At 40.6% G+C, this 69,979-nt stretch overlaps 3 protein-coding genes across 3 annotated transcripts; 2 read left to right on the forward strand and 1 right to left on the reverse strand.

Annotated features, from left to right (window-relative positions):
- Positions 1-1,981: 1,981 nt before the first annotated feature.
- itk (IL2 inducible T cell kinase) lies at positions 1,982-21,290 on the reverse strand (the record flags this gene model as incomplete). The annotated part of the gene is made up of 17 exons (XM_080746750.1): positions 1,982-2,047; positions 4,943-5,100; positions 6,024-6,142; positions 6,237-6,301; positions 7,251-7,467; positions 10,913-11,081; positions 13,325-13,411; positions 14,185-14,327; positions 15,788-15,867; positions 17,579-17,633; positions 17,782-17,847; positions 18,485-18,636; positions 19,286-19,323; positions 19,811-19,936; positions 20,049-20,130; positions 20,275-20,379; positions 21,153-21,290. The coding sequence occupies 17 exons, from the start codon at positions 21,288-21,290 to the stop codon at positions 1,982-1,984; spliced, it is 1,866 nt and encodes a 621-aa protein (XP_080602876.1).
- Positions 21,291-26,745: 5,455 nt separating this feature from the next.
- On the forward strand, positions 26,746-30,007 carry med7 (mediator complex subunit 7). Its single transcript, XM_080745638.1, has 3 exons — positions 26,746-26,881; positions 28,139-28,525; positions 29,462-30,007. Exons 2-3 carry the CDS (start codon positions 28,146-28,148, stop codon positions 29,853-29,855), a joined length of 774 nt encoding a protein of 257 aa, XP_080601764.1. The 5' UTR covers positions 26,746-26,881; positions 28,139-28,145; the 3' UTR covers positions 29,856-30,007.
- A 3,278-nt stretch (positions 30,008-33,285) lies between these two features.
- On the forward strand, positions 33,286-56,002 carry lonrf4 (LON peptidase N-terminal domain and ring finger 4). The gene is made up of 12 exons (XM_080745699.1): positions 33,286-34,179; positions 37,236-37,354; positions 39,209-39,331; positions 42,288-42,467; positions 42,912-43,038; positions 43,905-43,980; positions 44,697-44,811; positions 46,326-46,447; positions 47,599-47,757; positions 49,195-49,357; positions 50,435-50,584; positions 52,147-56,002. The coding sequence occupies exons 1-12, from the start codon at positions 33,873-33,875 to the stop codon at positions 52,294-52,296; spliced, it is 1,791 nt and encodes a 596-aa protein (XP_080601825.1). The 5' UTR covers positions 33,286-33,872; the 3' UTR covers positions 52,297-56,002.
- Positions 56,003-69,979: the final 13,977 nt, after the last annotated feature.

Below are 69,979 nucleotides of genomic sequence, written 5' to 3' on the forward strand. Positions count from 1 at the left end.
TGTTACAATATATATTACCTCTATGTGATATTACCGGGGTCTCTTGTGACTTTTTTACATTTTACTCAATTACTAAACAAATACTTGCTCAATTGAGACAAAACTGCAAAGTTAATAGAAAAGAAAATATATGAAAACCAATATAGAAGCAATAACCAACTTAATCGAATAATCAAGAAGCAGTATATATACCGTATATATATAGTATTTTTTACATTTTTAAGGCACAAAAATAGCCTACATACTAATATATATATTTTTTTACAGTTGAAAAGTAAACCACTTAACCCTGACCGTGACATCATTTTGTAGGCAGAGGAGAATCTGCCCCCAGAGCATTTTCTGTCCCTCGCTATTTTCAACAGATCCAAGACAAAAATAACAACTAAAGTATAATTCTAACACTTTCCTTTCAACAACAAAGAGAAGAAAAATGTGTAAATAGTAAAAATAGTAAAAAGATTCACGGAAACTGGGGGCAGAAATTCTCCTCTGCCTACAAAATGATGTCATACTTAACAGCCCCCAAACTCACAACGTGAAAAACATGTGGTATGGGGGCGGACCGCTAGGCCAGCGGGCGCCCCTATTTTCACAATTTAAAAGAATAATCGTTCAGTAATTGAGGCAAACGTTTAAAAATAATGGGGATATTTATTTTTTTAATTCATATGTCATATCGCACAGCCTAATAAACTAATTTCATGTAGTTCAACCATTACAGTCCCCCACATCTTTCAACCAAATCGAACAAACCATGGGAAAAAAAAACTATAGTTAGTAAAGTTGCAATAAAATATGTGGCCCCAGTGGTAAAGGTTTTCTGTTAACTCCATGTCATTACTTCTGACTTCGTGTTGAGTATTCATGAGAAGTTTTTCAAAAGTATCAACATTTTGACACATTAAACATCATAGTTATGATGCATGTACACTATTATACATAATTTATTACAGTATATTTGAACTTTATACAAAGCTATGCATAAAAAGGTGTATCTGCTCCCATCTTGGGCAATTTACAATGAGTATAGGTTGACAGGAGGTCAGTAAGAACATTTTCACAGGATATAAACATTCTAAATATTTTGCAGAACCAACCATTAATCCACTTTTTTTGTCCATTTCACTGTCTTGAAAGGTAGGGTAAGTGATATTTTTTGGATAAAACAAAAAGGTTTTTGTTAAAAGGCTAAATTCGGATAGTAATCATTGCTACAGAGTTTTTTGTTCAGTAGGAGTCTCCATGTCACTCTAAGTAAGTGATTACATTTCAGCCTTATAGCTTAATATCAGCTTCATGTTTTTTTTATAGTGACCGTTCCAATTGTATCTGTTCATTTCTTTGTGTCATAACTTCCAATTCCATTTGTTTAATCTGTATCCTTATTCCTGACTGAGTCCTCTATCCTGATTGAACTGTTCAGTTACTGAACATACACTCTATGAGCACTATCTAAATATAGAGCTAAAACGTATTTTAACCATAGGAAATCACTCACCCTAACTTTAACTAAAAGTACACTCTATGAGCACTATCTAAATATAGAGCTAAAACGTATTTTAACCATAGGAAATCACTCACCCTAACCCTTTAACTAAAAGCACATGAATCACTATTACTGGAGATCACTAAATGTCCCAAAAATAAACGCTATAGAATTAACAATGGGTCAAAAATACAGTAGCCTATATACACATGTCAACAATAAATATTTGCTGAGTCTCACAGTAAGCTCAGCATTGTGAATGATGTATGTGTGCCCTCTAATGGACAAACCCTAAACCTACCACAGAGAGTTATAAACATAAAAAGTGCAAAGGTTTAAAAACTGGTTGTAGAAATGAACAATACAATTCAATTCTTGTTTTGTGAAATCAATAAAATTGACAATGAACGGAATCAATAAATAACATAAATATACTATACAGTATATATTGTCTTACATATGATATTTGGTGTAAACTTGTCTTGTCTGGTTTCACAGGTCCGCGAGGGAGGCCAGCTCATGCAGAAGGAGGGCAAACGACGGGCGGTCTTCTGGTTTCTAATAGTAAAGACAGGCAAGTCACCACTCAGCCATCAAAACACAGGACTCATCTCTATGGAACACATTTTTTGCTAGATCTACAGAGTGCCTTTACAACTTGTTCTAGGACATGGACATTGAAATACAGATTCATTAATGTTAAACACAAGGTGAATATAATCTGGACTAGAGAGATTTGACTAATAATGCATTACTAAAATAATAGTAGAGAACATATGGTAAATGGAACATTTGTGTACCACCTTTATCCAAGGCGCATTACATTCATGATTCACCCATTCAGACACCGATGGTGGAGCAAACCATGCAAGGCCCCAAACTGCTAACCGGGAGCAACTAGGGGTTCAGAGTCTTGCTCAAGGACTCTTCATCTTCAACACTAACTTTGGGGGAGCCCGGATTCGAACTGGGAACCCTTTGGGAACCCTCCGTGTTCTAATGACGGTTTCTCTACCCCTAGGCCTGAGCCCTCCTATATGAAAGACAAAGCGGGGTATAGTCTGGGCTATAGCGGTATATTATTTTATTGCCTGAGGTATAAACTGGCCCAGAATATACCCCAGGGTATAAAATAGGCTAGCCCGCTTATTGTTTGGCTGCGGGTATTTTGGACTGTAGGAGGACCCTCTAAGTCAGCCACTCTACTCATTCAGCTATTGCCACCCATGTACTCTCAAATATTCTCATGATTCTTATCATTATTCTTCAGCACATACCTATGTCTGCCCTGCATCTACTGCATATAGGCCCACATTTTCCCCCACGCAGTTTGGAGTGAAATTGTTTCCTGTATAGCCTATAGTACTTTGTGTGTTTGCTTTGTTCTCCATTTTGTTAACTATGTTTCTTAGTTCACTTTATCTCTTGTCACTTCACTATATCAGTATGGCATCTCAGCCAGGAATGTACTACAGTAGTTACAATAATGTATGTAATGTGTATTGTATGTGTGTATCTATTTTAATCCAGCTCAAATCAAATTATGTATGGCACTGGCAGACACTATATGTGTCAATTACTGTTGTCTGTTTATAGACCGTTTTCCTGAGCTCTCCCATGTAGAGGGTGCAGTCAGCCATAGCTGCGGTGTCACTCCAGTCTGTTGATACGCTGGACGAGGAGTTACAAAGATCTTCGCCAGAAGTGGATAAAAAAATCAAACCCAAGTTTGAAGTGAGCAGTGGTGTGTGTGTGTGTGTGTGTGTGTGTGTGTGTGTGTGTGTGTGTGTGTGTGTGTGTGTGTGTGTGTGTGTGTTGCAGTTGATGCTCAGGGGAGGCTAGACTCACACCAGAGGCTACATACAGACAGACAGACAGACACACATACATACATACATACATACACGGATACACACACGGCCACGCTATGGAGACAGTGTGACCACCGCTCAAAAGATCAACCTAAAGGACTTTGTTCCCACAAAGAACAGCACAGCAGGTTTTGGAAACTTTTAGTGAATAATACCAGAAGAGTCACTGGAAAACACACTCGCCTGGGCTGATGGTTTATGCCTTTTGATTGATTGATTGATTGAGGTATTTATTAGAAGTTTTGGATAGGAAAATGTACAGTTTCATGACAGTACAGTTCAATGATACAATGTCAACTAAAAGCAAACTCGGGGAAGGCAAGGCTTATTTGTTATTTTCCATTAAGATCCTTAATATCCTTATATACCCCTGTAAACTATGCCTAAACGGTTAAACCTAACCTTATTCCTAACCTTAACCGCAGTAAAACAGTGCAAAAACCTAACCCTATTCCTAATCTTAACCTCAAAAAGATATGCTTAATCCTAAAGTTATATCTAACCTTATTCTCAGTAAAACAAATACAAGAATACAGATCTCGGCGAGTATGTTTTCCGGCGACTCTACCGGTTAACCTTTTAGTTAGCTACTCACTCCTAATGTTAGCATACAGCCTCGGGAAGCCATGCGTGTTTTGTATTGATTTCCCTGGATGTACGTAGGGTTGCACCCGCAGTAAAGGCGACGCGCTCCACAGAGGAGTGCTCAGGAAATCAGTCTATACTCATGGGAAAGTGTTTCTTGCAGGTCTTTCAGTCCGAGTGTATCAAAAAAGCACCTCGGTTAAGGTGGAGACGACCTACCGTTGGTCCGACCAGGTTAACATTCACCAGCGTTGGCAGGTTAGCATTCACCAGGATAGCATTCACCAGCGTCAGCAGGTTAGCATTTCACCAGGATAGCATTCACCAGCGTCAGCAGGTTAGCATTCACCAGCGCTAGTTTTACTGAGGTTAGGGTTAAGGCTAGGTTTAGGTGTATTTCCGTCCCCCTGACTCTCGTCACCTCCGCGCAGCCAATCACAAGCTTCCGCTGCCTTAACCCAGTTGCTTTTTTGATACACTCGGACTGAAAGACCAGCAAAAAAGACTCTCCCCTATACCAGTGGTTCTCAACCTCTGGGTCGGGACCCCCAGGGGGGTCCCCAAATTATTTTGGGGGGTCCCCAGATCATTAACTTAATGTGCAACATTGTTTTCTCACTCAACAGTAAACAAACCAACATAACGTTTTAAGTGTATAGAGGCTATCTGCACATTTCTAAAGTGATAATTTAAGGACTTTTCAATACCTCTAAAATGACAAATTAAACATTGGCCAAACTGTCAAATATTAGAGGCAGCAATTGTGAAAATAGCCGATCTACATGCTCACAACGCCTCGCGTTGCGAGGCGTTGTGAGCATGTAGATGTGCTATTTTCACAATGGAACCGTGTTCTACAAAATGCAATGCCTCAGCTCTTAGTGCTCGTCAGGTTGGGGGGGGTCCCCAGTTAAAATATGGTTATTTTGGGGGTCGCGGCCTGAAAAGGTTGAGAAGCACAAGCACTGCCCTGTACTCATCTCACATGTACTCTCACCTCCTTCCAGCACCACTCCATGAGCAGGTGGACAGCATCTGGAGTGGGGCGGGGCTTCAGCAGCCTCAGGCCTGCGTTCAGGGACTCCACCACCTCCGCGTTGGAGCGGTGCTCGTAGGGCAGGCGTCCCTCGCTGTACACCTCCCACATGAACACACCTGAGGACAGGGTGGGAAAAGTACTCACGTTCTTTACTTAACTCGTTTAGGCCTAAGTCCGATTTGAAGGGGAAAAAAAGCCTTAAAAACCTACGGTCGAAAAGACCCCCTAAAACGTATGTTTTTTTTTTCTTCTGGAAAATGTATTACTCAGCTTCTGTAGCAGCTAGAAACAAAATTCCCAAACTATTTGATAGGTTACACCTTTGGCTTTCATAGAAAACTTTCAGAAAACTTCAAATAATATATATATAAAATAAAAAAAACATATGTTGCTACATACTGTAAATGTACTGTACTACAAAAAACATGTTCCCGGCCGGAGGGGTAAAAGCACAAAATGAAGTAAAAGTATCAATACTGCAAAATAGAAATACTCTGTTACAAGTAAAAGTCCGGAATTCAAAATGTACTGTATGAAAGTATTGGAATCAAAATGTACTTAAAACATCAAAAGTAAAAGTACAAAATGTTTGAAAATAGCAGATCTACAAGCTCACAACGCGTCGCGATGCGACACATGTGAGCTTATAGATCGGCAATTTTCATATAGCCTAGGTATAAAATAGGGCTAAAGTGGTTAATGTATGTTTTGTAATATTATAATTTATATCTGCAAAGTAACTACTAACTAAAGATTTCAAATAAATGTAGTGGAGTACAATATTTGGATCCGAGATGTAGTGGAGTAGAAGTTAAAGTATTGGAAATTGGAAATACTCAAGTAAAGTACTGATACTTCAAAATTGTACATTGCTTAAGTAAATTTACATAGTTACTTTACACCACTGCTTAGAAGACAGATGGACGGGCGGACCGACGGACAGACAATGGAGACACCACCATTCAGAACTACGACTAAAAAGAAACATCAGAAGCAAGTGATCATTAACTGATTGATTGATTGATTGACAGTTATTTACCAAACGACCAGACATCAGACTTGCTGCTGAATTTGGAGTACTTGATGACCTCTGGAGATGACCACTTGACGGGGAATTTGGAGCCATGGGAGCTGGTGTACTGGTCGTCAAGAACGAATCTGAGCAAACACACAACACACTATTCGTGACGCTACATCTAAAATATGAGCTTATTATGCAATAAGGACACAACCAATGCACTGGAGTCTGTACCGTGTCATGCCGAAGTCTGACACCTTGACTTCATTGGTCTTGGAAACCAGACAGTTCCTCGCCGCCTACGGAAGGAATGGAAGCACGATAACTACTACGTTGACATATAACAACAGTACAGAAATGTAACGTAAAAACAGATCTTTTTATTATTATTATTTTTAATGTTATGTTATAAAAATATAACAAAACATTTTTTTTTCGAAGACAAAATAAAAACTAAGCTATGATGACTAAAACTAAGACTAAATATGTTGAGAATTTTGTCAACCAACACACGAAAATGTTACAGAGCTACTCGAGAAGAGTCATTCATTTTATGCTTGGTTGCTGTAGGTGTCACGCTCCGAAAATAGCAGATCTACATGCTCATGCAGCTATATAAGTGTCAGCCATTACGACGCCATCACGGTCTGCCAAAAATACATTTTAGTAAACCAAATCAACCGTGATTTAGTTCAGTGGTTCCCAACCTGTGGGTCTAGACCCCCAGGCGGGTCCCCAAATTATTTTGGGGGGTCCCTAGATGATGTGCAACATTGTTTTCTCACTCAACAGTAAACAAACCAACATAACGTTTAAGTGTATATTATGGAGGTTTTATGCACATTTCTAAAGTTAAGGATTTTTTATAAATGTCAAATATTAGATTGCAGAAATTTTGAAAATAGCTGATCTACATGCTCACAAACATGTGATGCGTTATGAACATGTATTTTGAAAATACATGTTCATAACGCATCACTATTTTCACAATAGAACTGTGTTATACAAAATGTAATGTCACAACTCTTAGTGCTCGTCAGGGTGTGGGGGGGTCCCCAGTTAAAATATGGGGGTTGCGGCCTGAAAAGGTTTTCGAACCGCTGATTTGGTTGACTAAAATCTTATAAAATGTTGTCAACAAACTAAAAGTAAACCATCTCAGATCAATGATTAAAACGGAATGGAAAAGATTCAAAAGACTAGGACTGAAGCTAAATCAAAATGTGCAGTCAAAATGAACACTGGTACCAGGTCTCTGTGGATGAACTTGTTGCTCTCCAGGTATGCCATCCCTTCGCTGACATCCAGACACATCCCTAACATGGCCACTTGGGACAAGCGCCCCTTCTTTTCACGGAGGAAGTCCGTCAGGCAGCCGTTGTCCATGAACTCAAAGAGCAGAAACATGGGACCGTGTTTTGTGCACACGCCATACAGCTGAACCAGCTTAGTGTGGGACAAGCTCCTGTTGGCACATGCACATACACATGCACACGCACATTAGAGTATTAACGACTTGTGATTTTTGCAAGTCGACTCGACTCAGTAAAATGTTGAGTTGAAGTCGACTTTATCGTTTCATGACGTCATCACATCACACACGACCCCCCAATTATTTTGGGGGGGCCCCAGATGATTAACTTAATGTGAAACATTGTTTTCAAGAGGGTATCTTCACATTTCTAAAGTGCCATTTTAACTCATTCAGTGCCATCCGGCCACAAGGGGCGCTAGAGTGCCAGAAATTTCTCCATAGACCTTCTTTATAGCTTTCGTCGACCCTCTCCCAACTGGCTTGTGTTTTCACTCCAGTCAATGCTATGGGTGACGAGAGGAGGAAGCTAGCTGACACGTAGCCAAAATGCTAACCCATTTAGAAGCCCGATGCTATTTCAGCCGCAAAAAACTTTCTTTTTGGGTCTGGGAACACAATCCGGAGAAAATCCTGTCTAAAGATGTGATTTATTATTGGAGTGGGCGGCGCGATGCGGCCGTTAGCGCGAATACGGCCCGTGGATGGCCGAGTAGAAGTCCCAGCATTGAAGGACGTCTAGACCGGGGCTTCGTTGAGGCCTCCGATTAAATAATTCATTTTATTAAATATCCCGAACATGTTCGGGATAGGCACGCTGGAATACGTCCCGGTACCGGTACCGGTACCAAGGTTTTTTTTGGGGGGCTCTAAACTTTATTTTAAACCATTTTCAATGGAATAAATCGTCGGAGCATCTAGCGTCTCTCGTTGGTGAGCGCTGGGCGAGCCGGGACCACCCACGTTGCTCCAAGCAGCTCGGGGTAAGTAAAATAGCAAATAAAAAATAGTTTTTGATCCCGAATATCCCGAACATGTTCGGGATAGGCACTGTACGGGTTAAGGACTTTTTAATACCTCTAAAATGGCAAATTAAACATTGTCCAATTTTATTTATTTATTTTATTTTTATTTATTTTTATTTTTATCCCACGATTTTGCAACCCATTTTTTCACCCAGTGCAGCATAGCCTATGTAATCCTGGGCTATGCTCTCCCTCTGCCGCGCCTGGGGAGACAACGGAGTGACCTCATGCTTCCTTCAATGCATGAGTAGTCCAAGTTGTTTCTTTTCACCTGACAGGGGGGATTTCCCCGGGATGGACGTAGCGTGTGGAAGGAACACGTTATTCCAACCAGTTCCTTTCCCCTCCATCAAGCGCCCCGGCTGGCCAGGGGGAGGCATTATTGAGACCAGGATTACTGCATGTTTTTGTGAGGGTATCAACCCTAGGAGACACGGGGAGAACATGCAAACTCCACACAGAAACGCCCTATCGCCGACCCCACCTAGGGTGTGGGCGCTGATGACGCGGAGGGAGAAACACGCCCCCAGCACCCACAGCGTCCCCCGGCGGGAATCGAACCCAGGACCTTCTAGCTGTGAGGCGAAGCGCTAACCACTGCGCCACCGTGCCCCCAACATTGTCCAAATTGTCAAATATATAGAGGCCGAAATTTAGAAAATAGCCGATCTACATGCTCACAACGCCTCGCGATGCAAGGCGTTGTGAGCACACACACACACGCACACGCACACGCACACACACACACACACACACACACAGACACAATAAATATTTATTTATGTCCACATACACGTACAAGTCAAGAATGCCTTGTACAATGGATTGGACATCATGGACAACACTAGCCAATGCAGTCATATAATAGGAAACAGAACATTACATAGTGCATATAAGGTAGAACATTGTTACATACATTAATGTTGGAATATTTGTCAAAACACAGCAGACAACAATCATGGGTAAAGGAAACAACTCCTCCAAAATGAGTGGCTTCCTAGACTGAGGATAATATTATATCCAACAAACCTAAATTAATGGTATATTGTAGAGACAACATGTTATTATCCAAGTAGATCCCTATGACATCATGCGTTGTTTTGAGATGTTTGTTTTTTGTTTTGACTACTTTTTTAAACATTATTGTAACTAAGGAGGATACGTATTTAGGATAGGCAGTTATAAGCTATATAGCTTCAGCCTATTCCCTTTGATCACTCCAGTGTTTTGTTTTGTCTTTCTTTTTCTCTTGTGGAGGTATGATTTGTAAAATGTATCACACTGTGAAAGATGATCAAATAAACTAAACTAAACTAAACTGAAATAGCTGATACTGAGCAGTATTGCTAACTGTTTGGCCCTGTTCTTGGAGAGGCTGTCCATTTGAAGTCCCCTCACTACCAACTTGTGCAAGTGCCCTAAGCTACCAAAGAAAAAAAAACAAAAGTTTACATCTGTATCTTAGCTGTGAGATGGCCTGCTCTAGCCGATGATATTTTAGCACGTTGGTTAGGAAGGCTTCCTCTAACCTCTAATCAAAAGTACAACCTCGAACACCTCCCTTTGGTTTTCGTTAACGACAATGACATCAAGGGCGTTAGCTGAAATGTTAGTGAACACAGACTCATCATTACATAGACTAGACATGCTTGGCTTTACAGAAGAATGCTTATATAGCATGATGGAGGACCTGAAAATGGAAGAGATATCTTCTAAGTCATGCCTACTTATGTAGAGTCCCCTGTATACATGGCACCCATGTGGGACATGGTTTCAGCTATTTGTTCATGATCATGATGTTTACAGTGAGGAGCATATACAGTGAGGAGAAATTAGATTTAGAACTTTAGATGGTAAAACCTGCAACCTCGCTTTCAGAGTAAAGACAACAACGCAATGGCAATAACAGCCTTTGCCGACATAGGAGGCGACCTCGGGCATTAGTCAGTGGAAGTTGGTGTTCTGTTCCACACACAGTCATAGTTGCTCTGACAGATATACTAGGGTCAGATATAATGTACTCCGAGACAGCCATAACGTCAGAGTTAGACCGAGTCCAAAGTAACTTCAGCCCACACACACACACACACACACACACACACACACACACACACACACACACACACACACACACACACACACACACACACACACACACACACACACACACACACACACACAGTATTTCATTTCGAGGAGCAATATGAACTGGACTTCCTTGTACTAGGGATGGGACGATATGAACATTTCATAACACAGATTATTGTGACAAAATAAATCACGATTTACGATATTATCGCGATAAACAAAATCCATTATCCTGGGGTGGAACATTTGAAAAATAGCAGATCTACGGCTATTTTTTGGCATAGAGATTTGCTAGAGAGTGAAAAAATACCAATTGTGTTAGCGGATATGCAGCTCTGCAAATAAAAGGTGAATTGATCCCAGTGCATGACGGAGGACGATATCACGATCAATTAAATCTCAACTATGTTGAGAGTGTTTTTTATCACGATAAACGATAATATCGCTTATCGTCCCATCCCTACTTGCTTGTACAGTCAACTTACATCATGACCTGCGCTTCCTCCTTGAACTCCTCCTCCGACATGGCTCCTTCTTTCACCCTCTTCACAGCCACCTTCTTGTCCCTCCACCTCCCCTCCAACACCAGGCCGAACTGCCCACTGCCCACCTCCTGCCCCAAACTCAGCTCACTGGGGCTCACCTCCCACCTGTCTGATAGGGGAGCACAGGGGCGTCACAAGGGGGGGAAAAGTGGGACTGAGTTACTAGGGCCCAAGGTGGAGGGGCCTTCATTATTTTATACTTTAGCTATTGAAAAATAGCAGATATACAAGCTCACTGCGAGCTTGTAGATCTGCTATTTTTGAAAAGTTGTGTAATTGTGTGAAAATCTTTGAATATACGGTATGTATTTTTTAAGCGAACATTTGTAACCAAAATTTTGCATCTGGGGGTTCCCTGGAACTAAATATTTTGAGATGGGGGTTCCGTGGCCAAATACATATCATTTTGGGGGTCCTTCACATTAAAAGGTTTGAGCACCACTGACATAGAAACATAGGTTTTTCAAAAAACTTGAAAAATATAAGACTTTTCACGATTTTTCAAAAATAGCAGATCTACAGTGAGCTTGTATATCTGCTATTTTGCAATAGTTAAAGCAGAAAATAACGCGTAATAATGCGTTCCCAGTCTAAATAGGTTAAACCCTCTCCCCCTATGAAGAACATTCATGGGGGCGGGCCCGCAGTGAATCCTTGTACCCAGGGCCCAGAATTTGGTGCGTTAGGCTAGATTTTTTATTACCAGTTACGAGCGGCTGCCGCCTGTACAGAAGGTGGTTTTCCAGGGCTTTTTTAAAGGACGTCAGATTCAAGGCCAAAACGTGCATTGTGAACTAGGTGGCCAAGTCATTTCTAGGAAATGTTATCATGCAATGTTCTGCCAAGGCTTTACTGGTTGTTTTCACTGTTGTTCAGCAGCAGCTGTGTGTGGTTACATCACAATTGTTTTTTTTTTTCTGCGTGGGCACCATGACTACCCAGATGTCATATCCATATCTATATCCGCCACGAGCTCTCTGCTACTAGGGCAGGGGTCTTCAACACGGGGTCCGGGAACCCTAGGGGGTCACCAGAGTTACTACAGGGGGTCCTCCAAATCTTTGAGTGATAGAAACCTTTTTATATTAACCACTTGAACCCTAGCGTCCATATTCTGAGAACTTTAGCCAAAAATAGCAGATCTACAAGCTCACAACGCCTCTGCGAGGTGCGTTGTGAGTAGATTGGCTATTTTTGGCAAAGAGCTTTGGTGTAAAGGGGAAAAAGAGCAGACTAAGTACAGAGTGAAAGGTCAAGTTTATGAAGTATTGACAGTTCAAGTGGTTAAATATCTGAAAACACAAATTGACATGAATACAAAATACACCGATGATTGTGCTGTCAAACGATGACTCTATATGGAATCTATGAAAAGGTTGTGGGGGTCCCTGCTTCATCTCTCACTAAACTAAGGGGTCCTTGGCCTGAAAACGTTGAAGATCGGGGATGTAGAGGAAGGATGGCAGGTTAACCACTTAATCCCTAATACTAAATACAATGCTTTGTCATATAACAAATAGTGAAAATAGATTATCTACAAGCTCACATGGTTGCATCACAGCACGTTGTGAACTGCTATTTGTGCCCCATTCCTTTTTTAAACATTTTCGTCAATAATACCAGTAAGACGCCATAACGGCGAGAAGCGAGGTCACGCAGAAACAACAGAGACTGACACAATCTGTACATTAGGTAGTTTTCATAGTAAATGCGACCTATGGTCGCAATCATCCCAAAAAGTGTCCAACAGACTGTCAGTCTTCTTTGTCTGTAAGGTTGGTTAACATGCCCAAAAATCAACAATAGCTTGGATTAGGGGTGGGCGATATGGTGATAAATATCGTTGAGACGATACAATGTCTCCACAATATGCCTTTTCAGAGATATCGTATAAATATCGGGATACAATGAGGGAGCCTTGTAAAAATCCTGTTGAATTGTTAATACAGAGATTCTGATTGGTCTAAATCAGTAGTTCTCAAACTTTAAAATGTTAAGGTCTCCCCTTAACTCTGACAGTAAACAAATGTAACCAAATGGACCTGTAAGGGTCCATTTGGTTTCATTTGTATACTGTCAGAGTTACATACTTGTAAGAATCAATTTAGACCTCCCAAAAGGAACCCAGAGAGTCCCTGGATCCCCCACACTTTTCTTTTAGTTTTTGTTACCTTGTAGGTGGTTCTACTAAGTAACTTGAAAAAATAACTATAAAAACCAACATGAAAAATAATCACGATACGATCATGATCGTATCGTGATACAGCTTTGAAAGATATCGTGATATTGTATTTTTCCATTTCGCCCAACCCTAGCTTGGTGTCAATCGTGTGTAGCAAGTTGACCTCTGACCTTTGGAGAATACGGACATTTTCTTTGAGCTGCCTCTCATCCCACCTCTGTCTTGGGAGATAGGATGTCGCAATCGTGTGATCAGACCTGAAGGTGTAAATGCAAACATGACAAAGCACACAACGATGTAAAGCTCAGTAGAACAATAATGCATCAAATATAACTAGCACATTATGCAGTAGCCTTGGGAACCCAGGCGTTTTTGGTTTGGTTTGGTTTCAAAAAACATATGCAGTGATTGTAGAAGGTCTCGCTATTCTTCCATTGAGAAATGTTGGTTTTGAGTATCCCTGCCTCAAGCTCAAGTGTGCAATATTTCTGCCAGCCAAGCAGATGTGGGGTACCCCACATGGGAGACCCAGGTTTCAAAACCTTGGTAGCAAACCAAAAATAGTAGATCTACAAGCTTACAACCTTTCGCAGATGTGATGCGTTGTGAGCTTGTAGATCGACTATTTTCAGTGTACATACGACACACGATCAAGTGGGGGAGCGTAAGTCCCGCCCCACTCGACCATGATTGGAGGAAGGCCCCGTTCTATCCTGAGTGGTCACCCAACAGTTTTGGTGGAGCAACTGAAACTGCTTTTTTCTCCTCATAGGGGATAAGGCTGAAGTTCAAATATGGACAAAACACTCTATAGTAATTAATAGTACTATCAGAACGTAGACCCATTTTGTTATTATTTGAATTAAATGAAATCACGTACCCTACCTTTAACCTGTGAGATATCACAAAATATTGATTTTTTTTCTCCATGCTTGGGGAGATTAATGAATGAATAGAATGGCTTAGCTGTGGTTGTGTGTTGATGATGCATAATGGTGTTCGGTTGCATTAGGTCAGTCAGCTCAGTTACCTGCAGCATTGTGTTGGTGGTAACGGATGAGCTCAGGAATGGTAGGAAACAGGTACTTCTCTGCCAAGTAAAACTTAGAATCCTCTGTGTTTGTCTCCCTTATTTGATAATGCTTCACTCTTGGATTCTTCTCTCCATTAGACCTGAAGTTGGACAACAGATGTTTCCGTTAGTGCTGTATTCGAGACCACCTAAAAAGCAGACCAAGTCAAGACAGAGACATACAGAGATGTCAGGGACGTGCTGGGCCCCGGATTCAGCCCGGGAAAAAGAGTTGGAGAGGCCCTCATTGCGCGCTATAGAGAGAGATCTCTCTCTATAGCGCTGGGGCTACAGTAATTGGCCAGTGGGCCAATTATTGTACATGAGTTATATTTCCTTGTATGTCCAAAACCGTTTGTTTTGTATTTATCATTTTAAAAATGATTTGAACTAGTGAAAACAGCCGATCTGCTGTTTTCACTACTTTTGTGCAATGGCCCTGTATGATGAAGCAGGGCTTTGCTTTGCGAAAAAATGTATACTTTTGAAACTTGGAGATACGAGGTTTATATATCATTATATAGAATTTTCTTTTCCTAATGGCCGGCCTGGACCGGCCGAGAATGAACCGGCCATTCGGTAGTTGTCCAGCTTTTCCCAATGGCCAGCACGTCCCTGAGAGATGTACAGTAGTTGGGTGAGAGCAGATCGAGACTATGGCCATAACTGTGTTTTTGTGGCATTGAGAGACAGGAAACGTAGGGCAGAGAGGATGGTTGACATGTGGGTTAGTGGTTAGTTACAGGCCTCGGCTTAATGCACATGCTTTAGGGCAGTGGTTCCCAATCTTTTTAGCTTGAGAATCAAAAGAGAAATTAGACGTTTTCCCGGGACCCAAACTAGTGAAACTAGTGATCTACAAGCTCACAACTAGATCGTCTATTTTCACTTTCACTTAGACATTTGTTTTCTAATTTATGGATTTTTTTTCTTTTATTTATTAATGAAGTTACTGGGAAACATTTTTTATTCATGAAAATGTAGGACCCAAAAATTAAGGGACCCATAAAAATGTGTCCGCGACCCACAACTGGGTCCCGACCCAGTGTGTGGGAACCAGTGCTTTAGGGGCTGCAGCCCAGGGCATCAACAAGCTGTTTCCACTGCAGCTTCCTTGTGTCCTGGGAGGCTGAACCCCACAACTGACACTTTTCTATTATTATTTTGTCATTATTAATTAATTCAAATTATATTTTTTCATTTTCCAACGGAGTAAAAGAAAAACACGCTACAAGCTCACAATGTGTCACATGCAAAGTGAATCTTTTAAATATTCAAAACATATATGATTATCAATAATTGCATTACTATCTATGCTTTTTTCATAACTGATTAAATAGATTACCTTAGTTTGATTAACTGTGTTGACGCTAACTGGAATTGCGACCGGGACTGCAGAGGAAGTGACAGATCTTCCTAAACCAAGAAGATTTGTCACTTCTGGTATATTCTGTCTTACCCATAAAACACTCTTACAACAAATATCACTCTACCAAACAGCTGGGAACTCTTTGCCTGACGTAGTTTAGTGTGATCAAATACAAGATGGTAGCAGAATTACCCTGGTGCCTTGGTGAAAACAGACACAGTGTAGACTCCTGCTTGCCTGGAATCACGTACCATGAATGCACCCTCCTTTGCCTAGAGACACAGTATGGAGACATTAAACAGTCACCAAGATGACAATTAATCTAAATGTTGCATATCAGTTAATGACATGTAGTCGCTGCACCTTATAACAGCACTGTGTTGCTTAGATCTGGAACAGTACATTTACTGTAGAGGTATTTTTTACTTTAATTGAATGTTTCCATGTTTTGATGCTTCTATTCCTATACTCTCAATCTCATAGGCAAATATTGTGATTTTATATTCCACTACAATTATCTGACAACCTTAATCACCAGTTACTTTGCAGATTGAAATGTACGTTAAGTATGTAAGCCCTATATTTTAAACTTTGGCTTTTTGAAAATAGCAGATCTACAAGCATTTCTGTATATGAATAGCCAATGTATAAAATAGGGCTTAAGTGGTTAATATACATTTTGTAATAATTGAAATCTCCAAAGTAACTAGTAATTTAAGTTTTCAAATAAATCTGCTATTTTTGAAAAACAGAAACAAAATGAGTACGTACTTTGACTTTTGGTACTATACGGTAAGTATATTTTGATGCTATTACTTTTGTACTTTTACTCAAGTGTTAGTGTGGTATTTCTACTTTACTATTTTAAAATCTTCTTCCAACACTGGTGTCTTGCTTCTGCACCTGCAGTAAACTGGCATGCCGCTGCGTTTGCTGCGGGATAGGGTTAGGCTTTTACCTTTTTGCATGTGAGCATGACACATTTACGACAGGAAATCCTGAATTGCAGCATAAACTGTGGCTTTGAGATATACATTTGCACTTTCCCACTGTATATGCGCATGCATGTCTGCATTCATCTTGCACTGCTACTTTCAGTGGTGTATAAAGTATTCAGATTGTTTATAAGCAAAAGGATCATTACCACACGGTAGAAATATTATGTACTGTATGTAAAAGTCCTCTATTCAAAATGTTACCTGCGTAAAGGTACAAAGGTATTGGCATCAAAGATATACTTAAAGTACCAAATATATAGGCCAACCTTTTACATTGAATGGCCCGTTTAACATTCATATTACTGAATTGTAATTCATGCATAATGCATAATGTGTTCATTACTTTAATGTTGCAGCTGGAAAAGGGGATGATTTTAATTACATACTTTATGTAATGCTGGGTAGCTTAAACAATACATGATGTCATAATGTATTGTACATCATAATGATACATCATAATCTATCAGTTCATGTACGCTTTGTTTTAAAATCGTACCGTAAATGGATTTCATTTATAGTTCTCTCCTAAGCGCTTTACAATGTATTCCACATTCACCCATTCAAACAGACAGCAGCAGCTGAAAACATACGAGGCACCAACCTGCTCATCAAGAGCAATTAGGCGTTTAGTGTTATGCTCAAGGACAATACTTGCCTCTGTGATTTAGAGCAACGGTTCTCAACCTGTGGGTCGGGACCCCCAGGGGGGGTCCCCAAATTATTTTGTGGGGGTTCCCAGTTAAATTATGATTATTTTGGGGGTCACGGCCTGAAAAGGTTGAGAACCACTGCTTTAGCCTATTATGTTTTACTGTAAGTCTTTGCTGTAAATAAAGTATTCAATCAATCAAAACTTTCACAACTTTCAAACGTTTCACTATTGTGTTATTGTTGTAGTTGTCGTTGTTGCTGTTATTATTCATGTATTATTATTAATGAAGTCAGCTTGACCCAAAACTCCAACACTGACATGGAGTAATCTTACCTCTCTCATCAACAGTTCTTCTGCTTCACCTCTGCATATGTCTTTGTTGTACCATCTGTGAAAGGGCCAAATAACGACAGTAAAAGAAAAGTACAACTCAACTCTCCAACAAAGGAGAAAACGTGAGTGGATTCACCTTTGAACTCAATTTATTCTTTGTCAACAGTAGGCCTACAGGGGAACATAAATGAAACAAGACTCACTCAAATCTGTCAAAGTTGGTGCCCGATTTTTCAGCCACATAGTTGCTGGGTACAAAGCCGACATACCTGATGAGAGACAGGAGAAAGTATTCACACCATACATCTGTTGATGAGTCTGCACGCAGAATTAAAAGTCATTATTGTTTGTAAAAAAAATAAAGTGCTGATACTGGCAACACATCTCAGAAACACCTGATTGGTAAATGTAGGTTAAGGAAACTACCAACCGAATAAATGGACATACAGTGCTCAAACATACAGTAATAGAACAATTACAAATGTATACTTCCTCACGTGTTGCTTGCTCTGACAATAAGCAGAGCTGAACGGGATACTATGTAGAATAGTCTAGATACAGTATATGATTGTGTTTAGCTTCACGTGAAACATTGTTTTTTTCACCCAATGTACAGTATAAGTGTGTAGAGGGTATCTGTATCTGTCCTAAAGTGACAATTTAAGGACTTAAGACCCCTTAAAATGTTTTACATAGGTCATATTGTCAAATATTAAAGGCAGAAATTGTGAAAATAGCCGATCTACGGTACATGCTCACAACACCTCTGTAGTTCGTCTATATTTACAATAGAACCGTGTTATACAAAATGCAATGCCTCAACTCTTAGTGATCGTCAGGGTGGGGGATCCCCAGTTAAAATATGATTATTTTGTGGGTCGCAAGCTGAAAGGGTTGAGAACCAACCCCATGTTGTCCTGTACAGTCCACCAGTCAGCGTGGGATGTGTCCGTCAGAATGTACTCCTGGTCCTTGTGAAGTGGCAGGTCATTATCTCCGGTAGGCGTGTAGTCGCGCAGAGCCACCACCAGCCTCTGTCCTGGATCATCTACCCCCACCTAGCAGACACAGATCAAGTTTTTTTTAGTACATTTTATGCCCTTTTTAATAACAAGTTCAGTGTACCCATTCAGAGCGGGACGATTCTGGAGAACTGCTCATCCGATTGAGTTCACACTCGACACTGCACGTCCTGGGGTTCTCAACAATATAGTCTACACCCGCCAAACGTGAGTGGATCAGATGAACGGTTCAGGACATACTGAAGGAAAGTTATACACATATTGTACATACATACAGTACATACTGTACACACATGTACATACAGTACATACAGTACATACACGTACGTACGTACATACATACATACACACATACATTTCAAAATATGTATTTTATAAATAAAACATTGGTTGATTGAACATTTTCTGTCCATCTACCTAAGGAATGTAAATAGTAATTACCAATAGCATATTCTTCTGTCTTTCAGCGGTGTATTATAACAGTCACAAGTTCACACACAACACACGCAACACACAGCAACACACAGAAGACTGCCTGTGTCTAACATTTCAACACGTGACATAAATCACTGTCGCTTTTTCTTTTTTCACATTTCAATCAGTCTGAGACCAGACAGTGCCTAATATTTCAACATGCACGCGACCACTGGTAATTCGTTCACACTTCAATCAAAAGTATAAATACCTGTGGTTCTGGAAGCTGAGGGAGAGGTCCTTTAGAGGCTGTAGAGTGATAGGGGAAAATAAAATAAAAACTATTACACTTGATGTATACTACTGATATGGCAGTGAATTTATCCTTTACTATTGAAACATAGAGATGTTTTGGCACACTACTGAATTCATGGTGTACACATTTTTTGCAATGCTAACAGGCCAAGGTGTTCTTTTTTGAATACCACCTAATACCACCTTTGTCGTATGCAGATTAACATGCACCTGCCTTTGTAATGAATAAAGTAACTTGATTTTACACCCTCCCTCTCCTCCTTTAATTCTTTTGAGTGCTCGGATTGCTCCTCTTTTTTCAGGTTTTAGTCCCATTGATCCTACTGTACTTTTTTCAACTCAACTTGTACCTTAGTTACCGTAGTTCTCTCTTTTTGTGTTCTTTTTCTATTTAGTCAGTTGAATTTGTCAGTCGGAAGACCTTCATTGGGACTTTGGTTTATATAGAGTAATATATTTAAATGAAAGAGCAAATACAAACCATATCCCATAGGGTCATATTCATTACAGCCTGATGCCAACTTCTCCGATTGGTGACAGCATTTCCATCTGCCATCCATCCAGAAGTTTGGGTGGTATTTTACAACCAGGTTGTTGTACTTTGTCTCTATGTACAGTAGGGAAGAAAACGAACATTGTTGTATGGATACATGAACATGAACCACATCAATATACACTCCAAATGTGATACTTTTATAAAGCAACAAAGAGTAATTTACCCTCTTTGAGAGCTCTGACCCATCTCTGACGGCAATCATTGTCTGGTGCAAAAACGTAGAGATAGTAGTTCTCATGAAAGACCTGTGGAGACAAAACATGTTATAGAAGTCATATGTCATTAGTCATATTAGTTAGTTATTAGACTAATTAGAGTGTTAATTCATGATTGATTTTAGAGGTGTGTAACTATTCATTTGTGAATATATTGTGAATGTATTATCTCACCTGGAAAGGGTACTTGTAGCTGCATGGTATGGGAATATCACTACACACAATCTCCACACATTTAATTCTGGACAATGCAATACAACCCTTCAGTGTAGGTTTTTTCTAGGAGAGGGGAAATAAAAATAAAAATCATATATATGTTGCACATTCCCACATGTTTTCCTTGTTTGATCTATACAACTCTTTAATGTAGTCATGCTGTGTGTCAATAATATAGGGGATATAGGGGAGTCCATCCAATGATAATAATGGATTGCATTTTTATAGCACTTTTCTAAGCAAGTTGCGAACTCAAAGCGCTTACAATGTTCCATTCATTCATCCATTGTCCATCCAATGATTTCAAAACCAACCTTTTTCCTCTCAACTCAAGGCTCAACTATAACATATTCAATTGAATTGATTTGTCCCACACAACAAAATAATAAATCCAAAGACTCTGAATAAAGTTCCACCATTATAGCCATGCCGTGAGGTCTGTGTAAACCGCACTGAATTTCCTTGTTGTTGAAATGTACTATGCAAATAGAACTGCAGTGGTTCTCAATGTGGGGGTCCACGGATCCCAAGGGGTCCGGCGCTTTCAGGGGGTCTCCAGCAAAATGATTTAATACTGCATCAAAATCAGTTACCAATTTAACACTATTTTATACTTCGGAAATTTGAAAATAGTCGATCTACAAGCTCGCAATGCAATGCATTGTGTTGTGAATTGTGCTACCGGTATATAGAATTTTATTTACAATTGTATTTCCTTTTATTTTAACAGATTTTAACATGAATCTTCTCTTTTGGGGATCCCTGGCACAAAATCCTTTGAGATGGGGTTCCGCGGGCAAAATGCATATCAATAAACCACTGGTCCATAGACTTACCCCGGGGCGGCGTTCTGAATACTTCAGATCTTGGGTGTCCAACACAAAGAATCTCTCCTTATAGTTGCATGGTGATGTCCTTCTCTTCTGCTGTGATTTCTTTATCATGGTTCCTTTCAAGATGACCCTGGGGAACATGGTAAACAGCTGCAGTGCCTGCAACACATTGGTAAACCCGAGACACAGACCACCTTGTGAGAGTGAGAGAGGAACAAAAAATAACGGGTGCGGGTAATGATGTCGCCGGTTTCCGGCTCAAAGTTGATAGGCCTACGATAGGAAAACCACATCCTTGCGATGCACACACACACAAGTCGCATAATGACTGTGATGCAATCAACCCATGTATTCTGTGTAGGCCTATATATTTTTTCCCTTTTTTGTATCATTTCTATTTTGTTTGTTTTTATATAGTGACTAAATTCAAACAGTAGAACAACCACTCCTTTGACAATTTCTTCATATTAACTTTAGATTTAATGAAAGAAAGGCTTTCTCTCAGTTTATTCTACTGATGCTATCAGTAGAGAGTTCAGTATTTCAAACTAAGTTCTTAATATATTGCTTTTATTTTCTTCAACAAACCAATAATCACATTTAATCACGATCACAACTTCTCAATTTAACCCTTGAATTGCGTTAGAAACCTGCTGACACTTTTGGTGTTAGCGGGTCAGATTTGACCTGTGATTTAACTCAAAATACAAAAAAAGGAAAAGAAATAAACTTTTCCTCCCCTACCTCATAGCTGACTTGTTATGCATTCATATCCAAGTAAACACTATTTAAAATAGTATTTTGGGTTAGGGTTTCATCTTTCAATATAGCTCGTTTTCAATTAATAAAATGTAAAATGTCACTCATTACATTTCCTATAATGATGACAATGGATAATATACTAGAACACACGTCCAAAAAGTAATGTTTTTGTTTTTTAATTTTAAAATTGTTAATATTATTAACAATATATTGACATATGTGGTGTTACAGGTCATAATTTACCCATATACAGTAAATAAGGCAAAGTAATTTATTTTTCATAAACCCTGCAAATTGAAGTCTCTCTTTCTCTCTCTTGACTATTGACAATTTGGGGGAAATTGAGCCACAATGCATTCCCTTTCTTTCTTTCTCTCTACACAAATCCACTCTCAATGCCCTTCACTCGATGTAAGACTCAAAAAGCAAATAGGGAGTGTGTTGGCTATCAGTTTCAAAATCAATATGTATATTTATGTTTTATATTTTTTCTTTTATATCTTTTCTGCCATTCCTTTTGCAAATTGTATTATACAGTACAATGAACTGTGAACTGTCAATGATAACAGATAAACCTATACTTACAAGCAGGAGTGCTGGAACAACCTTTGAAGTGGGAGACCAGTAGAGAAAACATATATAAGAAATACAACAAAATAGGCTGATGGTAAAGCACTCCGTCTCCCCCCCCCCCCCCCTCTCTCTCTCTCTCTCTCTCTCTCTCTCTCTCAAGTCAAAGAAAGAAGGAACTGAAATCTCTGCAATATGTATGTTTATACCACACATGATGCTGGATCAAGTGCTGTCAGCAATATTGTAACTGTATTTGTCCCTTTGGCAGAAACTGCACATTTCTGTGAAAGACAAGAAACTTGCAAATACACATTCAGACAAACCACAAATCATCTGACCAGTGTTTCCAGCAAAAAGTGAACTGAGAAAAGAAAAAAAAAAGAACTGAAATCATCAGCAGTTTTTTAAGTTCTGTAAATCATTGTTGCATAATTGTTTGCTGGAAAACACTGTTTTCTTAATGAATGTAATATTGATATTAAAGGAGTAGTTCACCCCCAAAATGACATTTTTTCTATTGATTACTCACCATGGAGACTTGAATTGATGGATATTTTTTTGTTTTTGTCGTATTCCTAAGACAATAATTTGATTATAATAAATGTACCCCCATTGATTCTGGATGGGGACCCAAATGCATTTGGATCCCCATCCGAATCAATGTGGGTAAATTTACTATAATCATTTTTTTTTTCTTAGGAATGCGACAAATACAAAGAAATATTATTGAATTCAAGTCTCCATGGTGTGACTAATCAATAGAAAAAAGTCATTTTGAGGGTGAACTATACTCCTTTAACAATAATAAAGGCCTGACACATTTTGTACGTTTTCTTTTAACTAAATTGTGGACGTATCCTACAGTAGGTTTGAATTACTTTATCAAAACCTCCACCGGCTATCAGTCTGTGTCTGTCCGTCTGCAAAACCAATTCAATTCAATTCAATTCAATTCAAAGGAGCTTTATTGGTATGAGAAAACATACGTTTACATTGCCAAAGCAAGTGTCACAAATAAAATAAAAACAGTTGAAAATGGGGAACATATACAGTTGGAGGGGGTACAGCATTGTGTAAACAGAGCTATGTCACATGTTATATATACAGGGACAGGGTATAAAGCTTTTGGAACAAATAGCAGCATTATTCTTTCTCAAACCACAACCTCCACCCATTCATTTCTCACATGGCCCTCTTCTAGCGCCACCATGAGGCCGATTATTGCAAAACACATTTTTGGACACTGCTCCTACAGAAGTTGCCCTAAAATCACGCAAAGCGGTAAGTATGTCTAGAGTCATGTCATCAACATGGATCTAGCTTGTTTTCCATTAATAAAATGTTAAAATTCACTCATTACATTTCCTATAATGAAGAAAATGGATAAATATGTTATCTGGCTATAATAGACTAATACTAGAACACACTTCCAAAAAATAATTACTTGTTTTAGTTTTTTAACGTTAGAATTGTTAATATTGACAATATTGACATGGTGTTACGGATCAAATTTGACCCATAGACAGTAAAGAATGTAAAGAAATTTATTTTTTATAAACCCAAACTTTATTTTAGTCCTAATAGCAAATGGAAATTGAAGTGTCTCTCTCTCTCAAACATGTAACCATTGAATATTCATCATTTGGGGGGAATTGAGCCACACTTGTAGTCTGGGTGCCAGCCTGCTCGCTCCGTTCCGAGATTTGTTTTGAGTGACAAAACAAATCGCAGAACGGAGCGAGCAAGCTGGCACCCAGGCTACCACACTTCTCTGTCGGGTCATATTTGACACACCACAGATGTCACTTTTTTCATAGAGACCATGAGAATAAACTAAAATGATCCTCCAATTATTGACATAGAATGCTCATCTGCAATGTAAGTCAAGCACTCCCTAAACTGCTGCCTTCAGGGTCTAAGTTTCAGTGCAGATTGCGGGGAACAAGATTATTCAATTGATTGCCACAATGAGATTCCTTCGCAGCGATGTTAATAATATATCTACCAGTAAGAGGCCCTAAGGGTGGAATTCGCACAGCACGGAATTCATTTGCAAGTGTGATTCGAGTTGCGGTTGGTTGTTTAAGTTAGACAAAATGTGGACAAAATATTTAATATGGATATGAGTGACGTCTGACATCATAGTCATAGATGTCTTAAGTCATAGACAACATGAGACTCACAAAATATGTCCATACTGTATGAGCATTCAAGCTATGTGCTTAATATTGATGACATCAGGGATCTACATATGGGCATAAAAGGGACAAGGACGGAATTCATTTGCAAGTGTGACTCATGTCGCAACTCCTCCGGGACATGGGTGCATGCAGGCACTTTCGCTTTGGCATGGCATCAACTTAGAGCAAAATAATTCCCAATGAAAAATACTTCTGTCTTGAAGGTGATGTTTTTTTTTCTTCTTCTTTTATTTAGAACAGGTCGGCTATGGAGTCCATTGGAGTGTTCTTGAAGATCTGTGGACGGTCTTGAAGGTAGAGTTGAAGATTCTCGAGAGCGATGGTTGAATCTGTCCTACTAGAGAGCGGTCTCTTAATACCCTTCCTCTGAGCTGGTTGAGTCATCCTGGTGGTATCAGAATGAGTCAGCCATATAGCCATATATGGAGTCTTGGAGATCCGGGTGATGTAGAGTTGATGATGTCAGTGTTGGTCACCTCCATACATGGAGATCCATGTGATGATCCAGTCAGCTCCATTTATGGAGATCTGTGTTGTTCCAACTTGGAAGGTAAATGACCACATCAGGGAACTCCATATGGGCATGGATATCCAGGTGATGATAGTCAGCAGTCTTGACAGGCAACAATGTGATGTCAGAACAGCTATAGACATTGAGGTGGCGTTACGGATGGACGGACGGACTGGCGGACAGGATGTGCCTACGGTCGCAATTATTTAAGCAATATTACACAAGAGGGTGTGCATTATCACAGTTATTTACACGCCAGCCTTGCTGCAGGAACAAGCCAAAATTGTAATTTCCTAATGTGTGGACAGCGGACGACACAGGCTGCAATCCACACCAAACTTGGCACAAACACTGTTCAGGAGTCTGCCATGACGATATCACACCAGGGGCCATGTCAGGGGCCCCCAGGCCCAGGGGCTACAGGCACAGTGTTGCAGGCTCTGCCATGAAGTCACACCAGGGGGCCCCAGGGCCACAAACAAGTTTCCGCAGGAGTTTACTGGAGACTATCGGGACCAAACTTCCGGGTTTAACAGCAGACATACAAGCTCACATCGTGTCGCAGATGCAACCCGTTGTGAGCTTGTAAATCGGCGGCGGAAGCTCGGTGCAGACGTCTGCGCAATGCACTATGGGGCGTTGGAAACTCGTGGATAGGCCATGAGATTAGTTATACCAAAAAACCTAAATTGCACACATTATGACACAGCAATATATGTTACAGCAGTGTTTAACACTTCAATTGGTCACAACTTAGTAACCATTGCTCTGATCAGCACTGGACTTTCAGGCCTGAAAAACTAGTATTTTTATTTATTTTTTAGAGTAGCGTTTGATACTTTTATCAGGCTTTAGGGTCCATTAAAAAGGTAAAAGTATAGGCTACATATATTGATTTGATGACTGAAGCAATGAGAGATGTTTAATAATAAATAGTAATTAAAAGTTGAACTAGGCAAATGAACATTGCATATGATCAGTGGGGTGTGTGAGTGTTTTTGACACATCATGGGTTAACTTACTTGCCACGCAAAAAGGGTAAAATCGCCCAAAGCAGGAGAAATGGCGGCGCAGGAGTCATGCAATTGAGAAAAGGTAAAAAATAAAAGGAGTCTCCTGCCAAATGCAAGAGAGTTGGCAGTTATGCACATGGTTGCTGAAGTTATTGCATACTAGGCAGACTATGACCAGTGTGGCGCATCCATTATTACCATTAACGATATATAGCCGATCTACAAGCCCAAAACGCCTAACAGTAGATATCACTTTGCTATTGTAGATCTGTTCTCTTTTTTTTTTTGCAAAGTCTACTACTACAGAGTACAGAGACTGCGCTAACCAACCAGCCCGTTTTGTTCACCGGTCGCTGTCCAATCCATGGAAAGCCGGGGTGAGTGATGCGAGGTTGGTCCAATCAGCGCACACTAACCAGGACGTTCATCCAATGGCGTTGAAGAAGCTGCAGACTGTCTGGGATGTTGTTGTTGTTCATGTCCGGATTGTCCGCCCTCTCCTCCTGGAGTTAGCAGTTAGCACTGTACAGCGCAGCTGAGTGAGCCTGGGCACAATGTCTGAAGAAACGACTCTCGTTGCGTTAACAAATTAAACGTCACGGTATTTATTTAGTCAACCTCAGTCATTAACATACGTTAGTTCTTCACCAACAACAAGGACCCACTCTAAAGGTGTGTTGAAAATGTGTTGACTCGTTAGCTTCCTGTCCTAGCAGCTAGCCGGTGTTATGTTGAATGGCTAGCTTACTTAGCAAACAAGGCTAACTTGTGATCTTTTTCAGTCTTCGATAACTACAGTGTCTTAACTGGAGAACAGCAGTGAGGATAACATTTAAAAGGTGATCGCTCACGTTGTTTTGCTAAGCTGCTAAAATACTTACAAGCATTCGCTAAACACCCATTGTTACAACTACATTATTACCCAGCTCCTTTGAGGTTCCGAAAGGAGCTAATTGGTGGAGAAAGTACACAGGATAATTATGTATTTAAGTAAAGAGAACAAAATAAAGATGCATTAAATGAATAGACTTGGAGTCTGACGCTATACATTTTGCACTTCGAGTTAATATAATGTATGTAGGACTTCATTAAACAAATACATATAAGTAAGTATGCACAATTATCTACCATGAACATACTGTTGCCTATGGCCTATAGGCACTAATGTAGGCTAATAATATGTACTTTTATACTGAGTATAATGCAGTGGTGTAAAGTAATTAAGTATATTTTAGTACAAATTTGAGGCATTCGTACTTTACTTGAGTATTTCCAATACTTTTACTTCTAGTCCACTACATCTCATCCCAAACATTGTACTTTTACTTATTGGTTACTTTGCAGATATAAATGATTATATCATAAAACATACATAAACCACTTTAGCCCATTTGAAAATAGCCGATCAGCTTGTAGATCTGCTATTTTCAGACATTTTGTACTTTTACTTTTGGTACTTTAAGTATATTTTGATGCCAATACTTTCATACCTTTACTCAAGTACATTTTGAATTCTGGACTTTTACTTGTTACAGAGTAGATCTATATTACAGTATTGATGCTTTTACTTAAGTAGGGCTGTCATCTAAAGGTGTACTGTCACTTTAAAAAGTAATCTTAAAGTTAAAATATTAGTTAACATTTTTATGATGTCATTGTGAGAATGTGCAATTATAAGCCAATCAAATTAATTGACTGTACTTAAGACTACTTACTGTACTGGTCAGCTGTTGTTGGGGGGCGAGGGGCAGATTGCACTGTGACATGAGTTTCAGACTATTTCAGACCGTTCTCAGAGAGACCACGTGACCTAATGTATCATACTGTTATAATTTCGGGGCGTGTCAGCGGGCCTTTAATAAGACATTTGAGTACTTTTCCCACCACTGGTATAATGTTATACTTTATTTGCACTACTCTCTCTTTCAGTTTCATCATGGGGGAACCGCAGCAGGTGAGTGCCCTGCCCCCTCCGCCCATGCAGTACATCAACCAGTACACCGACGACAACATCCGCAAGGGCCTGGCCCCGAAGCCGCCTCCGACCATCAAGGACAGCTACATGATGTTCGGCAACCAGTTCCAGTGCGACGACCTCATCATCCGGCCGCTGGAGAGCCAGGGCATCGAGAGGCTCCACCCCATGCAGTTTGACCACAAGCGGGAGCTGAAAAAGCTCAACATGTCCATCCTGGTCAACTTCCTGGACCTGCTGGACATTCTGATCAAGAGCCCTGGCAGCATAAAGCGCGAGGAGAAGCTGGAGGACCTGAAGCTGCTCTTTGTCCACATGCACCACCTGATCAATGAATACAGGTAGGGGTGGTGTTGGGCCATATGGTGATAAATATCTTTGAGACAATGCAATGTCTTCATGATATGCCTTTTCAGAGATGTCGTATATATCGTGATACAATGAGGGAGCCTTGTGAAATAATCCTGTTGAAATGTTAATACAGACTAGAGATTCATTGCAGAATTCATTTAAATCTGCATTTTGGTTTAAATCAGTAGTTCTCAAACTTTACAATGTCAAGGTCTCCCCTTAACTCTGACAGTATACAAATGAAACCAAATGGACCCTAACGGGTCCATTTGGTTTCATTTGTATACTGTCAGAGTTACATACTTGTAAGAGTCAATTTAGACCTCCCAAAAGGATCTTTTTCTTTTAGTTTTTGTTACCTTGTGCTGTAGGTGGTTGTACTGTTAAACAACTCATTTACTGCCATTTTGAATGCCATTTTTTACTGATATCCTGCCAGAGGTCTCCATAGACTTCCATGTAATTTATAGTGCACGGATCATGCACGCCCATGCACAAATCATGCACCATGTGTGTGCAGGATGTTCACAGCTTTCAAACAAAAAAGTCCGATTGGAAATCCGTGAGAAAACAGCCATTATGTTTTACATCTTATGTAAACCAAGATGGCTGCCCTGTTTGACATATGGGGTTGTATGGGGGTGAAACATGCAAAATCGCGATTGAAATCGTTTTTACTAGATTTAATGGGGTCCAAAAATATATATATTTTTTCTAAGTCAAACTCGTCAAACTCGTCATTGGCAGAGTCATAAATATAACTCGTCAAACTCGTCATAAGCAGTGGATGAGTTAAGTATCTTGAAAAATAACCATACAAACCAACATGAAAAAGAATCGTGATAAGATCGTGTATCGTGCGTGATACAGCTTGGGAAAATATCGTGACATTGTATTTTTTCCATATCGCCCGCCCCTAAATACAGGCCGCACCAGGCCCGCGAGACCCTGCGGGTCATGATGGAGGTGCAGAAGCGGCAGAGGCTGGAGACGGCCGAGAGGTTCCAGAAACACCTGGAGAGGGTGGTGGAGATGATCCAGGGTTGCCTGGCCTCGCTGCCCGACGACCTGCCCCAGATGGAGGGCGCCAACGGAGCCGGGGAAGGGAGCCGGGGAGTGTCGGTGGTGGGTAGCGTCAGTGGTCCCTCTGGCATCATGGCCCCCAGGTTGAAAACGGAACCCATGGACATAGAGGAGTCAGGGGCCAGTTGTATGGTGACAAGCCAGCAGGACAAGACTGTGCACGTGTCACAGTCACAGAGGGACAAGACATTCGACAAAGACGCTGCCATGTGTTGTATTATTGACGAAATTGCTTGAAGTTTTCTAATGAGTCATTTTCTTTTTTTTATGTGCACGTGTAAGGTTTGTTTGTCCCCCCCATATACATATTCTTGATTTGTAATCTTAAATTAAACATGGAGCTGTTAGATTATGTTAGTTTACACACTACCTACCTAATAACCCATATCTTAATGGCTCCTGACTTGATATCTGGATATTTTACAGAGTTTGGATTTTATTGAAGTGAAATGCTGCTTGCATTCCTCTTTTGGTAAGAAATCCAATAAAGCAAATTTTCTTTGATTTGATTAATCGATTTTCAGCATTTTCACATAACCTTGTTTCCAGTTTTATATTCTTCTCACGAGGAGATAAAGCCTGGAAAAGAACTACTGTTGAAAGTGTACTTGTCCAGCCTGCCAACCACCTTAGCCTTGTGTTTAGTAGGCCTTTCTTGCCCCTCCTGTTTTAATGCGAGAACTTCTGGGAACTCCGATTAAGTAGGTCTTCTCCACTGTCCAGCCTAATTTCCATATCGAGAGTGTTTAAATTCCTCATTGGTTACACATGATGCACCTTGATATTTAGGACAAGTTCTATGGGATACTGAAGTATGGACATGTATAATCCTGTCCAGTTGGGTTTATCACGCAGTGTTTGGCACTGCACATGTATCCATAATTCGACACGAGTTGATATAAATAATCAGAACCATGTGATGTACAGAATTCCCAGTTCCCACATTCTACTTTTCTCTGCAATGTATTTGCATTAATCCACATCCACAATGGTGGTCATTTCAGGTCAATGGCGATGTCACTGTGAGTTGGACACAATCTAGCTTTGAATTAGATATTATTTTTATTTTATTAATTTGAACAAAGAACATTGAAAATATGTAGACATTTGGTGCAAGTATCCATAGTTAGATGGGTGAATGGGAATGAAAGAGTGTCCTTGGGATGTAGTGACAAACCCTCTAAACCCCATACTTGTTACAAAAAATATAATCTTAATCATGATATGTGGCTCTGATGCTGCGCTCACATGGGCAGGATACAAAGTGTATCTTTGCATCTTTTGTATCTGCCCGTCTGAACGCAGCATTAATCATATGTTTACAATGTACATCTTGCATCCTAGCTTCAAGATTGCTATATGGCGCAGTTTGTGTATTCTGATGCAGACTACTAAAACAAATGTCAGGCTCTGCCAGTTAGGAGGGGCTGTAATAGAAATTAATTAATGTTACACAAGGATGAAGGATTTGAAGAATTGACAAAGATTTATTCAAAAAGGCAAAAGGTTGAACAGAGTAACAGCATTCACAAAAGACAGCATTCACAAAAGACAGAGCTCTGACCTCCATGGCCAGAGCTTGGGCCCCGTGGGGCAGAAGCCTCCTTTGCCCCATTCTCATACACCTATTATAGTCCATTCTGACAGTGATGCTATTCTAACATGGTAACATGGTCTTAAGGATATGTTCTAAACACAGCAACATAGAAACAGTTACACACAGTACAGATTATGCTGACAGAGTGAAGTAAGCATAGATAGGGGAGAGAACTCTTAGATTGACAGCTGCAGGTACATCTAAATGAGTAGCCTTGTGAGATTTTCTTTAGACTACATACACATATTTGTTACTCTATAAAGATTTCTACCACAGGGCTCCGTAAGGAAATGCCTTTCTCGGGGGGAAAGGGCTCCATCCATCCAAAACAAGTCTGTCTAGACTCTAGAGAGTCTTCTGACTCCCTCTTAAATAACTTAAGTCTTCACGTGGAGGCTATGTAACTGAGAATTGCAGTGTGGTACAAAGGTGGCTCCAGTGACTGACTGACTAGTCTATATCGCCATCCAGTGGTACTTTTTGAAGACTGTTAAGGTTGTGAACATTTGATATTAGATATATTATCTATCCTCAGTGACAGTAACTGGTAGTAAGCATCAATAGTAGCCATAATAGAGGCAGAGGTAAAACAATAATTATTGATATAGTCAATGTCTGTTTTCATGTCCGTTCCATTATTTAATGGACATTTGAGCCACGGAGCACCATTTGATGAGATCTAGCCTCTCAGACCAAAAACATTGAATATTTTGTTGTCATTGGATAAGATTTTGTCCACAATTCCATGCTGTATTGATGTTGGTTCGGTACCATATAGGAGAGATAACACGCAAACGATAAAAAATATTCTTCTGCGTTCTCTTAATTGTGTAGACCTCTTGTAAATTAAGTATACAGAAGTTAAACAATAATTGAACAATCTTTAACGTTAAAGATCTATGAGGGTCCATTTGGTGGGGGACCACCTGGAATTCCTTCCTTCATGGACCGCTGGTTGAGAACCTCTGGTCTGGGTGGATGGGGTATCATCCTTTACCTTGTTAGTTATTATTTACAGATCTGGAATTCCTTCCTTCATGGACCGCTGGTTGAGAACCTCTGGTCTGGGTGGATGGGGTATCATCCTTTACCTTGTTAGTTATTATTTACAGATAAATCTTGAAAAATTTGAATATTGTGTAAAACTACATTTTCTCATCTTTTTTTAAACTTTCATGTGTTCTAGATACATTGCACATGCAGTGAATTATTCCAAACCTTTTTTGTTAAGATTTTGAAATGTTATGGCATACAGCTCATGAATATCAAAAGTCCATATTTCAAAATATTACAATATTACACAAGACCACTCAAAACAAGGATTTATGAAGGTGATGGAGAAATGTCAACCTTCTGAAGTCAGAGTTGCTGTTTATTTTGGGCCCATGAGCTAAAGGTCTTCAACAAGGGGTCCGGGACCCCTAGGGGGTCCTTAGAGCTACTACAGGGGGTCTTCCAAATCATTGAGTGATATACAGTATATGTTTTATATTAACCGCTTAACCCAGTGTGTCCATATTCTGACAAATTTTGACAAAAATAGAAGATCTACAAGCTCACAAGGCAAGCTTGTAGATCTGCTATTTTTGGCTAAGAGCTTTGGTGTAGACTAGACTGTAGAGGGTGAAAAGAGCAGACTAAGTACAGAGTGAAAGGTCAAGTTTATTAAGTATTGACGGTTCAAGACAAGTAAGTGGTTAAATATCTGAAAACACAAATTGACATGAATCCAACATACACTGATAATTGTGCTGTCAAACAATGAAACTATATGGAATCTTTGAACAGGTTGTGGATGGTCCCTGCTTCATCTCTCAACTATAAGGGGTCCTTGGCCTGAAAACGTTGAAGACCCCTAAGCTAGGCTATAGAATAGAACTCAAGGTAGCAGAACTCTGGGCTTATGAAACTCGCCATCATTGTGTTTCACAACAGCAGGGCGGTACGCCAAAGCTCTCACCCAATGGCGTTGCCAGCGGTTGAACCACGTGGTCTTTTATTTATGTAATTTACAGCGGCGTTACATAGTAGTAACCTATATTGTGGCTTTGACTCGGTAGGAAACCGACGGCAGGCAGACAACTTGAACATTGAAGGAGAGGAGGACATCCGTGGTTCGATCCGTCCGTGCTGCTTTCTGACCCGATCCGATTCGCGTCGCGTTGATGGAGTTCGGAGCGACAAGAAAAGCGGCGCACGGATTGAGGGGAGGAGGCTCTATCTATTCTCCGACTTATTGCAAAGGGAAGACGTTGTTCGATCCAAACCAAAGACTCAAATCCGATTGACAGTGGATACAATTAACGCGTCGGCGAATGCATTTTTTGACAGCAAAGCAGAAAGTCAGACTTAAAGGGGGGGACTTGGGAGCCTGCATGAAGTAGGAGCAGTAGGCTATTATAGGGCAAGTGATCTGAGGTCAGTCGCGGTCAGCGAGTTCAGTACTAGAAAGGGATACAGGTAGTACTAGTGTAGCCTGTTCTGGCTACAAGATCAGAGGGAATATATGTGTTACTTAACCTATGGTTCAGTTAAACCATGTTGCACGTGATAGTGACACAATCCCCCGTCCTGTAATTATTTAACTTGAGGAAAAAGCCGCAACCAGCCAACCGACCACCCCTCATCATAGCGATTTTCCTTTTTCGCCACCACGGATGACCACCATGGATCTGCTGGAATGCCCCGTCTGCCTGTTCCTGATGTGGGAGCCGGTGACCGTGTCGTGCGGCCACTCGTTCTGCCGCCGGTGCGTGGAGACCTACCTCCCGTCCAAGTGTCCGCAGTGCAAGGAGCGACTGAGACAGCGGGACACGAGAGCCGCAAAGAACAACGTCCTGCTCATCCGCGTCGTGGAGAAGTGCTTCCCCGAGGAGGCTGAGATGAAGGGACGCATCCACGAGAGGCTGAGAGCCGGCGAGTTCGCCGAGGCGTTGCGCATCACCAACCAGGGAATAGACCTAGGTAAACAAAAAGATGTTAGTTTGATCTGCGAATAAAAGAACAAGAGAGTTTTTTTTCTTCTCTGAGTGCAGCGAGACACACATCATTGTGTAACCCGTGACATAACGCCTGTACGTTAAATTGTGTAACATGGAAATCCCAATGCATGCCAAGCATCATTACGCAAGCAGACGTCACAAAGAGATTTTAGAGACACATTGATAAATACATAAATAATATAAATACAAAATAAAATAAAGTCTGGAATAGGGTTCTGATGACTGTTATCTCTTATGTGTGTATTACATCACAGACCCGCAGTCGCCGAAGAACCTCACTGACACTGCAGTGGAACATGCATCGAGATGTGGGCTTGCCTACTGTGTGTGCATTTGTGTCCCAGACAGTGTATATAGCCTATATCTCTACGCACTGCTCAACATTTTGGCAGCTGCCCAGTACCAAAACACTTCCACTCTGCAGGACACAGTGATAATGTGCACTCACTAAATGAAACCATACACATAGGCTTAACAAAATGCTATAAGTAGTCAACATGATTATGCCCACCAGGCTGGCCCAAATATAGATGAAAGCTAAGATGCTTCAACTTACTTGTTATGCCTTTAAATTCCCAGAGGAACATAGGCCATTATTGGTGAAACTCCTTTGTGCCCTGATCCAATTGTTGCCATGAAAGCCTTCATCTCCTGTTCTGTGGTGGGGTCCAGGGACTCTCTGGGTACCATTTGGGAGGTCTAAATTGACCCTTACAAGTATGTAACTCTGACAGTATACAAATGAAACCAAATGGTAAAGTTTGAGAACCACTGATTTAGACCAAAATGTAGATTTAAATGCATTCTGCAATGAATCTCTGTATTAACAATTCAACAGGATTTTTGTATATGGCTCCCTCATTGTATCACAATATATATCCCTGAAAAGGAATATCGTGGAGACATTGTATCGTCTCAACAATATTTATCACCATATCGCCCACCCCTATGACAGACAGCCCCTGCTCCTTCATCTCTGCTCTGTGGTCCTTCTCCAGCTGGCTCCAGGCCTTCCTCTCCTCCTCCTGCCTTGCAGGTTCCCTGTTAGAGCATGTTTTGTTACAGAACTACTGGTATATTATTGCTTTCTATGTGGCCTATCCAGTTCAATTTCCAAGACTTAGGTTTTAGATAGCCTACTGTTCACTCAGATAGCCCCAGGTAGTTGAATAACATTATACTGGCTGTATTTATAGCTTTTGGTTGGGACACTCATAACTCATTTGATATCAATGATATCCATTTACGCCTATCCATTTACGCCTATGCGATGGATTTTATTATAGAGAAAACAAATATACGTGCATTTAAAATAACTTGTGCTTCTAATGATGTGGATACGTACATTACAGGACAGGTATAGGCTACAGTTCAACAAGGCCCTTGACATGTGAAGCTGTGTTCACCAAACTGTCTAGAAGGGACACAGCTAGCATGCACACCAGCTGTGAGGTTGTTATTTTGAGAGCAAACTTTCTAGGGATTTCTTCAGTGAAAGGCTAGACAGGAGTTTCACTTGTTCATAATGGTAATTGAATACCGAATAACGTCCTTCTGCGAAATGTAATTGGAGGCGGCCTGCTGCTATTCCAAATAACCTTTTAGTTGTCTTGCATAGCAGTAGTTCTTGTGTAAATGCTCTTTAGCTTTTTAGGATTTGCATAATCGCGGAACCACACCAGATCAGTGTGTGATCACTTTCTTCGTCGTCAAAGCACACCTGGAAACTGAAATCATATTGTAAATAAAGCTTCCTATGAGGAATTCCTATAAATGATTTGTTCCTTTGACAATTCGGCAATATAGGTACATCTTGTTATATTATGTTATTATTATTGTTATTTAGGCATTTAGCAGAGACTCTTACCTGAGGTCCTGAGGGCCATGCACATTACAAAAGCTTAGCTGCTTTAATGACAATAAATGGGCACTATTACATATTCACAGAATCAGCTAGTCACAGTTATGGACAGGAATGTTTGGCGGCCCATATTTTATGTCACACTGTTCACATTGACAGTTTTCTAACAGTAGCACAAATTGAACAATAGTGCTATTTATACTTCAGCTTAGTGAGTGAAGGGTTGAGACTTGCATTTTATTTAGAAGATAAAATAAGGTACATCATATATTATGTTTTTCAATGCACAGTTATTGTCCATAGAATAATAAGCTGTTGCAGCAGGGTTTGTGCAGGGTTCGTGTTATGTAGCGTGTGTTATATATGTTTGCTCTGCTGTGTAGTTATATATGTGCTACATAATGCATACCATGTAGTTACATCATATTTGTGTAACGCTTATATGTAATGCTTGTTATAATGCAATATAGGTTATGTAGTTAAAGGACAACTTTGTTTTTTTACAACAAGGGTTCATATTTTAGATAGTCATTAGAGAAAAGAAAAGAAAGATGATGTTTTCATTTACTTCTTTCTATCGTTTTAGTGATTTTAATGATTTCCAAAGATGCACTGCAATCTTTCATGGGCAGATGTGACTTATGGGGGCTGGTGTAAATAGTAACAAAGAAATCGCTGGCTTATTGTGTCTAAAAATACATATTTAGCCACTTGTATAGGCATGCCCCCACCTACTGAAATTAAAATACTAAAATCGCTAAAACAATAGAAAGCAGTAAATGAAAACATTTTAACACTCATCTTTTCTTTTCTCTAATTACAATCTAAAATATGAACCCTTGTTATAAAAAAAACAAAGTTGTCCTTTAATAGTTATATGTAATGCATGTTGTTGTATGTTATGTATGATATCTAGTTGTATATTTGTCATATAGTATGAGAGTATGTTATCTAAATATGATATACTGTGTGTGTTATATATATGGTATGCTAGATTGTATAATTATTATGTAACACTATCTGGTTGTTTACAGTATGTGTGATATACAGTATATGTGTGCTTACTTTGCTAGTTATTTGTGATATGCTACTCACTGTATCTAGTTATGTACTGTAGAACGCCTGCTCATTTTCTCTCTCACATCTCTGCTCTACAGCTCCAGATGATCTGAGTTTGAAGGTCTTCAGAACGGAAGCCAATTTGGGGTTGAGACTTTACTCCGATGCGCTGACTGACCTAGATCACCTCTGTTGCCTTCGTCCTAACTGGACTGAGGTGAGAGACAGGGTTGGATGTATGTGCGTGTGCAGGGGCGTCACAAGGGGGATGGGGAGTGGGACTGAGTTACTAGGGCCCAAGGTGTAGGGGCCTTAATTATTTTTTATTTTTACTCTCACTTGTGCTGTGTGGTCTCTGTTCTCTTTGCTGGTGCAGGTTCCAGTTTTGTAACTCTGACACAGAAATAGGACGTATACTTAAAAAAGAAAAAAAAAATATCACGTTATGTCACTTATGCCATGTTATGTCATTCATCATGAAGTTATGCAAATAGCTACTTATAAGCTATAAGTGAGTCATTCCATGTCTGTGGGTGGTTGGCTACAATTACAGCAATAGACCATAATAATGTTATTTGTAGTGCCATATGTTCATCATATACTGCATGTTACTGTAAATGACTGTTGTACTGGTGTTTTACTTTTAGTCAACTGTCTGGGAATAAACAATCTATGTGCATTGTTCAAGGTTGTTGTTATAGAAGTCTTATCCTTGAATTGACATGCTGTAGACAGGTCATTGTGTTATGCGACTGGCAGCTAGGGCTTTCACGATTATGACATTTTACATGACGATTAATTGTCACTCAAATAATTGCGATTAACGATCTAATTGTGTTTTTGTCTTGACAATTACATTTCTGTTTGGCTTGTAGGCTTTGAAGTTGCGCATGGCAGATATGACATAACTAAACACATAACCTAAATATACAAAGAAATTAAGGACATATTTGACAACTTCACACTTTAAAAAGAACATTGATAGTGGAAATAGCCGATCTACAAGCTTTGTAGATCTGCTATTTCCCCTATTTTTTAAATGTTTGAACATGTATAAACATTTTTCAACATGTAAACGATTATGACGATTATCACAAAATAATTGCGATTATGTCAAATAATTGCGATTATGTCAAATAATTGCGATTATGTCAAATAATTGCGATTATGTCAAATATTTGCGATTATGTCTAATAATTGCGATTAGACGATTATGTAATAATTGTGACAGCCCTACTGGCAGCCCTATCTAGACTGGAATCCGATTGATTTCATCAAGTTAGATCAGCCAAGAAACACAACAACAAAACAGACATGATGACCCTCATTTCGAGGTGGTTTGAAGCGAGTCTGTCTTGACACTCGAAGCTTGATGTAGCCTATCACACTTCGTCGTATGACGTATCGCTCACCGAAATGAGCAGATCTACAAGAAGCTCGCAGATCTGCTAATGTTGGAGAGTAACACCGTCGTTCGACAAGAGTATAAAATTAAGCATTACTCACTCCTATGTTGTTATGTCTTTACAGCAAGCTGTTCAGATAGGTTGACAATGTCTGAATATGCAAATCTGTTTTGATCATCTGCAAATAAATAACGGTGTAGACAGTCAGTCCTAATAGATCAGGGGTTCCAAAACATTTTCAGCTCGATGACCCAAAAGATAAATTGGCTGCGATACCCAAACTTAAAAAAATACACAAAGCATTAATCACTTAAGCCCTATTTCAACTAGTGAATATACAATTTACAGGCACAATGTGTTGCGATGCGACACATTGTGCTTGTAAACTGTATATTCAGTATATATATTTTTTACATTTCTTAAATTGTTTTGAAAAATGTTTGAAAGGTCTTTGAAATATCTGAAAAAGCTTTGATTGTATTTGAAATAATAATTAGCACATTGTTTTTAGCAGGAAACCTAAAAGAAAAAGGAATATTTACCATACTAGCGACTCATAAAAATGGGTCTTGACCTCACTGTTTGGGAAACACTGCTATATATCGTATTTGACAAAAGTCATAATAGCCATACTAATACGGTAACTGTTCTCTGTCACTGCGCAGGGCTTGTTTCGTAAAGGGAATGTCCTGCTGGAGATAGGAAGACAGACAGAGGCTCTCATCCACTTCCACCGCTGTCTCAAGCTCCAGGCTGACTTTGTTCCTGCCAAGAGCCAGATCAAAAAGGTTTGAGGCCCGTCCACTCTCCGCAGCTCACCCAAACCCCTCAACAAAAGCTCATTTCACATACAGTGACATAGAAACAAAAAAAATATGCTATCAGATGTACAATAGAGTACTGCAGGGGTCTTCAACATTTTCAGGCCAAGGACCCCTTAGCAGAGAGAGAGAGATGAAACAGGGACATAATGTATAAATGTGTGATGGAGATTTCATATAGATAGATTCAGATTTTGACACTTAACCACTTAAAATCAGCAAAACTTGACCTTTCACTCTGTATTCCTTCTTTACCTCTACACCAAACCTATTTGCCAAAAATAGCTGATAAAAAAGAAGAAGATCTCAACGGCTCACAGGGCGAGGTTTTGAGAGCTTGTAGATCTACTAGTTTTGGTTAAAGTTCTCCTCAGAGTATAGGGATGCGAGGGTTCAAGTTGTTCATTTAAAATGATTATCCTATCACACCAGGGTTTGGTGGCCCCCCTGTAGTAACTCTGAGGACCCCCTAGGGGCCCCGGACCCCCTGTTGAAGACCCCTGGAGTACTGTGTTTCCAGGTTTTATTAGACATTTATTATCAATAGGTGCTTCTCTGTTTCAGCATCATTACATGTTTAGAGCAGTGGCACTGACAGATCTTGAGAGATTACTACACGATTAATTCTAAATTTGGATTTCGTCAGTCTCGTAGTGTTGACATTTGCTGCAGATGTCTGTTTCCTGCTGTGGGTGGGTGAGAGGCCATTGGCGCAGTAAAAGAGACAGTTAAAAGTGTTAGGTAATCACAAGTCCATAACGTTGGGTTATCCAAGGATAGATCAACTCTATGGCATCGGACTATGTTCATGATGTAAACAAATAGGCTACTGTCCTTGAACCCTGCTATTGAATGTTGAAATGAACAAGGACAAGGAGAAGTTACTTTTAGGATGACATGTTTTAGTGTTAGACCTTTTAGCCTTGTTTTCACATAGAAGCAGTTATTATTGTTTAATAACTTTAATTCGTATTCTATTGCCTTTTATTTTAATCTCCTTATTAATTCCATTGGTTTTGTTTGTATGTTTTATTCTTTTATCATAACTTACTTTTCATCTGTGGACCTTTGCCTAATATTTGTAATATCACATGTAATGTGCCATATAAATATATTTAGATTAGATTTTTTATTATATATCTATATGAATATTTTAGTAGTCATTTCCCTTTATCAGCCACTATATTATTGTGCTGGGGTTTTTCCTTGCAGAAAGACACTTCCCCCTGGCTGTATTTTGGCTCTGTTGACATTCATCTCTCTTCATCGACTTCTTTGTCTGTGAGGGGAGGCGGGGGAGCTCGGCAAGAGCTCTTAATTGCGCCCCTTTGAACTTGAACAAAGTGGTTGTGCACCGAGTTGACGGATCTAAGACAGCTACCTGTTTGATGCCTGTCAGAGCCTGTCCCCTAACTGCTAACAGTGGTTCTCAACCTTTTGAGAATCATTGTGAGCATGTAGATCAGCTATTTTCACAATTTCTGCCTCTAATATTTGACAATTTGGCCAATGTTTAATTTGTCATTTTAGAGGTATTAAAAAGTCCTTAAATTGTCACTTTAGAAATGTGCAGCCATATACCCTCTATACACTTAAACTTTATGTTGGTTTGTTTACTGTTGAGTGAGAAAACAACATTAAGTCAATCATCTGGGGACCCCCCAAAATAATTTGGGGACCCCCCTGGGGGTCCCGACCAAGAGGTTGAGAACCACTGCCCTAACAGACTCACAGGTTTGAATGTCAACATAAACAGTGCAACAGAACCAAAAATACATCCGTTCTATTACAGGATGTAGAGACAGAAAGTGTGATGGTATATGGTGATTTGAACGAATGATTCTTGTAGAGCATGTGTGGTTAATTGTTATCAGATACTGTTATCATGATGGCCCTAACTTTACCCCTGTGTTGTAGGGGTAAAGTTCCTGTCATCACCACAGAGACTAGGTCAAGCTCCATACAAGCACAATTGGGGGGGGGGGGCACTATGTCCTCTCTGTCAGTTGAGCGAGTAAGGCCTAGTAAACACTGCATTATATTTGCTCCGATTATGCTGTTGCCGACCATTTTTGGCACTCAACGACAAAACCCCCCGATCTGACGCAAGATCGGGCTTTGCAGGCTTTTGCTCGCTGTGTGTGAAAGGCTCTGCGAGAAGATCAGCGCAAGGACCAAGGATCCTTGCGTTAGGAGCGCAAGCAGGATTATAATAGTTGCCTCTGAGATGTAGTGGAGTAGAAGTAAAAGTACTGAAAATTTTACGTAATTTAAGGATTTTTGAAGCGGTTTGAATGGCTTTGTGTGTATCACGCCCATATATGGTCATTTCAGTCCAGAATGAACAGGCTTTTTCAAAAACAGAATGTCCGTTTAATTACCATATATGGTGATCTCAGTCCAGAATGAACAGGGTTTTTCAAAAACACAAAGTATGTTACCTTATGTCCATATATGGTCACTCCAGGCCAGAATGAACAGGTTTTTCCTGTCCCGTACGTGTAAAATATCAGTCCAGAATGAATAGGTTTTTTCAAAAAGCAAAATGTCGATGTCCCTCCCGGTTAGATGAATGGATACTTTGAGGATTGGTCAAGCTTCACATGATAATTTGACCTTCAGGGTTTAAAATATGTAGTAAGCCACAAATACATTCAGAATAGAGGTTTTATCTGTCCACCGCTTCACTTCGAACCGAGGTTTGATTTTTTAATACAGCGTGAGGCTTTGTGAGCATGTAGATCTGTTATTTTCACAATAGAACCGTGTTTTACTAAATGTAATGCCTCAACTCTTAGTGCTCGTCTGGGTGGGGGGGTCCCCAGTTAAAATATGATTATTTTGGGGGTTGCGGCCTGAAAAGGTTGAGAACCACTGCTCTAAATCAAAGCTAAGAAGATCTAATTTGTTGCATGACTGGCAGATCCTGGAGACAGAGGGCATGGCAGTGCCCGAGGAGGTGTCGAGTATCCTGCACGTGGTGACTGAGTATCTGAAAGAGCCCTGCCCCATCACCAGCCTCAGCGGCTCCCAGGGCCCAGCGCACCCAGAGGCCCACAGACCAGCGCTGGAGGAGGAGAGAGAAGGCGGCGGTGGGAGAGAGGTAATCCTCACAGGCTGGCTGAGATGACGGTGAATTTGGGAGCGTGTCGATATTGCGACATAACATCTGTTTGACCGTCCATTCTTTCGACGCGGGTGAATGATAACCTGGTGAAAAGCTAACCATGCCGACGCGGGTGAATGTTAACCTCTATGCCTAAACCTAACCCAAACCCTAACCCTAACCTCAGTAACCGTGACACGGGTGAGTTGCTAACCTGCCGATGCTGGTTGTTGAAAGAATGACACATCGAAAGACCGGTGAAGCTATTTCCGATATTTCTGCCAAAAGGCCCTTTTAGAGATGCCAGCCCCTGCCTTTCTAACATTCTCTGCACGTCCCTGACACACTGTGTTTGGGAGCATTTCTTGTTTTTTGGGTGTTACCTGTTTTGGGCTATTTCTTGTTTTGGGAACATTTCCTTCAGTCATTTTCTGTCCTCAGGGCTCCAGGGCCAAACAGGCCTCCAGTACAGAGTGCTGCCTCAGCCTCTGCCAAGCTGTGTCCTTCCTTCCTACTGCTGAGGAGGATGAAGAAATGATGATGAGGAAGGTGGACAGACATGAGAGGGGTACACACGCACGCACGCACGCACGCACGCACGCAAGCACGCACGCACGCACGCACGCACGCACGCACGCACGCACGCACGCACGCACACACACACACACACACACACACACACACACACACACACACACACACACACACACACACACACACACACACACACACACAAACCTACATTTTTGTCTAAATTAGTAGTTCTCAAACTTTAAAATGTCAAGGTCTCCCCTTACGGGTCCATTTGGTTTCATTTGTATACTGTTTGAGTTACATACTTGTAATTAGACCTCCCAAAAGGAACCCAAGAGTCCCTGGACGCCACATTGAGGATAACTGGTCTAAATGGTCTGTTACTCCTTTTTCTTTTAGTTTTTGTTACCTTGTACTGTTGGTGGTTGTACTGTTAAGTAACTTGAAAAATAACCATAAAAACCAACATGGAAAAGAATTGTGATAAGATCGTATATCATGATACAGCTTGGGAAAATATTGTGATATTGTATTTTTCCATATCGCAGATCCCTAGCATCACTCAAAAACTCATTGCCAAACTAGATTGTTTTTCAAGTGCACCCTATGATGGGTTTTCTTCTAATATAATATACGTGTGTCCTCATTCTCCCCCTAATATTAACCAGTGATAGAGTTAAAGCCAGACGATCTACAAGCTCACAACGCCTCGCGCAAAGAGGTTTGGTGTAGATTGACATGAATCCAAAATACACTGATGATTGTGCTGTCATTCTGTCAAACAATGAAACTATATGGAATCAATGAAAATGTTGTGGGGGTCCCTGCTTCATCTATCTCAACTTGGCCTGAAAATATTGAAGACTCCAGAGTTAAAGGTTTTCCACTCCTCACCTCCAGGTCAATGCAGTCAGCAGAGTGGGAGCTCCCTGGCTGTTCTTACCGGCTCAGACTTCGAGTGTCCTCTGTGCATCAGGTCAGTATTGAAGGAGCACTCAGGCCGTTTTGACCAAATGCGCGATATTGGAAAAGAAGCGGACATACCGGTATATTAAATCCTTTTGGTTCCACTTGGTTACACTGTGAGGGTTCCTTGTAGGGGTTCCAAATGTACCCTCACTTCCCAGGTCCTGCTCTTGATGTAGTACTAAACCAGTAGCGCTGCTGCTCTTAATTGGGGACCTTCCCGGTTAGGTCTGGTTATATGGAAACGTAAGCGGAACTTGGTCCCGAAACTTCACGGGTTCTTGAAAGTTCTTTCAACACTCGTTGATCGTTACACCACTAACACACGCATGCACGCACGCGCGCACGCGCACGCACGCACGCACGCACGCACGCACGCACGCACGCACGCACGCACGCACGCACGCACGCACGCACACACACACACACACACACACACACACACACACAAACACTAAAATGACAGCTACTCCTGGACAAGTGGCCTATGGTTGAGTTTGCTTTGAGGGGCATATTGTGATTTTGTATCAAATGCCCCAAGTTGAAATAACTTAAACTCAAAGCACTAAAGCAAAAAAGGCGCTACCAGCTGCTCTGTTTAAGATTGCACAAAAAGTGGTGCGTGCAGGTGTACCATGCAGGCTGCAAAACGCAACTTATCCAAAGCTACATTACAAATAAATAGATTTTTTAGCAGAACTATTGATTTGTTGCCTCCTTCTGAAGGTTGTTCTATGAGCCTGTTACCACTCCCTGTGGCCACACCTTCTGTAAGAACTGCATCGAAAGGAGTCTGGACCACAACCTTCGCTGCCCCCTCTGCAAACAGCCCCTTCAAGAGGTAACCATTTACACAACACTATGGACATCTCCAGTTATTAGGACTAGTCCTGTGCCCAGGGGTGTGCGATGATGAGGGATTGAATGTAGGAGTCTCAGAAGTAGGGTGGCCATTCGTCCGGATTTACGCCGGACAGTCCGGTTTTTGACCGCGCTGTCCTCCGCCCAGCGCAGCCTCTGGCCGGACACCCAATTGTCCGGGTTTCAGAGTGATTAGGCTACAGTGCATATGTTATTGCTTAATGGTTACATTTACATATCTCGGCAAATCTCCCATTTCATTGGTATAGTATAGAAAAATAGCAGATATACAAGCTCAAAGCGCAACACCGCACGCAGCTTGTCGCGTGCTACGTACGTGCATGCATTTCGTTTAGTGCTCGCTCCCAACTGTTTCACACTGAACGCTCCAGTCGCTCCTCCCACGCTTGTGGATGAAACCCACGGCGAGTAGTTGTATGAACTGCAGCTCAGATTTGCCCAAAAGACGCCGAAACGAAACGTCATTTAGCCAACAATGGAGCAAGGTAAATTAGTTAATAAAGATTGGAAAGCGCAGAATTGACGGAGTATCATGCACTTTGCAGTACTGTGTGTAACGGGTTGATGTCAGCAAAGGAAAGGTAGAACGTAATGCATGTTTTGACTGACAGGCAATAACTCAATGTGCTGCTGCTAGGTTTTCCTCTAGTCACTATAGTAACAAAATAACTGCAGCTGAGCTATCTAGTACACATATATCTCCCCTTCTCTTCCCCTCTCTCTGTTCTATTATTTCTGCTATGCCAGTCATGTGGATTAGATTTCAAATGGGACAATTTAACTCAAGAATAATTACACAAAAAGATACAGTGTACTGTAGGTCCATCATAAAATAAAAGAATTCATCAAGGGTCTTTGGGTGCATAAATAAAGGAGGTAGGCTACCCAGTCTTAGTTTAAACCTATTTTACACTATATTCGTAAATAGCCGATCTACCAGCTATGAGCTTGATCTTTTTTTTTTTTTTTTTGTACAAATTTGGAATAATAATGGGTCCCTGGCTGGCACAAAATATTTTGAGAAGGGGGTCCGCGACTTAATAGGCCTACATATCAATTTGGGGGTCCCATACAGCGCGCCCCAGAAAAGTGTCCTCCTTTCTGAGGTCCTGCTGGTGGCCACCCTACTCAGAAGTAATGTTGGAGAACCCAGACCGGTGCCTGTTGGGCAGAATAGTCACCATCGTTGTCCAGTTGTGCAATACCCGCTGTATCTGTCTAGCAGGCTGGCACTCTTTTATGCCCATATATGCCGTGACCAGGCCAGTGTTTGTGATGTCATCTCCAAATCTGGGCACTGTAGTGATGTTGATTATCACGATAATATCGTAAATCGCGATTTCTTTTATCACAATCGTCGTGATATGACATTTTCATATCGTCCCATCCCTAGTCCCGACCCACAGGTTGAGAACAACTGGTCTAGGTTAATATCGTAAATTAATATTGAAAAAAGTCCCTCTTTGTTTTCAGTTCCTGAAGAACAGGAAGTACAACCCGACGGTGGCGCTCCAGGACATAATGCTGCGACTCTTCCCCTCCCAGCTGGCTGAGAGGAAACACATCCACGAGGCTGAGATGGCTGAGCTCTCTGAGTAGGCAACCTGTCAATCACACAGCAACACATTCACACATTCACACATTCACACGCGAGGAGCTAAATCGGCTGAGGTTTTGGACAAGGTTGACGCTGATGCAGAAGGGCGATTGAGAGTGGGAGACCTCTTGTGTCAAGAATGGGGATTTAAAGGGGAAGACCACCCATTTTCAATAATGAACTATGTCATTAATATACCTTAGAGGAGTTGTGTGGAAATACAAAAAAAGTTCCCCCTCTTCTGTGTTGCCTAGAACTGGAGGATTGATTTTGGGGTTTGTATTGTAAATTACAACTTGATGACATCACACATTGTACTTTACAATACAAACCCCAAAATCAATTCTCCAGTTCTAGGCAACACAGAAGGTTGCAAACTTTTTTCTGTTTCCACACAACTCTTCTAAGTTATATTAATGACATAGTTCAATATTGAAAATGGGTGGTCTTCCCCTTTAACATGATCTAACACGGTTGAAAAGGATTTTGAAGTTACATTTGAAGTTACGGTTTTGTAGGAAGGGGGCAGGTCTGATAAAATGAATATCAAATATCTAAATACTGAATCAAAAAACTTAAAAATGGGCTGGGCTGCTCACAAAAGTTAGAAAGTAAAATATCCCTTTAAGACCTGCATAAGACCTGCAAATAAGACGTGACATACTGTAACAGCATAGGCGTTGCCACAGTGGGTGCAGGGACGCACTGGCACCCGGCCGTAATGGGGAGCACCTTGTCAGATTTACATTACAATTACAGTTACAGTGGCTCACCCATTCACTCGGACAACCTGTCCACTCAATTCAATTCAATACAAAGGTGCTTTATTGGCATGAGAAAACATACTTTTACATTGCCAAAGCAAGTGTCACAAATAAAATAAAAACAGTTGAAAATGGGGAACATATATACAGTTGGAGGGGGTACAGCATTGTGTAAACAGAGCTATGTCACATTGTGCCATGTTATATATTTACAGGGTATAAAGCTTTTGGAACAAGTAGCAGCATTATTCTTTTCTCAAAATGCATTTAAAGGTAGTTCTGCACCCGGTGGTGCGCACAAAAGTCGGCGTCTATGCATAACAGGTCCCACTGTATCCATTAACCCCTGGTGTTATGTCTCAATTTTCCTTCTCTCTCTTGGCAGTCTTACCAAGGACATCCCTATCTTTGTGTGCACGGTGGCCTACCCTGGAGTGCCCTGCCCGCTGCACGTCTTCGAGCCCCGCTACCGGCTCATGATGCGCCGCTGTATGGAGACGGGGACCAAGAAGTTTGGCATGTGCTGCTATGAGCTCGGCAAAGGGTACGACACCGAAATAGTGTGCTGTCGATTAGAGCCAGACCCCATATTGTATTATCTATCTATATAGCACTGGTTCCCAAACATTGGGTCGGGACTCATTTGTGGGACGCGGACACATTTTTATGGGTCCCTTAGTTTTTCATTTCCTACATTTTGTTTTGAATTATTATTATTTCAGAAACAATTAAAAAAAAACATTCCCAAAAAAAATTCTAAGTGATTTCATCATGGATAAATAAAAGAAAAATGCAAGAAATTCCATAAATTAGAAAACGTGTATAAGAAGTAGTGAAAATAGCCGATCTACAAGCTCACAATGCAGTGCGAAGCTTGTAGATCTGTTGTTTTCACTAGTTTGAGTCTCTGGCACCTTAATTTAGATCTTATAGTGCCACCATGTGGACAGATGGAACACACTATTCCCAGTCAATGTGAATTTGACTGAAGAAACTAAAGTTGGATTGGCATTTGGAACTGTAAAAAGTAGTCAGAAAGAAAATAAGTATTATTTCTGTTGTGCAGACATCTTTGATCTCCATATTTCATCTTCATATATATTAATAAATTAATTATATATTTTATGCTTCATTTTATGACCGTGTCATGCAAACGTAGCAAAAATAGACAATCTATGTCATGATGTGAGCATTGTGAGGTTTTACTTAGATTGAAAAAAAAAAAAAAAAAAAAGATCACATTGTGTTATTTTTAAATGAAAAGTATTTACAGGAGCTTGTGACTGTAACTAGGATGAACACCCCTGCTGATATTTGGGAGGGGCGTTCCCAATCCCAACCCTTGGTATTCCTGCAGTGTTATCCCAGTATAACGAGAGAGAAAGAGAGAGCATCATTAGCAACTGTGGTTCGATCCGATGAGATGATTATGTCTGGCTGATACTTGGATACATGTGCTGAAGATGCTTAATCTATCGTTGCTAGGCTACTAGATCACTGACCTCAGCTCTTGCCGTTTTCTCTCAGCCTGACGAGAGAGCTTTAGATTGGTGGTTCACAGCCCTGGTCCTCCTCATACAGTAACAGTAGCAGAGACCTCTAGTTTGGCACATAGGTAGGCCTATATCCTACCAGGAAGTAGTGTTGTTAATTTTATGAGCAATTTCTTTTTAATTTAATGTGAGTCTTAGTCCAGTTTCAATCGCCCTTGTTAGTTTTTTATCACATAGTCAACCTCATCCTGTTTTTATTTTGTCAAGTTTTGGTCAACTAAAAGTCGAGCATTTTAGTCTTTATCTTAATCCAAGACAACGTAATTTTAGTATGTGACCGAAAGTACATTTGTTCCGGAGATGTAGTCGGCCCTTGGGTGTTTTAAGATGTTCTAATGTGGCCCCCTTGAACAAAGTTTGGACACCCGTGATTTATCCAGGTAAAATGTGAGAATCACTGACATATGTATGGGTCCTGTGTTCCTCAGATTTGCAGACTATGGCTGTATGTTGGAGATACATAGCCTGGAGGTGCTGCCTGACGGGAGGTCCTATGTGGACGCGGTCGGGGGCAGTCGCTTCAGGGTGCTGAAGAGAGGACAGAGGGATGGCTACCACACTGCTGACATAGAGTACCTGGAAGACCAGAAGGTCAGCAGAACAACAAACAACAATTACTTAACGCATTTAGGCACTAGAATTATTTAATGCTTTAACTATTGAAAAATAGCAAGCTCACAAGCAAGCACCGAGTGCCGCGCTGTGAGCTTGTAGATTTGGGCAAGACTTTGAATATTTTTGACCCGATTCTATAAATGTCTTCTAAATCCTTCTTCTAAATCAGTGGTTCTCAAACCGTTTCAAGTCAAGAACCCCCAAAACTTCATTTATTTAGCTGCGGAACACCATCTCAAAACATGTTGTTCCAGGGACCCCCCAGAAACAAATATTTGAGTTACAAATGTTCCCAAATATATATTCAAAGACTTGCAAAAAAAAAAAAAAAGAAATCACGATCAAACAAGCTCACAGAGCGGCACCGAGTGCTGCGCTGCGAGCTTGTATATCCGCTATTTTTCAATAGTTAAAGCATTAAATTATTCTAGGCCTACATGAATTTAGAATTATTGAATGCTTTAACCAGTGAAAAATAGCAGATATACAAGCTCACAGTGCGGCACCGAGTGCCGCGCTGCGAGCTTGTAGATCTGCTATTTTTGAAAAAGTCGTGAAAATGTGTGCAAATCTTTGAATATATGTATTTTCAAAGCGAATGTTTGTAACTAAAATTTTGCTTCTGGGTGGTCCCTGGAACTAAATATTTTGAGATGCGGGTCCGGGGGTCCTGCACATGAAAAGGTTTGAGAACCACTGACATAATAGTCTCTCAAGAACAGACTAACTGAGCTCCAGTTAAGTGAAAAACACCTTTTCTTTGACGATGGCTGGCCAGATTGCTGACATATAGAAACATAGGTTTTTCAAAAAATCTTAGAAGGATTCAAAAGACACTCATAGAATCGGGTCAAAATTATAGTTTTCACGACTTTTCAAAAATAGCAGATCTACAAGCTCGTAGTGCGGCACTCGGTGCCGCGCTGTGAGCTTGTATATCTGCTATTTTTCAATAGTTAAAGCATAAAATAATGATACACAATAATGTGTACCCGTTCTAAATGGGTTAAGAGCTGACATTGAACTGTGCTAAACGTCTCCTCTCCTCTCCAGGCTGACGGGGCAGATTTGGAGCTGTTGCAGCGTCTCCATGACAGCGTGTACCAGCAGGCTCAGGAGTGGTACCAGCGCCTCACCAACCCCATCCGGGAGCAGATCATCAGGCAGTATGGAGCCATGCCCGAGAGCCAGGAGAACATACAGGTCAGCACCAGAACACAGGACATTATCCACATAATAGGCAGGTTTTATTAGCTTTTAGGGACATTTCATTGTACATGGTCCCTTTTGGTATTTTTTACGACACTAGAGGTACTGGCTGCTACGCGGCCCTCACATTGAGCGGTGTGGACTGTGGACCCGGGACCGCTTGCCAGTGATTGGTGTGAACGCTGTGTATTGTCAGGAACACAGTCAAACTTTATTATTTGCTCTAAACACTGACACTTATTCTGTCGCGTGTGTCGTGAGATTCGCTATGCGTGTGTCGTGAGATTCGCTATGTCCAAAAGCCCCATAATCCACAGCGCCCCTATGAGGCACATATTGTAAGTACCATTGCAGTTGAATGACCACTGAGCAGTGGGGAGAGGGAAATCGTACCCGGGAACGGTTCTAATACATTATTATTATTATTTCAAAAATTACCACAAAAAGCGTAAAATAATGATTCAAATAATAATTTTGGCCATTGTCAAGCCGACTTTGTTTACATCCCTTATCAATCCATATAAAAGATAAAGGAGGGATGTAAACTCCAAGTTATTGTATCATTATTTTACGCTTTTTGTAGTCATTTTTGAATAGAAACACATATATGAAGCTTAATCTTTTTTATAAAATATTTTCGAAACATTTTTATTTTAGCGTCGGTTTTTCAAGAAAAAGTTGACTATAGCTCCTTTAAATCTTTAACACTTTTGTTGCTATCAATTAAATCTCTTTGAAGGTCCGCGATGCCATGGTCTCCATAGACTTCCATGTAATTCATAGTGCATGGATCATGCACTCCCATGCCTAGATCATGCACCACATTTGTGCACGCTGTTCACAGCTTTCAAACAAAAATAAATCTGCTTGGAAATCCATTCAGACATTCATGAGATATCAGCCATTATGTTTTTAGTTTTTACATTATGTAAACAAACATGGCTGCCATGTTTGAAAGATCTGGTTTGTTATGGGGTTAAACATGCAATTTCGCGATCGTGATCATGCCTAATACATTTTTTGAGGTAAACAAAAAACTCGGGAAACTCGGGGTTGGCACAGGTAGGGTACCAATACAAACTCGGGAAACTCGGGATTGGCACCAAACAGGTTAAATGGCCTAGCCCCGCTGTACCTTGCCGAGCTCCTGCATCCATAAACCCCAGCCAGAGCCGACCTATCACTGTTAACAATTCTTAATTCTAATAAAAGAACTAGGTGTGAGCGTGCTTTTGCTGCTGCCGCCTCCAGGCTCTGGAACAAACTACCTCTCCCTAATCTGAGTTCCCAGAAGTTCATTTTTTAGCCTCTAACCTTCCGATCTGCCCAGTCCAATGATGTTTTCAGATCCCTACTAAAAACTCACTTATTCTCCCTGGCTTTTAATTGTACTTGACCCTCCTGTGTGTTTTTAACAATGTACTTCTTTGCTCTGTGCTGTTGATGTTTGTCTTAACCCTGTACAGCACTTTGCTCAGCTTCTGTTGTTTTAAATGTGCTGTATAAAAAAAGTTTGATTTGATTTGATTTGTCATGCCTACTCTGACCCCCCGCAGGCGTCGTCCAACGGCCCAGAGTGGTGCTGGTGGCTGCTCTCTGTGCTCCAGCTGGACCCGGCCTACCAGACCACCGTGCTCTCCCTCAACTCCCTCAAAGACCGCCTTGGACACCTGCGGCTCGTCCTGGAGTATTTCTCCCAGGGCTAGACCTCCACCCTGCCTCCACCTAGAAACAGAGCCTACAGGTCCATGCTGGGGAGGCGCGCCCCACTATGAGAACCACTGCTGTAGCAGTCGCGTGTATCTGAAACCCACCACGATACAGTTTTAAGACCCGCCCGCGGAAGCTTGTCATTGGCTGAACCGAAGGTAGGGAGTGCTCCACTGTGTTCACTTGAGGTATTCTGGCCCCCTGGCAGGGACGTGCAGAGAATGTTAGAGAGGCAGGGGCTGACATTTCTAAAAGGGCATACAAGTAGGAGATGTCTGCGCGCTTCAGCCAGCAGTTATTGGTAGAAGGACTCGTTGGTGCTCAACAAGGACAAACTATATCAAAAAGACATATTACCTGGGCACTTCAAAAAATGACTACCCAAATAAAAATGATGGAGCACTCAACTGGTCTGCACATTTATTTATTTTATTGTAGAGCGACAGGGTGACTGACGTTTCGACGTTTAGTCTTCCTCAGAGTCGGAGAGGTAATATGTCTTTTTGATTTCTAAAAGGGCCTTTTGGTGAAAATATCGAAAATAGCAGACCTCCAAGCTCACAACATGACGCGCTGTGACGCGTTGTGAGTTTGGAGGTCGGCTATTTTCGGTGCCTGATACCACACGGAACTAACAATAAGTCAATACTGGATATGTGGTGTACAGCATGGATCTCTACACAGAGAGGGCAATTCTTTCAACATAAGATGCAGCATTCAAGTTCAGGGGAGTTGAATAAGGCAATTCTCTTGAATGCCGCCTTCATGTATGGCATGGAAAGAGGGCATTTGCATTTCTTTCACCATAGTAAAAAACTGCATTCATGGTCTGGAGAGGGCATTTTTTACAGACTGATAAAAGGGCAGGGGCTCAAGCCCCCTTTCTATCTATGTATGCACATGCCTGCCCCCTAGTTTACAACTTCTAACGGCGCTGAGTCGGCTCAGGCGACCTTCGCAACGCTCGACACGGCGACTCGCTAACGCTCGCTCAGCGCTGTCTCAGGTGGGTCAAGGTCGCCTGGGACGGCGCGCCTCCGTCATCTCCACCGAAAACAAGCGCTCCTTTACAAGAACCTAACTGTACCGCGGTGGGTTGAGGATTCACACGTAGCAGTCCCACTCACTGACAGTCACAACATTCATAGAAGAAGTAAGCCGTTCTAAAAGTGAGGTGTTTGGGGTTTGGTTGGAGTATACCTGTAAATGCATGGAGAGACTCTGGGTCACAGCTTGAGGCCAGTTCACGTGGCCAGTCAACTGAGACAAACTGAATGTCTTTATTATGCACACATCCTAGTTGTTTGGATAAATGTTTGATTTGTACTGCTTTAGTGTGCATACCTTTTGCATACCGTAATTACACAGGCTTATTTCCCCAGAAAGTTCTTTTTCTGTTTTTCTTTCTTTTTTTTTCTTCTAATGATGAATATTGTGTGTCGGGTGGAAACCTTTGTATGTCCAAAACCGTTCATTTTGTATTTATCATTTTAAATACGATTTAAAATAGTGAGGCGTTGTGTGCTTGTTTTTCTGCTATTTTCACTAGTTTTGTGCGACAGCCTCCTGTGATGAAGCAGGGCTTTACTTTACGTAAAAACTAATTTGAAACTTGGAGATACGAGGCTTCTGCCCGACAGTGACGATATAAATGCATCTATGTTTGGCTGTACCCTCCTGTTCACTCTATAGAAGTATAGACCAAAGATGTTCTCAACCCCAACAAAAACAACATTGCTTTGTGTGGATCATTTTGAAAGTGTTGATGATAGCCACTAGATGTCACTGTTATTCCTCATGTGTTTCTGTGCATGTACTGTTAGACACTGGATCAGCCAGTGTACGTGTGCATATATTATCTGGCCAAATCAAACCTTTTCTCTACAGTAGAAACGCAAGGTTTCATCAGGATGAGGTGGAGCATCAACCCTAAAGTAAACCTTCGCAGTTGTGAATTTTGCACACTTATTTGACAAACTTATCATAACAAAGACAATGTTTGTCTAATAACTCATGAAGAAAGTTTTACGACCAACAGATGCAACTCAATCTTTTAAAGGAGTAGTTCACCCCCCAAATGACTTATTTTCTATTGTTTACTAATTCCATGGAAACTTAAATTCAATAATATTGTTTTGTATTTGTCGCATTCCTAAGACAAAAAAAATATATAGTAAATTTAACCACATTGATTCCAGATCCGGGAATCAATGGGGGTACATTTAACCAATTATTGTCTTAGGAATGCGACAAAAACTCAAGTCTCCATGGCATGAGTAATCAATAGAAAGAAAGTCTATTCCTTTAAGCATCCATGACATGAGTACAGTTCTTTTCACACTTTGAATAAGCATAATAAGCACTCAATTGTTATTGTTATTGTCTCCATTTCTTGTGTGTTTTTTTGTTTATTTTTTTGTTTGTAGAAACATTATAATAGTGATCTATGATGTCACATTATAAGGGTCTACAGAAAATGAGATTACCTAATCAGTAAGTTTTGATCCCTATAATACATTTTCTTATCATTTCATCACCAGTCAAACATGCTAATGTGCATAGTGATTCCATTATTCATCTATCTCATGAAGACAGTATAACTAAACATGGACACATTATTAACCACAACACCCTTTGCATCCTTATTAATATTTTTTTGCATCCTGCAAAAATAGTCGATCTAAATAGATCTGCTGTTTTCGGCGAAGATATGTAGAGGGGGAAAAGGTGACAAGCCCTAGTATAGAGCCCTGGGGGACTTCAATCATAGGATAGGGTTTATGTTTTGTTTAAGGCTTCCCTGTAAACCCAGGGCCATTTGGTGATGAGGGGTTTGACCAGGGAAGACTACCACACCTATCAGATCAGGGGTCTTCAACATTTTCAGGCCAAGGACCCCTTAGTTGAGAGATGAAGCAGGGACCCCACAACCTTTTCATAGATTCCATATAGTTTAATTGTTTGTCAGCACAATCATCAGTGTATTTTAGAACTTGAACTGTTAATACTTCTCCCCTCTACACCAAACCTCTTTGCCGAAAATAGCCAATCTACAAGCTCACAACGCCTCGCTATTTTTGGCTAAAGTTCTCAGAATCTGGTTAAGAATCTGTCTAAAAAGGAGATTATTTGTTCTTTCTATCACACAAAGATTTGGAGGACCCCCTTTAGTAACTCTGAGGACCCCTAGGGGTCCCGGACCCCCTGTTGAAGACCCTTGCTCCAGATTGTTTGGTTTTCTGAATTCCCAGTTATGGTGCCTATATATGCGAGTCTGACAGACTTACAGATGAGTCTTAGGAATTCTTACATGAGATAACGGATAGATGTAGATTAGAACGTCTTTGTCATGTTGTTCTTTGTGTATGTTCTTGCTATGTTTTATTTTATTTTATTATTATTTTTAGTTCTTGATTTAGTGATACATTCCAAGGAATGTTGAAGATGTAATGTTACACTTGATTGATTTGCCAACACATGTGGGCTTTACCTTTGTCAAATAGTTCTGTGTTTGAGTGTGTTTTAAGAAGTATAATTAGCTATGTTTATAATGATCTGTACAATTGAAATAAGCATTAAACCGTCCACCCCGAATTAGACAGTAATGCACTTGCAGATAATAATTATTCTGAAATTGTACATGTAATGTTAACGTAGATCAATGCAAGCTGAAAGTGACAACGCCCTGATGTTAATTCACAAGATGAATGGACAGACAGACAGACAGACAGACAGACAGACAGACAGACAGACAGACAGACAGACAGACAGACAGACAGACAGACAGACAGACAGAGTGACTGGTTTGTTACTGTCCATGGTGCCCTCTAGCCCAGTGGTTCTTAAACTGTGGGTCAGGACCCCCAGGGGGGTCCCCCCAGATGATTAACTTAATGTGCAACATTGTTTTCTCACTCAACAGTAAACAAACCAACATAAAGTTTAAATGTATAGAGGGTATCTGCACATTTCTAAAGTGGCAATTTAAGGACTTTTTAACACCTCTAAAATGACAAAATAAACATATTGTCAAATATTAGAGGCAGAAATTGTGAAAATAGCAGATCTACATACATGCTCACAACGCCTCTGTGTAATACACAATGTAATGCCTCAACTCTTAGTGCTCGTCAGGGTGGGGGGTCCCCAGTTAAAATATGATTATTTTGGGGCTCGTGGCCTGAAAAGGTTGAGGACCACTGCTCTAGCCTAAACACTTTTTACTAGGGCAATATACACTTACTCTCATTTCAATATTTCCTTGAAAGCAAAGGATGAATAATGAGCTGTGTCTACATCCGTGGATCAAACATCGATCATTTCTCTGCTGCATAAAATTGTTAGAATTGGTCAAACGCTAAAGGGATTTATTTAGTTTGACTTTCATGCAGTGTACATGAATCAAGAAGCAACACCTCAGCTTGAAACATTTAGTGAAGCTTAAGTGGCCATAAGTACATAGTTCCTGATGGCGAAGGGGTGGAATGAATGAATTTGTCACCCCTGTCGGCCCCTTGTTATCAGAGGAGATCTATTTTTGCACCGTATAATCAAATTGCATGCACTTCTAATGCTCATCATTGGTTTGTCACCTGTTTCCTCTCTGTTTTTGTTTGTTCTTTCTTTACTTTTTTATACTAGCTTTGGCATTTCCTTTTGGAATGTTTTGTCATTGATTAAAAAATGTTATGAGTTGAAATAGTTCTGTGTTTTAGACTCTGATGGTGTAACACAAGCAGCTATATTTTCTTCCATGCCTTATCCCTTATACCTAAACTTCTTTGCCTTTTTTATATTTTGAAAAACATTTTAAAATACTTAAAATAGCCGATCTACATTGACACGTTGTGAGCTTGTAGATCAGCTATTTGAAATATTCCAAATGTTTTTTCAAAATAGTAGTATAAAATGGCAAAAAAGGTTTAGGTATGGACGAAAATAGAGCCCAAGATGTGAAAACAGACCAATTGCAAATTAAATTGCATTCAAGAGCCTCTATGACATACAGTATAGCAAAAACAATATAGAGGTTTACTTGACACAATAGAAACCATCAGGTCAATAGCCATCATTCCCACCATATGTCTCGATCTAATCGAGACCTATTATTTTATTGAAATGCATTGAGCATTTATGGCTAGTAGGTTGCAGATGGGATGGGATTTTCAAATAGCTCAATATCAAAATATCCCTACCATTCATTATCCTGGGGCAGAAAATTTGCCAAAATAACAGATCTACAAGCTCACAACGCGTCACGAGCTTGTATGGCTATTTTTTGGCAAAGAGATTTGGTAGAGAGTGAAAAAAAGACTTTATCAAGTACGTATATTATAAGTACGTTTTACTAATAGAGGGTTTAAATGGTACCGGATATGCAGCTCGGCAAATAAAAGGTGAAATGATCCCAGTGCATGACGGAGGAGGATTTCACGACAAATTAAATCTCCACGATACAATTATCGATTACCACGATAAACGATAATATCGCTTATCGTCCCATCCCTAATACACACTTTAAGAGGAGCAGCATCACGGACATTACTGTTTCAGATCTGCTATCAATAGTAACAGAAGTATTACTGTTGTTGGAAAAACTTCACTCGGGCACAGCTTGTGATCCATGAGTCAACGAGTGTGTGAGTTGGCAAGCCGTGGTGCATGGACTAGGTTAACACCTGTTGAAAATTGCACATACACAGGACATTGAAAACTAATTGAGCACTTCCCCATCCCTCTCTAGATCAGTGGCTCTCAAACTTGGGATCGGGACCCCAAGTGGGGTCCCCAAATTATTTTGTGGGGTCCCCAGATGATTAGCTTAATGACATTTTATTTTCTCACTCAATGGTAAACAAACCAACACACAGTATAAGTGTATAATATCTGCACATTTATAAAGTGACAATTTAAGGACTTTCAAGATCGTTTTAATACCAAACTAATCAAACTGTCAAATATTAAGTAAGCAAGAGGCGAACATTGTGAAAAAATTGCTATTTTCACAATATTTATCTGTGGAACCGAGTCACATTAAATGAAATACCTACAATTCCAAGTGCTTGTCAGGGTGGGGGTCCCCAGTTCATAAATGTTTATTTTGCGGGTCACAGTCTAAAAAAGTTTGAGAACCCCTTCTCTAGATTCTAGAAGGATGGGGTACGCTCTCTAAGTGTAATGATGGTTCTGTATTGTATGGGTTATTCTCTGTGCCGTTTGTTTGATAAGAAAGCTTTTACTCTGACCTGAGGGATTTGTGACCCTAGATCATGTGATGACCCATGCATGTTTTGCAGTACAAATAACTTGTTCTATTTTACATTTACTTTCTTGTATTCAGCATAATTATGAATTAGTATTATCCTGTATTGTACAGGTTGGTAACAGTAATCCTCTTCATGGTGGTTCCTGTTTCCCACTTGCTCTCAAGGTCAAATTGAATGAATGAGCTTTTGAGCCAGCAGAAGATAAAGACTAAATAACTCCCCAAATTCTTCTGCTCCTGGGAGGGGACGGGGAGCTGCTCTCTACTCTTAAGTGTGTGTTTCCCCTCACTTTCTTTATCCTTCTTCATCCGTGTACATGTAAATAAACCTTTGAAAGACAGCTCTTTTGTACATTATTTATTCTCAGTACGTTTCTAAAATAGCCACAACAGACCCAAAAGAGAGATTAAACATTCACCCGCGCCGCGTTGAAAGCTTGTAGACCGGCTATTGTCACTACTTCTTGAATCTTAATTATTACGATATTTTATTTATGGACTTCACACATAACTATACCAACACTAACGTTCTGTCTTCTTGTTTTGTTTTAGAGCAAGATGGGCAACATGATACCAACATTCATTGTGGGTGTGTTTCATTCAGATGTCACTGTGAGGCAAAATAAAGCACAGCTCTTGAACAGTTAACTTCATGCTGATACACAGAAACACTCATTTAATGGTTCGATCAACTGAAAATCACAGTGATCTTTTATTATTATCAAAGTACAAAAGAAATATCTTGGGTTCATTCTTTGGTGGCGGTGGGACAAAATAACCTACTGTCACAGTTAAAACCAATGAATAGGCAAATGGCCAGATTGATTGTGCATTTGGTTATTAGTCATCTTATACCTCAACACTATTCTTTTGCTATAACCTCATTTATGTGTCGTGCATCAAAAATAGACAAGCTCTCATCATCATCTGAGATGAAATTGCTAATAATATTCACTGACATGACATTGACATTCATACTTGGAGTGCGTGGTGATTGAGTGTCTGTGACACTGTCTGTGTCACATGAGTCCCTGGTGGCCTGGGTTCCTCTCCCACCGGGGACACGCTTCTCCTGCACCCCTCCTGCACTGTGGCGCCCCCAGACTCCTTCAGGTTCATCTCAATGAAGAGGTAATACAAAGGAGAGACCACCGCCCACCCTCCTTCACGGAAAACACAAAACAAAGACATGCACATAAAAGTTTATATTTCATTGAGCGGGGATCCTCCGGGATCTGTATTTCGGTCCCCTCGTTTATTTCCCATTGTAAACTAAATCTTTATGCTGAAAATAGCAGATCTGAAGTCTCACAACACAACATCGAGGTGTGATGTGAGCTTGTAGATCGGCCACTTTCAACAAATGTTCGCCTGCATTTGTCAAATGTTTGTCTATTACATGCCTAGAATAGGGATGCTAGGGTTCATGTGGTTTGAAAACAAACTATAGCAACATTTAAATGAATAGCTGTTTACTAAATGTAAGGACTTTGTATAATGGCTTGCTGGACAAAACATGTTTGTGTGGTGTGTGTTGAATTTCTTTACCCATCGGGGTGTTGGTCCGGACAGGTACTGTGAATGTGATGTCAGTGTACGTCCGAGGTATAAGGTTGATTTCTCCTCGACCTATAACACAATCACATGCCCAAGAAATTAAAACAAACAATAGGCACCAGGAAAAGACAGTCAAATGCATTGTAAAAAATACACAGTATATGGTCACTGTCTGGTAGAAACCTTGTATTTTTCCAAAACCATTACATTAAAGGAAATAGAGCAAAAACCTTCTGAAATTAGTGAAGATAGCAGATTTAAAAGCTCACAAAGCACTGTGATGCGATACGTTGTGTGCTTGTAAACCGTCTATTTACACAACTTTTTCTTGTCACTGTATACATAATGACATTGAATGACGGAAAACATAAAAGGTTAAATACGGAGATACAAGGTACCAACATGACCCTGTTCGCCCCCAAAACATTTCTATTTTAAGCCCTGAACAATCACGCAGACGTTTCCAGTTACTGATTATACCCCTAGTTTAAGATGTTAGAGTAGACAGTATTGCTATTGTCTCCTTCCAGCCAGACAATAGCTTTATTCATGTCAGTGAGATCATCAACTACAGTACGCTGAATGTTTGGTTCACCTTTGAAACTGTGATAAATCAATCCTTCAAACAATGCTGTTCTGTGTCATACATCTGTCCTGGGTTTACACAGCCTGGATTTAGACATTAAATTGATTATCTGATTAAGTGCAGTTTATAAGTACAGAATACTGTCGGCTTCACTTTGTACTGTAGATCAAGGGTTTCCAAACTGTTCAGGCAGCGAACGCCCAAGATAATACTTTTTTAACTAGGAAACCCCCATCCTGACAAGCACTTTTAGTTTGACTCGGTTCCACAGATACATTTTGTGAAAATAGCTGAACTACAAGCTCACAACGGCTCGCACGGCAGAGTGTTGTGAGCTTGTAGATCGTCTATTTTCACAATGTTTGCCTCTTTCTTTGGTAATCATTTGGGGATATCCCGTGGGGGTCCTGACCCCCAGGTTGGGAAACACTGTTGTAGATCAAACAAGAAAGAAACCAACAGTAAGGTTGAGCCCAGATAATATCATATGGGCATTTGATAGGATAACATTAAGTTGATTTATTTTTACATTAAAACTCGTTAATCAAGACAAGGGCAAACGCCGCAAAAGGAAGTAGAGGGACAGACGTGGGAGGGGAGAATGATTCACAGTGGGATGGGGCGGCGGGTGGAGTAGGAGGAAGTCTCCTGACAATGAATAATAGAGTGGGTGAACAATGGAGTGGAACTGGGATGATAACGACTGCACATAAGGTAAATTTTTAAGATGATGTGTTTGAATTAGTATAAAAATATCACATGGTCTGGTCAAAATGTGTCCATCATAACAACACAACTAATAACAGATACATTAGGAGGGGCCGAGGGGGAGATTTTAATATTATAATGCATTCATTCATTTAGGTAGGACATTTAAGAGGACCGGACAGATTTGCACATAGGAACACTAATGCTGAATGAGATTTATCTTCAGCATGTGTAAATGATAGGAGCAGTATCATGAGTGAAGTTGAATTAATGTTGTCTGATTCAGAGTGTTTGTTTTGAAAGTCTCACCCCTGCGCCTTCGGCGGATTTGTGACCACATCATGAAGGAGCCAACCAAGAGGCCTACGCAAGCCAGCACAGGAAGTACGATGTACAGGAAACGTGAGGGCTCCTCACACGCAGTCACAATGTCACAAACCACATTCTGTCCTAAAAACAAATATAATGCTACTTAGACGCAGGTGTGGTTAGATTGCAAAAGGTCAGACTCCACAGTGGGGCTGGGCGATATGACTTCAAATCAATATAAATTTCAAACTTTGTCTGGATTACAATTAATGAACAATTATTAAGATATAAAATAATGAAAATAGCTGATCTACAAGGTTATAGATGGCCTATTTGGCTTCAATTTCAGCATGCTTTCCAGGAATAGACAGCATGTCTATTTCATGTCGATACATTGATATATTTAAGAAGACATCATTATTTTAAAATAATTGCAAAAATAATAAAATCTTCTTGAATATTATAAGTCGTTATTACTTACAGAGGATGAAATTCATATTCATATATATTCATATATATATACAGTATATGAATACAATATTGAAAGGACTATCACCTCAAAACATTGTGATTCATTTATGAATAAAAAACAGAATTGAGTACTGTGTTACCTCTCACATCCACCCAGCTCTCTGGTGACTCTCCAAGGCCAGAGATGTTACACTTGTAGAATCCTTCATCACACTTGGAGACATCGTGGATGGTCATCTGTCCTGTAGACTCAGTCCTGATGAGGGATCCATCTTTATAGAAACCAGCTGGGAGGTCAGAAGATAGATCACCAGTTGTCTTGTTTTTGTACCAGCAGCGGAGTGTTACATCACTTCCCTCTGTCACAGGAAGAACAGGGCTCTCTAGGATCACGTCTCCCTCTGAAATACAGTTGAGTTGGTCTCTCAATCAAAACATTTCTGAAAAGCAAAACATGTTAAACTAGAAAGATGCAATTCTGGGAAATTGCAAGTGTAGTTGCCGTGACGCGAGGCTTGTCTCTTTTATGCCCATGGGAAAAGTTTAATTTTTGCATTTTCCGATTCAAGTCAATGAAGAAAATGTATTCACGAATAAATGAATTATGTAAACTATATAACGTATCTCTTGTGAAAGCAGACGAGTCCCAATGAAGCTGGTCGATTTGACATATGGCCCAAGTGGGTGCCACCAAAACTGTGAGAGGAGTAGCGTGGTAAAATAAAGTTTATCTGGATAGATGAAAAGAATAGCCTCCTACAGGTGGTAAAGAGTGGGTGGATTTCTTTTTTTTGTAAAAGCTCGCAACAACAGTTATAGGAAAAGGTGCAATAGGGTGTGCCAAATGTAGTTCTAAGAGCGGCCATTTCTTGGGTAAACACAGCCTTACACAGGTGTTCTGATTAGTTCTATGCAATCAAACAATTGAAACACCTGTGTTTTGACCCAAGAAATGGCCGCTATAGGTCTACAATGACGTAGCCGCTGGCACACACTATAGGGAAGCGAATGAATGACTGATGAGAATGAAAAATCTGCAATGGATAGATGGCACTTTGGAAGGCAGACATGCTCACCCCACAAACCCAATTGTGATGACAAATATTTAAGGAATAAATACATATATGTAAACCTAACTATAAAATCATACTTTTTTTTATGCTGGAAAGCATCTTTAACCGCACAAAAACCCTATCCGATCACCTACAGTCCTCAGATTTGGAACTTGAAACTGCCAATGATCTGATCTGTTCAGTTATCCATACCCTAAGCGAGAGAATCTTGTTTGTTATATTAGCACTATTCATTAATATCTGTTGCCAAAATTAATTAGCCCCTGCTCTAAAAAAGCCAACTCCCCCATAACCCCCCTAGTCACAATTCTCTGGAGCCGCCACAGCCAGCAGGTATATGAAATCACAGATTCCTGTGCATGGTTAAAATCACTCGGATAAATATGGAAATCACGGAAAAAAGACTTTCCAGGTATGAATAACCGCAACTGCAAGACAAGTGAACGTAATGTCGTTTTAAAAGAAATGAGCAAACCACTGAGAGCATTCTGACAAGCTGCATCACCATCTTGTATGTATGGCATCTGCAGCGCTCTGGACTGCAGACAGATGCAGAGGGTGGTGCAGATGGCCCAGTGCATTGTCAGAGGTGAGCTTCAGCTATGTCCTGGAGGGAAATATTATGCGCTTCTCATAGATTATATAAGAATAAAAGTCTGTACACCAGTATTGCTGCTCCCAAAATCCAGTTTACTTCCTATTGTTTTAGCCACCCACCAGGCTCTTCTTCAGACCTTCACTCAAAGGCTAGACAGTCATTTTTAAACAATGTGAAAGACTAAGGCCACACTTTGGGTGAAGGTCTCAAAACGTTACCAAGTAAAGTGTAGTTTGGGAGCAGCAATATTGGAGTGCGGATTATTATTCGTGCATACCGTCTGGGATGTGTCTGTCTGTTTTCTCATAATTCTGGATTATCAAAGCCAGTCACCAGCCACAATCTGTGGAGGAGATACTGCATGATCAAATGCCAAATGGACAGACAAAGCAACAGTTTCCACAGCTAATGAACTGTTTTTTTTTTTTTTTTAACTATACTATTTTGCATTCACATTACACTGATTGCATACACACATTTGTGTGTATACCAGACTGTATACTGTATATTTCATCTTCATACATTACGCATATTATTTGAGTACAATAGACTGAGGAACACTATACTGTATATTTGCACCTGCTGTACATTTGACTTCGAACAGTCAAATAACCCAGTAACATTTTTTATGCCTGTTTTATCTACCTTTCATTTTCTATTTAACATTGCAACTGCAGTCGAAGGAAGCACGCACACAATCATTTCACCCATAACATTATACTTGGTGTAAATTTGTGATGTGATGATAAATTAGATTTTGTTATTGGAGCTGTGTGCAGCTCCCTATAGGTGGCTGTGTGGGTCTGTCTGTGTGTCTGTCTGTCTGTCTGTGTGTGTGTCTGTCCGTATGTAGCCTGACTTCGGCGCGCAACTAGTCCCACAGTTTTGCCACCACACACTCGCGCCATATGTCAAATCGACCGGCTTACTCGGGAATCGTGGGCTATTACTTTTCTAAGAGAAAGGTTCTATAGTTTAATTGATATTAATTTATTAGTGAATTAATTTTCCCCATTGACTTATAATGGGAATCGCAAAAACTCACATTCAATTATTTGTATCTCGCAAACCATAGGGGCTAGAGTTTCAAGACTTAGAGAGGAGGTTCATAATGATTTCAAGGATTAAATAAAAAATAATTGTGTCATTTGGCCGCATGGTGGCGCCATAACACCCCACTTTACGTTTTGGCCTGTAACTCTTGAACCGTAGGTCGGAAAATTAAAAATATTTTTTCCCCTGGATTCCTTGGGTCATGACGCATCTCCCCATATAGGCCACGCCCATTTGCGCCATGATAGATTTTCCGCCAACTTGAATTTTCTCCAAAACACACTTTTTGCTCCTTTTCCTACATATTTTCTCCAAATGTCACAAAAATCGGTACACATGATCTATGGACTCATGCGATAAACATATTCAAACGATATTTTGATAGTCCATACCGTTCTTCCGTGACAAGCTTCCAAAGTTAGCGGGAGGAACCCATTTTATAAGAAGTAGCCATAAATCACAAACGAACGAACACAAAATTTTAAACACAAGTGGCGGGCGCTATACTGAACATATACCCAAAAGCATTTCCACTTCGACCCATAGGGAGCGCCACAAACGCGCAAAATGTAACCGTTTCATGCCAAAACGTGTTTTTCAGGGGGAACGACCCTCTCAAAACGAAACACAAACGATCTCTGGAGCGACGCGACAACGTAATCGCCTTGCGGAACTTGTGGGAGGAGCCTATTTCTTAAAAACAAGAAACCATATCCTTACTTCAGGAACGCAGGAAACGCAAAACACACTTTTTGCTCCTTTTCCTACATATTTTCTTCAAATGTCACAAAAATCGGTACACATGATCTACACACACACACACACACACACACACACACACACACACACACACACACACACACACACACACACACACACACACACAGCTCCACTTCACACGGGTGTGTTTTTTTTTTTTTTTTTTTTTTATTGTCTCCACCAGCCGAAGGCATGGGGGAGAGTATGTTTTCCCCTCCGTCCGTCCGTGTGTGTGTCCGTCCGTCCGTCCGTCCGTGCGTGCGTCCGTGCGTCCTCGCAGTTTGTAAGCAGCTAATCTCAGTCGCCGTTGGTCCGGTCACTGCCAAAGTGAGCACACACATTCCCTGGATGCCAATCTAGAACCTCTGCACTAAATTCTTCAAATGGGCCTTTTCTAGCGCCACCTAGTGGCCGATGTTTGCAAAACACATTTCTGTGCACTACTCTTACAGATTTTGTCCAAATATCCTACAAATCGGTAGGCAGTATCTCGACAGTCATGTGATCGACACGGATCTGTCCGTTTTTGCATATTCCATCCTGATTGGCTAAGATTGGCTTCCAAAGTTTGTAGGATTGAGCCGTTTTGAACAAAATGCCTCAAATCACAAACGCAAAGTTCAATTATCATGAAATCGCACACACACGTTCCCACTAGGCCGAGGAAGAAATGCCACTCAATTTTTTTTAAATCAGCCTCATGGTGGCGCTATAACAGGCTGATTTGTGGTTTTACCTATAACTCCACCGATCAGTTTCAAATTTTGTAAGCGCACTCCCTAGAGGCAAAGGATAAACCTTTGCCCTGCATTTTTCACATCAGCCTTTTATAGCGCCACCTTTGGGCCGACTTATGTAAAACACATTTTTGGATATTACTCCTTGAGATTTTATCCAAAAATCACGCAAATCGGTACACAGTATCTCTATAGTCATGTGATCAAGTCCGATCCGTCTGATCTTTCATATTCCATCCTGATTGGCTAATATTAGCTTCCAAAGTTTGCAGGATTGCTCAGTTTTTGAACAAAATGCCTCAAATCGTCAACGCAGCTTGCGATTACCGTGAAATTTGCCACACATATTCCCACTAGGTCAAGGAACAAATGCTACCTTTTTCACATTGGCCTGTTATAGCACCACCAGCAGGTAGACTTTAGCAAAACACATTTTTGGAACACAATGCTTCAAATCATGCATGCAGCGTCCGTTTGCCATGAAAGATCTAAGGTGAAGAACATATGCCACCCTTTTTACATTGGCCTATTATACAGTAGCACCACCAGGACGCACGGCCTGGTGGAGACCTGTGCTCGGAAGAGCACTGCTTCTAGTTTTTATAATGAACTTACCAGTCACAGTGATGTTGACAGCATGTCTGACTCTGCATGTTCCCTGTGCAGACTGGGATTCACACCAGTAAGCTCCAGTATCTTCAGGGTACAGGTCATCAATGACACACTGGGATGCGATCATCTTTCCCCAGTCTTTTGAACACTCAGAGATGTTCCCGCTCAACGGGACACCTCTCCTTGCGGTGAAGTTCCCGTGGACTTCACAGCTCAGACTCAGTGCCTCATACTTGAACATCTGAGATCTGTTTGGAGTGATGGTCAGGAAGGCTGGAGAAAGAGAGATTGGAGGCAGGAAATAAACAGAGGAAAACACATGAATGTCCTGAAACCTGACACGACTGCAAGCCAATGCACTTTTTACAATCACAAGTCCAGTGTTCATTCATGTCAAGCAGGTATTCAACACTCAGGGTATTTTGACCCTTTAAGACCTGGAACGCATTTGTGTCGCGTTAGACTTGAACCGCTTTATCCATTATTTTATGCTTTAGCTATTTAAAAATAGCAGATATACAAGCTCACAGTGCGGCTTTGAATCTTTTGACCCGATTCTATAAATGTCTTCTAAATCCTTCCTCTAAATCAGTGATTCTCAAACATTTTCATGTCAATGGACCCTCAAAATTGCATGTGTTTGGCCGCAGACCCCCATCTCAAAATATGATGTTCCAGGGAGGCAGGGACCCCCCCCAGAAGCAGAGATTTGAGTTACAAAAGTTTGCTTTGAAAAAAATATATTCAAGATCTTTAAAAAATAGATCTACAAGCTTGTGAGCTTGTATAACTGCTATTTTTCAATAGCTAAAGCATAAAATCATTCCAGGTCTTAATGGTTAAATGAATCCATGCATGCATATTTGCATACAAATAATTACACAAACACACTACTCACATGCTATAGTGCAGAGCGCTGCAGGCTCCATGTTGCATGTTTGGGGTCTGAACGGTAGGTGAAAACACAACTTCCTGTGACAACTTTCCTATGAGACAGGATCTGCCACCACATTTCTTATCTCCTCCTACTGTTTCAACCTACACACAAACACATAGATTATGGTATGTGTCACTGCTTGGGTTGATCTAACAGGATGAATGCCAGAGCAACCGCATCTTTAAGACAATGATCAATTTGAACAACCAGATAAATCAACCCTTTTCATTCATTCATATTCATCTTTTTATTCATCTATTTCACAGTGGTCCTCAACCTTTTCAAGCTGCGACCACCCCAAAAACCTTGTAGTCACAATTATTACATAATCGCCTAATCACAATTATAATTGCAATTATTTTGCATAATCGTCATAATCGTTTCCATGTTGATAAATGTGGGAAAATAGCAGAAATAGCAGATCTACAAGCTTACAACCTGTCACTTTGTGACGCGTTCAAAGCTTGTAGATGAGCCATTTCAGCTATTTTCAAAATGTGCAGTTTGTGCTTATGAAGCCTAAATGGCAAACAGAAATTAAGTTTGTATTCAAAATGTTCCAGTCTCTACAATGCCAATAACACAATTAAATTGTTAATCGCTATTATTTGTATGACAATTAATCGTTAATTTAAATTCGTAATTGTGACATCTCTTGTTGTAGGTCGCAGATTAGTATGTAAACGGTCACAGCTTGTCCCTATGTGTGTATGTGTGTACTGTGTATGGGTGTATCTTTGTCACGCCTGACACTGTGGTTCTATGGGTTTGTCGCTCTGACATCATGCTCTGACATCACTGTGATGTCAGGGGAACCACTCTTAACAGAATGTGTTTGCCGCTCTTGTCAGGGTTCAGAGTTCAGAGGACCCAAATGCAGTACGACAAACAGGCAAAGATCTCAATTCAGGTGGTTTATTGTCTAACTTAAACTTCCCATAAAATGAGGCAGGTAAAAACAAGAACTAAATACAGAATGGCATGGAGCCAAAATGCAGTAGGCCTACATGAGAACACTGACATCAACTGACAAGGGAACTGAACACACTGGGGCATATATATAGACATGGACTAACAAGACACAGGTGAACTCAAACATACAATCAACACTGGGATAGGCTAACAGGCAAACAGAAACTCAGGAGGTGACTAGGGGTTACACTAATACAGGGAGGTGAGACAAGGCAGGAAACGGCAAATGAGGCAGACAGGAAACACTGGGAGCAATACTACAAAATAAGGGAACACTGGTGTAAAGTCAAACTCAAACTTCTACAAGGAACCGAAACAGGAACACAAGGACTACAAAATAAGATACAAAAACCCCAATTCACAGCAGTGTACAGAAAGACTAAATACAGAACAAGAATACAAAACAGAGCAGGACCGTAATAGTCCAAAATGTATCACTGTCACACAAGTCAGCGGTCCTGAGGAGCGGACCGTGACAGCTCTGACATCACGCTCTGGCTTCAATGTGATGTCACACTAACAGAATCCCTTTTATGCCCATATATGGAGTTCCCTGATGTCATCAATATTATGCCCCTGCCTAACAGGACTTACAATATATGGGAATGAAGTCCCATGATGACCCCTGGTACCCATATATGGAGATATGCTGTGAGAGCCCAAACATGCTTACTCAGTTATTCGTTATGAAGTCCTATGACATCTTTTATGCCCATACATGGAGATCCCTGTCTGTAGAAACATCCACACACATATGTGCTGTCTTAGCCATCTGTCTTGGCCATCTGTTACTGTGGTATGTGGCCAATGTGGCCTCCATATATGGGTAACTGGTCCGATATACATCACTGGCCAGATGGCCAAGAATTGGCATGTCCTCTGGGGTGCTCGCTGGCCTGGTGGTCAAGGCGCATTCCTCATACTAAGCTATGATGCCTGCTGGCGTCGCCGGTTCGATTCCCGATCCGGACGACCTTTGCCACATCTCTCTCCCCATTTCCTGTCAGTCTACTGTCCTATCAATAAAGGCATAAAAAAGCCC

Source organism: Nannobrachium achirus (genome assembly GCF_963921795.1).
Source record: "Nannobrachium achirus genome assembly, chromosome: 17".
NCBI classification, from domain to species: domain Eukaryota; kingdom Metazoa; phylum Chordata; class Actinopteri; order Myctophiformes; family Myctophidae; genus Nannobrachium; species Nannobrachium achirus.

Excerpts from the sequence above, each read along its gene's own strand:
- med7 (XM_080745638.1), top strand. The coding sequence starts at position 28,146 with ATGGGGGAACCGCAGCAGGTGAGTGCCCTGCCCCCTCCGCCCATGCAG. Across the intron at positions 28,526-29,461 it reads CACCTGATCAATGAATACAG|GCCGCACCAGGCCCGCGAGA; the intron begins GTAGGGGTGGTG and ends CCCTAAATACAG.
- lonrf4 (XM_080745699.1), top strand. The coding sequence starts at position 33,873 with ATGACCACCATGGATCTGCTGGAATGCCCCGTCTGCCTGTTCCTGATG. Across the intron at positions 42,468-42,911 it reads AAGGCGGCGGTGGGAGAGAG|GGCTCCAGGGCCAAACAGGC; the intron begins GTAATCCTCACA and ends TTCTGTCCTCAG. Across the intron at positions 46,448-47,598 it reads GAGATGGCTGAGCTCTCTGA|TCTTACCAAGGACATCCCTA; the intron begins GTAGGCAACCTG and ends CTCTCTTGGCAG.